At 47.7% G+C, this 72,089-nt stretch overlaps 2 long non-coding RNA genes and 1 pseudogene across 2 annotated transcripts; 2 read left to right on the top strand and 1 right to left on the bottom strand.

Moving 5' to 3' along the window:
• Positions 1–13,070: 13,070 nt before the first annotated feature.
• On the bottom strand, positions 13,071–23,883 carry LOC129553024 (uncharacterized). Its single transcript, XR_008685385.2, has 3 exons — positions 23,672–23,883; positions 16,127–16,260; positions 13,071–13,659 (listed from the first exon to the last, which is right to left on the bottom strand). It is a non-coding gene; the product is annotated as an uncharacterized LOC129553024 (long non-coding RNA).
• A 13,522-nt stretch (positions 23,884–37,405) lies between these two features.
• LOC129553011 (CD151 antigen pseudogene) lies at positions 37,406–38,229 on the top strand (annotated as a pseudogene).
• A 14,033-nt stretch (positions 38,230–52,262) lies between these two features.
• Positions 52,263–52,999, top strand: LOC129553025 (uncharacterized). The gene is made up of 2 exons (XR_008685386.2): positions 52,263–52,445; positions 52,804–52,999. It is a non-coding gene; the product is annotated as an uncharacterized LOC129553025 (long non-coding RNA).
• The last annotated feature ends 19,090 nt before the right edge of the window (positions 53,000–72,089 follow it).

The raw sequence follows: 72,089 nt of genomic DNA, 5'->3' as shown, positions 1-72,089 counted from the left end.
AAAAAGGAACAACGGCAAACAATGGAGCAAATATAGTGTTCTTAACAAATGGTGCTGGAAGCTGGACATCCACACATCAAAAAAATGAATCTAGACAGAGACCTTACACCCTTCACAAAAATTAACTCAAAATGGGACATAGATCTAAATGTAAGACATAAAGCTATAAAACTCCTAAAGGACTTCCCCGTGGTTAAGAATCTGCCTGCTAATGCAGGGAACACAGGTTTGGTCTTTGGTCTAGGAAGATCCCACATGCCATGCAGCAACTAAGGTTATGTGCCACAACTTCTGAGCCCATGAGCCACAACTCTGAGGCTGTGCTCTAAAAAGGAGAATCTTCCACAATAAGAAGCCCACTCACCACAATGAAGAGTAGCCCTGGCTTGCTACAACTAGAGAAAGCCCGTGTGTATTAGTGAAGACCCAGCTCAACCAAAAATAAATAAATGAAAATTAATAAACAAAATGCCTGGAAGATACTAGAGGTCGACGACCTTTCATATAGTGATGCCTCTTTCCATACAACACCAAAGACGTGACCATCAAAGACAGAACTGATAACCGGGACCTCACTAAAGAGAGAAACTTTGCAAAAGACAGGGTCAGGGCAGGACAAGCCATGGACTGGGAGGAAATACTTGCAAAACGCACGTGTGATAAAGGACTGGTGTCTCGAGTATACAAAGAACTCTTAAAAGTCAATGGTAAGAACACACATAACCCATTTAAAAATGGGCCAAAGACCTTAACAGATACCTCAGCAAAGAAGATATCCAGAAGACAGATAAGCATACGGAACGACGCTCTGCATCCCAAGTCATCAGGAAGGTGCAAATGAAAACAATAGTGAGATGCCACTACAGACCAATGAGAATGGCCAAAATTCATGCACAGACACCAAAAGCTGGAGAGGATGTGGAGCAACAGGCGTGCTCAGGCAATGCTGGCGGGGATCAAGTCAGTGTGGTTATCTCCTACAACACTAAACACACTCTCACCATAAAATCCAGCAGTTCTACTCCTTAGTATTTCTCCACAAGAGTTAAAAATGTTTGTCCACAAAACATCTGCATACAGATGTTTATAGCAGACTTATTTATAATTGCCAAAACTTGAGAGCAACCAAGGTGTCCTTCAGTAAGTGAATGGATTAATAAACTTGTGTAACATGCAGACAATGGAATATTGTTCATACCTTAAAAAGAAAGAGCTATCAAGCACTGAAAAGACACAGAGGAGACTTAAATGTATATTAGTGAGTAAAAGAAGTCAATCCAAAAAAAGCTACATGCTGTATGATTCCAAGTATATGACAATTGGAAAAGACAAATCTATAAAGACAGTAAAAAGTTGTTACCAGGAGTTCGGGGAAGGGAGTAATGAATAAGTAGAGCACAGAGAATTTTCAGGGCAGTGAATAGTGTGTAGGATATTATAATGACAGATACACGTTGTTATGCATCTGTCCAGACCCATACAATGTACAAAAGCAAGAGTGTACCGTAATGTAAGCTATGGACTTTGGGGGGATTATGATGTGTCCGTGTAGGTTTATCCTCGACAACAGATGTGCCACCCATGTGAGTGAGGTTGATAAAGGTGGAGACTGCTTATGTGTGCAGTGGGTATGTGGTAAATCTCTACACCTCTTTCTCAGTGTTATTGTAGACCTAAAACTGCTCTAGAAAGAAAAAATATCTTTTAAGAAGAGAAACGGAGAGCAGACTTTACAAATATAAAATAAGGCCTCAGATAGGACCTGTGCCAGAGGAGGCCTCTGAAGCTTAAAGTCCATTAGTTTCTTTTTCTGCTCTAAATCCCTTCTCCTCCTGTGCCAAACAGCCTCCAGAAAAGTCCCTTCAAACAGCTCAAGTAACTGGCGCAGGCAGTGACCACTTGGCCTCCCAGCAGTCTCTAAGCTCCCTTGGTAAGTGAGCAAGGCCTCTGATGAAACAGATGCAAACTCTCCAGGATGCGACCAGCTTCTTGGGACCGAGGAAGAGCTAATCTCCTCCTTGCTCTGACAGGTAGTCGAATTTGGCAAATCAAAAGATTGGACACCCAATTCCATCTGAGTTTCAGATACCAAGTAATTTTTTTTTAGCATAATATAGGACAGTTTGGGCTTCCCTAGTGGCTCAGTGGTAAAGAATCTGCCTGCCAGTGCAGGAGACGTGGGTTCAACCCCTGGGCTGGGAAGATGCCCTGGAGAAGGGAATGGCTACCCACGCCAGTATTCTTGTCTGGGAAATTCCATGGGGAGCCTGGTGGGATGTAGCCCATGGGGTTGCAAAAGAGTCAGAAATGACTTAGCAACTAGACAACTTCAACAACAGGACAGTTTGCTGGAGACATTTAGCAGGGTGTCCTGTATGTTACCTGGCAGCCCTATCTCCCAGGGATCCAGCAGAGTGAGGTTAGTGCCTTGGGAAACGAAATTGATTTTAGCAGTGGGGCTCCTGGCAGTTCTTTGCCAGAAAAAGATGTGGGTAGTCAGACAAAGGGTGTGTCTCTCAGAAGCGCCCCTGGTCTGGAAAGTGGGTGGAGACACTCGATTGAAGAAACCAGCAGCAGAAAGGATGTGGGACGGCCGCACCCCCGCCAGTAGGTGACTCAGAGCCAGACCACCTGGGCTTGAGTGATTGCCCTGAAATTGTGAAGATCTAACTTCCCTCTGCACCTCTTTCTCCACCTGTAAAATGGCTCCTTGGCTTTTGGGTGGTGTGAGCATAAAGCAGGAAAACATATGTAAAATGTAATATGTAGGAGTCAATGGGAAGTACCCCTCTGTTAGATTTTCTTATAGTCAGGTATTCAGGAAAGATAAAAACATTTTCCCAAACTATTGGGCCTGCTTTGCTGAAGCTGACTCTTGCAGGTGGGGGCTCCGAGGCTCATGTGATCACCCCTCCCTGGGCGGGACTCTGTTTTTCTTGAATGAGCCGGTGTCCTTGGTTCCTACAGTGGGTTCTGACAGACTGCACACTGGACTGTTTTTCCAGGGATCCGCCCCGGAGCCCCTGCTTGCTTTGCCTCTGACAGCTGCAGGCTCCGTGGCCCCCAGCACAGGCTGCCGACAGCCATCTTCCGATTCTGCCGGCCCCCTGCTCAGGCCGAGGCTGTCGGCCCTGCCCTGAAACACTCCAGGAGCATCTCTGGGGCGGCCTCCGCCTATCCCTGAAGCATGACCGCGGAGCCCTGAGATGTGGGCTGCACTCAACCTGGTACATTTTGTCTTCTGGGAGTCTTGAGAGCAGGCTTCAGCACACCCACTCTGCAGATGTGGAAACTGACTCATGGGAGGAACACCATGTGAGCAAGCACCTGTGCTGGCCTTTTACATGCCTGATCTCACAGTTAGAGCGGGCAGATTCTGGTGGTGTTCCCTTGAATTCAGACATTTCAAAAGCATTGTACTAAAAATAAGTCTTCATCCCCAAATTCAATAGCCTTCTTCTCTCTCTCAAGTGGATCTTCTCATTTAGGGCCAGACAACTCATTGTGGGGGCTGTTCTGTGCCTGTTCATGCAAGATGTTGAGCAGCATCTTTGGCTTCTACCATCAGTGGCACACTCCCCCTGCCCCCCCACCCCCGCCACCGTGTGACAACCAAAAATGTCTCCAGACTTTGTCAGATGTCCCTTGGAGGCTAAATTAGCCCTGCTGAGGACTGTTACTCTAAAAGAATCACCGTTAATAGCTTCCTGAAAATCTTTGTAGAATATTTCTAAGCACATGTGTGTGCCTTTATTTTTTAACAAAGATGAATTAGTATGTACGACTCTTCCACTGCTTGCTTTTTTACTGAACAGTATGTCATGGACCTCTTTCTGTATATGCACACATCTGCATTTTGCCTTGGAACCACTGCATGCTAGTTCTTTGTGGGTCTAGCTGCGACTGGTGTAACTGGAGTGATAACTCCCCTAACAGTGAGCATTTGAGTTGCTTCCAGCATTTTGCTGCCACAAACAATGCTCCAGTCAGTATCCTCACATGTATATCTTGACACATCCATGGCATAAACCCCTGACAGCAGAATTGCTGGATCAGAGGTGGGGGCGTTTTACATTTGATCTGCCACATGTTATCCAAAACTGTTTGGACCAATTCACTCCTCTGCCATGAATATCTTGATTAAAGGCACCACAGTATTTAATGAGCATTCACTGTATTTCAGGAGCCATGCAAAATAATTCACATATGCTACCTTATTTACTTCTCACGACAATTCTTTTTGGTAAGTACTGTTATTATTTCTACTTTACAAATGAAAAAACTGTGGCTTGGAGAGATTAAAAATCTTTTCTAAGCTTGCACATGACAGTACTGGGACCCCTCTTAAATTTCATAACCATCTTGGGAGGCAGGCCCCGTATTCCCATTTTCTAGTGAGACCACTGAGACCCAGAGTCAAACGACTTGCCCAGGGCCACAGAATCCAACCACAGATGCAAGCTTGACTCCAGAGTCTGTGCTTTCCTGTGAAGGCTCTAGTGGCACCTCCTCCAGGAGACTCTCAGGGATTACTTCAGTGGCCTTCTCACCTGACGTCTAGTATCAACTCCCTGGGAGCCCTGGAACCTGCAGCAGAGTGCAGATTCCACACTCACTGGACAGTGAGTGGGTTTGTGGGTGCATGGGACCTTACAGGCATTGGTGTTACACATGCCTAGGTCAGGATCCCCTCGGCCCTCTGCCCACTGCAAGGAAACTTGGGCAAGAGACCTTCCCTCTGGGGTCTTAGTGACTCCTCATCGTGATTCTTGTTTGACTGCTGTTCCTTGTTCCCCTGACACATTATTACTGGTAATTGATCCATTATGATAATTGATACAGTGGGCTTCCCAGGTGGTGCTGGTGGTAAAGAACCTGCCTCCCAATGTGGGAGGCATAAGATGTGTGTGTGTGTGTGTGTGTCTGTGTGTTAGCTGCTTAGTCGTGTCCGACTCTTTGCAACTCCATGGACTGTAGCCCACCAGGCCCCTCTGACCATGGGATTCTCCAGGCAAGAACACTGGAGTGGGTTGCCATTTCCTTCTCCAAGGCATAAGATATGCGGGTTCCATCCCAGCGTTGGGAAGATCCCCTGCAGGAGGACATGGCAACCCACTCCAGCATTCTTGCCTGGAGAATTCCATGAACAGAGGAGCCTGGTGGGCTGCCGTCCATGGGGTCACACAGAGTCAGACACGACTGATGCAACTTAGCACACACGCACATTATTGCTTATACAGTGTTATTAACTGAAGTCCACAGTTTGTATTAGGATTCTCTTTTTGTGTTGTGTGTTCTCTGGCTTTGAACAAATGCATCGCGACGTGAATAATCCACTGTACAGTCTCACACAGAGTAGCTTCACTGCTTTCAGAATCCCCTGTGCTCCACCTACTCACCCCGCCTGCCCTGTCCTGTCACCTGGCCCAGGTGACATTTTTAGTGCTGGGGATACTGCTGGGACAAATTAAAATTTCTGTCTTCATGAATCTGACATTTTAGTGGAGGACTGAAACAAGAAACCAACAAATGAATAACTCATAGCAAGCTCTGGTAATGATAACCTCTGAAGAGAGTGTGTGGCAGTGGAGAAGGGGTTCCTTTTTAGACAGAATGGGTAAGAGACCTCTGTGGAAATGTCGCTGGAGTAGGCCCTGCCCATGTGTGATGGCCATGGATCCCACTGGGAGCTGAGAGGCTAGCTGGGCACCCTGACCGCTCACAACCAGGAGAAGGGTCAGGGCTGAAATTCGTTTATTGAAGTCCTAACCCCTAGTACCACACTGTGACTGTATTTGGAGAGAAGGTCTTTACAGAGGTAACTTGGTAAAAATGAAGTCTGATATGACCGATGTCCTTATAAAGAGAAGAAATCAGGATGGAAACATGGAGGGAAGGCCATTCGAAGGCACATGGAGACACTGGGCATCCACAAGAAGAAACAACGCTGCTGACACCTTGATCTTGGACTTTTAGTCTCTAGAATTGTAATGAGATAAGTGTCTGTTGTTTAAGCTCCCTATTAGTGCTTTGTGTAGCAGCCCTAGCTGACTAAGACGGGAGGCGAGAAGACTGTCCTTCTATTGTCCCACCTGCCCACCCACTCTGGTGTTAGGGAGGATGGTCTAGGGAAGAACAGTTCTGACTCCATATTGAGTCTGTTTCTTTTCCTTTAACCTTGTGTTCTATTGCTTTAGCTACCAGTTAAGAATGTTGCCTATAACCTGAAAAATATAGGATAGCCCATTCTCAAGGGTTTGAGCCTTAAAAGTATAACACTTTTCCATTCACGCTGCAGTCCATGGGGTCACTAAGAGTCGGACACAACTGAGCGACTTCCCTTTCACTTTTCACTAGGAAATGGCAACCCACTCCAGTGTTCTTGCCTGGAGAATCCCTGGGATGGGGGAGCCTGGTGGGCTTCCGTCTATGGGGTTGCACAGAGTTGGACTCGACTGAAGGGACTTAGCAGCAGCAGTGATAAAATTTGCAGAACAGAGAATAACATTTGCCATGTTGGAGGCTTAGTAACATTGTGGCCAGACCTAGGCAGACAGTTGTAAGAACAAAGGATTCTGTCACCAAGAAGTTTGCAACAACCAAACTTGCCATGGCGAATAGATGGGGAAAAAGTGGAAACACTGGCGGACTTTATTTTATTCATTGGAAAGACTGATGCTGAAGCTGAAGCTCCAATACTTTGGCCACCTGATGTGAAGAACTGACTCATTAGAAAAGACTATGATGCTGGGAAAGATTGAAGGTAGGAGGAGAAGGGGACAACAGAGGATGAGATGGTTGGATGGCATCACCAACTCAATGAACATGAGTTTGAGCAAGCTCTGGGAGTTGGTGATGGACAGGGGAGCCTGGCGTGCTGCAGTCCATGGGGTAGCGAAGAATCAGACACAGCTGAGCGACAATAACAACAAAATTTTTATGATGATCATCTATAGCAAGTGAAACCTATTTTCCAATTGCTACTCTGAGAGAAAGATTCCTTTTAACATAAATTTTATTGGTTCAAAGGACCAAATGTTTGGGGTGCGCCCAGCACAATGCCTGTCAACCCCCACTCGGATGAGTCAGCAGCACTTTTATTCCATTTGTCTTTACAATGAGCCTGGGATGGAGGTATTATTCTCACTTCATGGCAACGGAACTGACCTAAGGACACATTCTGCTGACCACTCAGCCTGCCCACAGCCTTGAACCCTCTGCAAATCCTCTGGTGGGCTCAGTGGGGTGCTGGGCTGTGACCACTAAGGTCACTGGGGTTGAGGTTGTGGGTGTGACTTTGTAAATAAGTCTCAAAATTCCTGGTCATCTTGTCTGTCTCTCTGCAGCCCCTTGGCCCTGAAAGAGGTTTTCTGTGTTATCTCCAGCTTTTTTTTCCCTACTTCCCTTCTAATTTAACTCTCTGGAGTGCAGACGCATCTGGAAAATGAGGTCTAGAGGTTCAGTGATTTTTCAAGCAAGCAAGCTTCCTTCTAGCAGCAGAACCATCCTGAAACTGCTTCATATGCTGCTGAAGGATTGAGAACCCCGTGGTGACAGTCACTTGATGAAAGCTCTCATTGATTGTGTGTCTCCTCTGTCTGGGACTTTTCATGTATCATCTCATTTTGCTCAAAGGCTCTGACAAAGAGCCGTGCAGGTGGACAGTGTTGTCACTGTTTTTCAGATGAGAAGACTAAGAGGTCTGGAGGTGGGCAATGAAGTGGTGAAGGTCCCGGGGTCAGTGCATGGCAGAGCTGGGAGTCAGACTCACGTCTGTCTAGGTTCAAAGCCTGTGTTGTTTTGTTTTGAGGCAAACATTGTTTTGTCTGGACTACAATTCAGTTCAGGTTTATGGTAAAAGTAACATTTATAATAACATAGGTGACCTTCATGTTTTAGCAGCAGGCTCAGTGCCTGGGGCGTGATTTTTACAAACCCTGCTCTTCCTTTCCTCTTCCTTGTGAGGAGAAAAGCCCCTGTGCCCTGAACATTTACTTTAGCTTTCACAAAAAGAAGCCGGAGGCAGGTGTGTTTCTGTAGCTCTCCTTTGAAATGGAGGGAGTGAGGAACAGAGATATTACTGAGGCTTAAGGCTGAAATTTGAAGGCAAATAGAAATCTTAGAGAGGTGTTGCTTTCCTTTGGACCTGAAGAAGTCTGTCAGAAGGATGCTAATTCCCAGAGCTCAGAGGAGCTTCCCAGAATGCATTGCAGGAGAGAAGGACAGATGCAAATGAGACGAGGCTGCATGGCCCTGATTCCGCGGGAACCTGACGCGATGGGGACAGACACGCGTACACTTTGTCTGCTGGATAGTGCAATGCAGAGGGGGATGGGGAGAGGACGAGAAGGAGGAGGAGGAGGAGCCTCAGAAGGCCTGGGTTCAGGCTCAGTTCTGCCACCAGCTACCTGCGTGACCTGGAGGATGTTGCCTATCAGGTAGGCCCCAAGGTCTCAATCTCTAAAAAATGGTTGGGCACTAGACTATCTCATTGTTCCACTTAGGTCTAACAGAGATGAATTTGGCCAATACAGTGTGGAACTCTGTTTCCTAGGAACATGCCCTGAGCAGTAACAATGGGAAGACATGATAAAAGTAGCTCAGACTTATTAAGCTCTAGTGTGGGCTAAGCACTGTGAGAAGCACTTTGTGTGGCTCGTATCACTTGTGTCCCCTAATAAATGTGAGAGCTGGATACTTTTATATCTTCACACTCAGAGATGAGAAAACTGAGCTCAGAAGCTAAGGGATTTGCTCAAGCCCCAGACCTAGAAAATGCAGATCTAGGATTCAAACCTGGCATGCCCTCTTATGTACAGCTTCAAGTAGCGGCCATAGGCCTGGATGAAGGGGTGGACACTGCCAGCCCCCATCAACATGCTCTCATCCCAAGGTCCAGAAAACCAAAAGCTAAAAAAAAAAAAAAGGAAAACCAAAATCTGACCTCCCCCAGTTGAGTGTCCCTGGCTCAGGGAGGCATTGCTGGGGTGTAACAGGATCTGTTTAGACAGGCCCCGGCAGTGGGAAACCTGAGCTGCTCCCAGACCTGTCCCTGAAAGGGGCTGGAGGACAGCTTGGGACTTGGAGATTGGTTCACACGAACCCAGATCTTCCCTAGCAGGCTGAGTGGCTCTCAGCCTTTGTTAATAGTGTCAGATGAGTGCCAGGGGAACCACTGGCCATGTGGGTCACTCTGGGGTGGGGAGGGGTGGCCCTTGGTCCCTTCGGTTGACACACTACCTGCTTCAAGTTGGCAAGGCAGAAATTTCAGGTGGAAGGGCTGCCCAGGTGCAGGAATTAGTTTCATACCTGCATGTATATCACTTGCAAGCTTGAACCACAGCCTGCCTGCAAATTCCAGACCACACTCCAAAAAGCCAACCTGATCAAATATTCACAGACACTGGTGGGCTGCCATCCTCGTGAACCCCATGATGTGCATTTATTGCTTTAGTACTATCTTATGAGAGTGACTTTCCCTCCTTTTCTCTGTGCTGCATCTTCACTTCACTGCCCTCCAAAAAAAAGGTCCAGCTTAGAGACATGTGGACAGCTGTGGCTTATCAAAATTGTGCTCAGGCTTCAACCTTGGAAAGAAAATTAATGTATGTGTGTGGCATTGATTACAGTGATGGAACCACTTAAATATTTGTTTGTAGAGATGCATGGCATGGAAGGAAAAGTCTTCCAATCAAACACTTGATTTAGTAAAGATTTATCATGTGATACATATATGATACAATACTCGTATAACAAATCCATGAACCAGATGATACTATCACCACCTCCATTTTTCAAATGAGGAAACTGAGGCACAGGGAAGTCACTTGCCCAGGTCTCATACATTACAACAGGCAACTTGCTGAGCCTAATTTACACTGATTCAGAAAGTGAGGGATGATAATTCCTAGTTTGTCAGGCTCTTGGGAAGAACCTGTAAGGGAGGAGCTAAGCTATAGAATGTTCTTCATCCTTCTCTCGCTCCCTTCCTCATTCTTTCTTTTCAGTGTTAACCAGAGCCTCCATGATGTCAGGTCTAGCGCCAGATCCCAGAAGGACAGCCCAAAATGTCAACAGTGCCTTCAGTCGAAGTCACTCTCTTCAGCTTCACTCTGGCAAATGTTTGGCATCATGGCTCTGACCTCACTCAAGGTGCCTGACTCCTTAAAATCTTCTGGTTGGAAAAGATGCTGAGTTCCCCTCCCTTCCCCAGCACTCTTCTTGATCCTTTTTATCAAGGTCCCACTTTTAAGCAAGATACCTGAGGTTGAATGGGTCGCTGCAGATGAGGGCTAAGATGCAATGGGACCTGCTTCTCCCCTGTAGTGGGCTCCTGCTCAGCCTCTCTGCTGGGCACACCCCCCACAGCATCATCTTTTCAGTCAGCTGGAGTCCCTCGGTGACAGGCAGACCTGCTGCTACTCAGGCAAAAGTGTGCAGGCACCCACAGGCATGGAGCACCTCCTAGACTCCAGGCTCAGTTCACGCACAGTGCTGCTCAGAATCCTCCCCTGTGTGTCCGAGGCAGGTCTTATCAGCCCCAGAGGAGACGCTGAGGCGCAGAGAGGGACTGTACTTAGAAACCCAGAACTAAGTGAAAGCCCCTAATCTGGTGTCTCTGTGGTCAAGTTCTGAGTCCCAGTGAGGGAGAGACGCCCGGCTCCCGGCGGCGCAGACGCGAGAGACGCCCGGCTCCCGGCGGCGCAGACGCGAGAGACGCCCGGCTCCCGGCGGCGCAGACGACGCCCGGCTCCCGGCGGCGCAGACGCGAGAGACGCCCGGCTCCCGGCGCAACCGACCACGTGCAGAATCGTGCCTGAGAGGAGCTGCCCCGCGCCCAGGGTTGGGGCGGTGGCCGAGAGGAGCTGTACCACGTCCAGGAGGCGGTGGCTGCTTGGGCACCGGAGGGCCGAGAGGAGCTGATCCACATTCAAAGCAGGAGGGGCGGCCTTGAGGAGATACCCCTCGTCCAAGGTAGGGTACAGCGGCTGCGCCTTGCTGGAGCGGCTGGGAAGGGATACTCCACGACCAGGTGGAATATAGGAATCCAGTGTTCTGGGGAGGAAGGAACAAGACGGCGAGACCACTTTCTTCCCCACAAATTCATCAAAAGAACATTTGAACGTGGAGTAAAGTCCACAAAACCACTTCTGAATACTGGCAGAGGACATCAGGCTCCCAGAAAAGCAGCCCATTGTCTTCTAAAGGAAAGAGAAGAAATCCAGCTCCACCCACCAGAACACTGACACATGCTTCCCTAACCAGGGAACCCGGACAAGTCACCTGTCCAACCCCACACACAGCGAAGAAACTACATAATAAAGAGAACTCCACAAACTGCAAGAAGAGGGAAAGGACACCCCAAGCAAAGCAATATAAGCAAGATGAAGAGGCAGAGAAATACCCAGCAAGTAAAGGAACAAGATAATTGCCCACCAACACAAACAAAAGAAGAAGATATAGGGAATCTACCTGATAAAGAATTTCGAATTTTGATGGTGAAAATGATTCAAAATCTTGAAAGTAAAATGGAGTTACAGATAAATAACCTGGAGAAAAGGATTGAGAAGATGGAAGAAAGATTTAATAAGGACTTAGAAGAAATAAAAAAGAGTCAATATACAATGAATAATGCAATAGATGAGATCAGAAACACTCTGGAGGGAACAAACAGTAGAATAACAGAGGCAGAAGACAGGATAAGCGAACTAGAAGATAGAATTGTAGAAATAAATGAAACAGAGAGGAAAAAAGAAAAACGAATTAAAAGAAATGAGGACAATATTAGAGACCTCTGGGACAATGTTAAACGCTCCAACATTCGAATCATAGGAGTCCCAGAAGAAGAAGACAAAAAGAAAGACCATGAGAGAATACTTGAGGAGATAATAGTTGAAAACTTCCCTAAAATAGGGAAAGAAATAATCACCCAAGTCCAAGAAATCCAGAGAGTCCCCAACAGGATAAACCCAAGGCGAAATACTCCAAGACACATATTAATCAAATTAACAAAGATCAAACACAAAGAACAAATATTAAAAGCAGCAAGGGAAAAGCAGCAAATAACACTCAAGGGGATTCCCATAAGGATAACAGCTGATCTTTCAACAGAAACTCTTCAGGCCAGAAGGGAGTGGCAAGATATACTTAAAGTGATGAAAGAAAATACCCTACAGCCCAGATTACTATACCCAGCAAGGATCTCATTCCAATATGAAGGAGAAATCAAAAGCTTTACAGACAAGCAAAAGCTGAGGGAATTCAGCATCACCAAACCAGCTCTCCAACAAATGCTAAAGGATCTTCTATAGACAGGAATCACAGAGTGTATAAACTTGAACCCAAAGCAATAAAGAAAATGGCTACGGGATCGTACTTTTCAATAATTACCTTAAACGTAAATGGGTTGAATGCCCCAACCAAAAGACAAAGGCTGGCTGAATGGATACTAAAACAAAACCCCCATATATGTTGTCTACAAGAGACCCACCTCAAAACAAGGGATGCATACAGACTGAAAGTGAAGGGCTGGAAAAAGATAGTCCATGCAAATAGAGACCAAAAGAAAGCAGGAGTAGCAATACTCATATCAGATAAAATAGACTTTAAAACAAAGGCTGTGAAACGAGACAAAGAAGGAAACTACATAATGATCAAAGGATCAATCCAAGAAGAAGATATAACAATTATAAATATTTATGCACCTAACATAGGAGCGCCGCAATATGTAAGACAATTACTAACAAGTATGAAAGGGGAAATTAACAATAACACAATAATAGTGGGAGATTTTAACACCCCACTTACATCTATGGATAGATCAACTAAACAGAAAATTAACAAGGAAACACAATCTTTAAATGATATAATAGAACAGTTAGACCTAATAGATATCTATAGGACATTTCACCCCAAAACAATGAATTTCACCTTTTTCTCAAGCGTACATGGAACCTTTTCCAGGATAGATCACATCCTGGGACATAAATCTAGCCTAGGTAAATTCAAAACTGAGTCCCAATGGGAATGACTTACCCTTTGAACATCTTGTGATTGGATTCTGTCTCTTATACATGCCGCTGACAATATTTTAGGCTCCAAGTATTTCAGTTGGGTTGTAACCCCTAACTTCATAATTTCTGGAATGTAATCATCATGTCATTTGTAAGTGTCACAAATAGGATGCCATTGAGTTCAGAGTCCCGAAATCTCCACTAGAGACCTTCCCTGCTCCAACCTCTACAACCTCTTACTAATTTTTGAGACTTGACCCCAAGAATCCAGCAAATATACACTCATCCCCCCAAACTTCTCCGGCTTGTCCAAATGAACATTTCATGAGACCACTGCGGTTGACGTGGGTAGTTTTGAATTTATTTCTATTCTTCTTTTGGTATTAACATTTTTATTTTCCTCTGGGGAAGATGGTAGATTAAAATGTTGCTTCTGATTCTTCATTCCTATAGAGCAGGGTTGTACATCATGTTATTCGGCTCATGGGTTTTCAGTGCTTCTCAGTCAAGTAGCTGGAGTTTTATCCGCTCGTGGCACTGTTATTGGGCTTGGTTGAGAGGCTTGTACTGGCCAGTGGGATATGGAGGACACGACGTGAGCAGAGGGTCTCAGCGTGCTTGTGCGGTTGGTCTGTGTACCTGTCATCTGAGATGAGAAAATCCACGTCAGATGAGGAGCAAGTGGCGCAGACCCAACTCAACCTGGAGCCTGGAGCCTAGCCCAGGCGACCCCAGCAGGGGCACAATTTGTCCTCAGATGCACGAGCAAGAAAAAAAATGCCTGTTCATGTAAGCCACTGGCTTTGGCGGCTGTTAACCAGAATTAGCATAGTGATTGCCAGTTCCTACTGGGAAGCATTCCCCTTCCATCCTCGGTTGTTTGGATGGGGCTTGGCACCACCCAGCAGGGCCAGCATGGCCCCAGTGTGGTCAGTAGATGTCCCTGTGCTGGAGATGCTCCATTTGCCACCCCTCCCATTCACTCTCCACCCAGCTCCTGCTGCTCCAAGTCCAGGGGGGCTTTCTCCCCTGCAGTCCCCACTAGCTGACAATGATGTTTTCTTTCCTTGCCCCTCAGGCCAACAGACAGTGTGAGATTTTCTCTGTGCTCCTCCCAGCCGCCTCAGCACCCCTATCAGCTCCCTCTCTCTCCCCCCTCTCTCTTTTTTTATCCTACCCAGTTTTTGTTCAGTCACTCAGTCATGTCTGACTCTTTGCGACCGCATGGACTGCAGCACGCCAGGCTTCCCTGTCCTTCACCATCTCTGGGAGCTTGCTCAAACTCATGTCCATTGAGTCGGTGGTGCCATCCAACCATCTTGTCCTCTGCCTCCCCCTTCTCCTTTTGCCTATAATCTTTCCCAGAATCAGGGGCTTTTCCAATGAGTTGGCTCTTTGCATCAAGTGGCCAAAGTACTGGAGCTTCAGCATCAGTCTTTCCAATGAATATTCAGGGTTGATTTCCTTTAAGATTGACTGGTTTGATCTTGCAGTCAAAGGGACTCTCAAGAGTCTTCTCCCACACCACAGTTCGAAAGCTCCAATTCTTCAGCACTTAGCCTTCTTTATGGTCCAACTTTCACATCCATACATGACTACTGGAAAAGCCATAGATTTGATCATACAGATCTTTGTTGGCAAAGTAATGTCTCTGCTTTTTAATACACATTCTAGGTTTGTCATAACTTTTCTTCCAAGAAACAAGCGTCCTTTTAAATTTCATGGCTGCAGCCACCATCCATAGTGATTTTGGAGCCTAAGAAAATAAAGTCAATCACTGTTTCCAATTTTCCCCCATCTATTTGACATGAGGTGATGGGACCAGATGCCATGATCTTAGCCTACCCAGTTATGGGGAGGTTTCCTTGCCTTTTCAGAAGTCTGAGGTCTTCTGCAGTGTTAAGTAGATGTTCTGTGTAAATGGCTCCACTTGCAGGTATATTTATTGATTTATTTGTAGGGGGAGGTGAGCTCCATGTCCTACTCCTCTGCCATCTTGATTCCTCCCTCTCCCTCCCCTGCCTGTCAGCTCCCTAATTCACCCCGTGTCTCCTTAAACAGATCAAACTGTACTTTACACTCAGCATCTCCCCCACCCCCTAAATGGACCCTCTATTGGGATTTGGTCTTATCCAGTATGACACTTCTGATGCCCATAGGCAAGTTCCTTAAATTCATTTTTCCCCCACTTGACAAATTGAGGATTGTACTGTTTTGCCTTTTCGAGGTTGTTGTGAGAAAGAAATTGGATCACAGATGGAGTGCCCAATCCTGTGCTTGAGTCCTGGGGGTTGCAAGACAGGTCATCTCTCCCAGCCCGTCTTGCTATGGCTGGCACTCGCTAAAGCATTAACAAATATTTGTAGTTTGAAAAGCTCTATGGTAGATTTTCTTCCTTTGACCTTTTGATTATTTTTCCTCTTGAAATAGCAGCATAAGGCCCTTAGTACTGTGGCGACAGTCTCTATAGAAATGCATAGCTTGTTCTCACACACCCACGGATGCCAGTGGGAGGCTGGCATAGATTTGGACCAATGGAGAGAAGGGAAGTTTAGCCTTGTCCTGGTTACAAAGAACTTTTTTTTTTTTTCCTCTCTCAAATGGACCTTTCTGTCCCCAATTCAGCATCATCTAGGCTTCTCCCAATGTGGGCTAATTTTCCAGCGGCTCCTAGAAAGAGTGTATTTCCAATCTTTCCTGGGACAGGCAGAGGAGTTTTGAACAGGATAAAGCAGGTTTCGCTGGGGAATATTTGAAGCCTGCTGAGGAGTCAGGTGGCTCTGATTGCAATCCTGTCACGGGTTGTGAGTGTGTTTGCTTAGAACAGGTAATCCTTTTGGATGCTGTAATCTGAGGTTAGAAATAGACTTGTGTTGCTCCCAGAAAACCCTGTGGTTTTGGCCTTTTCTTTGGTAGGCTTGCTCTGGTCAAGGTTGGAAATATATTCACTTAGGAATGGAGGTTCTTTATGAAACCAAGGAGAGCTTCTGTCCCTTTAAGAGGGTCCTTGAGGAGGGACAGTCAGAGAATCACAGGGATGAAGGCCAGATGGCCAGTAAACAGGATGGCAGTGAGCTACAGAGAGGACCAGCTGGGCCGTCTGCTTTACTCACCTTGCAGTAGAGAAGCCTTCATTTCGTGGCTGCAGTCAGAAGATTTGAGTGAGAGCCGGGCAGCCTGGTCCAGGGATCTCAGGATGATCTGACTTGTCCCATCTTCTGCCTGAACTGGGACTCAGAGCTCTAGACTGGGAGACAGTGGGAAAACAACAGAGAAAGTACAGGCTATGGAGTCAGATAGGTCGGGGTTCAGATCCTAGCTGTGTTTCCTGGAGGGTGATGCAATTTGTCTGAGCCTCCATTTCCTCATCTGTGAAACGGGATGATAGCTCCAGCTCACAAATATGTTGTGAGATAAGTACTAATAATGGGTCGAGTATGCTGTATGGGGTAAAGTTCGGGAAATTTTAGGCCCCCTCCCCTCTCCTCTCCTCTGGAGAGCGTTGTTGTTGTTGCTGTTCAGTCCCCAAGTCACGTCTGACTCTTTGGGACCCCATGGACTGCAAGCACGCCAGGCTCCTCTGTCCTCTACTATCTCCCAGTGTTTGCTCAAAATCATGTGCACTGAGTTGGTGATGCCATCCAACCATCTCATCCTCTACCACCCCCTTCTCCTTTTGCCCTCAGTCTTTCCCAGCATCAGGATCTTTTCCAATGAGTCAGCTCTTCGTATCAGGTGGCCAAAGTATTGGAGATTCAGCTTCAGCATTAGTCTTTCCAGTGAGTATTCAGGGTTGATTTCCTTTAGGACTAATTAGTTAGATCTCCATTCAGTCCGAGGGACTCTCAAGAGTCGTCTCCAACACCACAATTCAAAAGCATACTAATAACTGTTAACCAAGAGGGGCAAAAGGGAAAATCTTTCTCTGAGAGCCTGGAGTCTTGGCAATTTAAAGGTGAAATTCCAAAATGTAGCTAAATACCTTACTCAGAATGCAAGTATTACTTAGGACTGACTAGTTTATCAGCTCCCTGTAAGAGAAAACATAGATAATCATGACTTAAACAAGATAAAGAATTATTTTTTCTCTCATGTGACACTGCAGAGTCCAGGCTTGGAATGGTGGCTCCCATGTCATCCCTTCCAGGGAACCAAGGCTCTTTCCATCTTTTTGTTCTGTTATCCTTAAAGTGTGGCTTCCCTCATCAAGATCATGACATGGTCATAAATGTTGCCACAGCTCCAGTCATCGTGCCCACATTTCCAGGCACCAGCAAGGGGAAAGAGAAATACAAGAGGGTGTACTTCTCCGATGTGTCAACATTTAAGAACAAAACAAAACAAAAAACCTACCAGAACCTCCATCCAGTGATTTCCGCTTCTATCTTATCGCCTACCTCCCCACACATGCACACAGCAAGGGAGGCTGGGAAAGTGTACTGGGTAAGTAGATCACCCCAATAATATAGGGGTTCTTTTTAGTAAAGAGAAAGGGTAGAATGTTGTCCCTGCCATAACCAAAGCTTCTTCAGTTTCATTGGAAAGGTCTGCCTGGGCCAACACTGGAAGCAAAAGCATTTTACAAGAACCTGGTCCTCCATAGATTGTCAGCAAAGGTTAGTTCCTGTCCCTTCCAACTTCCCATTGCTCCAGACCATTTCCATGTTAGAGAATCTGATGCTAGCTTACAGACAACTCCTAATGCTACATAGATTTTTTTTTATGAAACAGAAACATTCAGAGTCAGAAGCTCAGGTGAATTACACACAGGTTCCATGTGGAGAATTTACTAAAACCCTAAGACTAACCACCGAAATAGAAAATATTTTGCTTTATCCTGCTTACCCTATCAGCTGCATTAGTTATCTATCACTGTGTAACAGTGGCCCCCAAGCAGCGACTTAGAAAACAGCACATGTTTGTGATGTCACTAGTTATGTGAGTCAGAAATCTGTACATATGCTAAGTTGGGTCCTCTGGCTCAGGGCTTCACACAAGGCTGCAACCAAGTTATACAGGAGGCTGCGGTCATCTCAAGCCTCAACTCAGAGCTGATCTTCCAAGTTCACTCATACAGTTATTGGCAGGATTTAGCTCCTCGCTGGCTGTTGGTCAGAGCCTCTCTCAGTTTCTTGCCATGAGGGCTTCTCCGTAGGGTAACTTACAATATGGCAGCTTGCTTCAGCAGAACAAGCAAGTGATAAAGCCAGAGACAGAGTGGGTGCAAGAGGGAAGTCTTTTTTAACCTAATCTGAGAGGCGGCATCCCATGGCTATCTTATCCTGTTTGTTAGAAATAAGTCACTAGGTCCAGCCCAAACTAAGGGGGTTGAGGAGGGAGAGTTTCAGAAGCACCAGTCGGGGTTCTATTTCATCACTCACCTTCACTCTCAGGGTTTCTGACACAAGAGTCTATTTCCCCCCATGAATGAGCCCAGCTCCTTCCTACCACAGGGCCTTTGCATGTGCAGTTCTGTCTGCTTGGCAGCTCTTGTCTTCCTCCCTGCCTATTTCTACTCATTTTTCAGAATTCCTCTCCAGCCTCATTCTTGCAGAGAAGCCATCCTGGATCTGCCTTCTCCTGTCACAGGAAGGAAGGGTGCTTGAAATATTACTCAACCCAGCTCTGAATATGTGTGCCTTACTGGCCAAGCTACTTTTATCAACTGTGTTATTTCCTTCATTCACTTGTAATGGGTAGGATTTTCAGTCTACAAACTCAGGTGTGGGATACATATAAAATCTGTATTTCTTTATTATGCCTAGGTTCAATTTCTATTTTGAGTCTCTGTTTAGCTGGGGTAGGTCTCAGCTCAATCACAGTCAACGCAGTCCCTCCGCTCCCCAGCAATCACATCTATGCCTGGTGTGCGCAGGTGATGGGTGGAAGGCCACTGGTCACTGGTGTCACCTTCAGTGGCATTTATCGTTCAGTCACTGGTCAATGCGGGTCACCATGGAGTGGTCCCTTTTCTTGTTTGTGAGTTAACTCAGATCAGGTGACTGTGTGACCTCTGTGACATTCTAGGGCTCCCAAGAGTCATTCTATTACTTCTTATGTCTCACAGGACTGTGGTAAACTCTGAGATGTCTACGTTCCCGATCACCTACGTGCCATGTGGATTCTGCTGCCCTTTGGGGCTTCTCTTCCTCCCCGGGAGTCCTCCTTCCCTTCTGCTCAGAGAGCCCGCAGGTCCTTCCTCTGGGGACTTTGTCCCCACACAGGCCCCTTTGGTCAGGGCAGCGGCTTTCTCACTCTTCCCTCCCAGTCCTTTCCAGCACAGCCCAGGGGACGTTTTTCTGGCCAGCAGGGAGGAGTGGAGCACCTTGCTCTGCACGTATCTTCCTCCAAATGTTTTTAACTAAGCCACGAGTTCTGTCCAACCTCCTGAGAATCTCCTCTTAAAAACCCAAAAGCAGACTCCTGACACCAGGTGATAAGTGACTCTGGAGGGCATGGAGGCCCAGAGGAGGCGTCCCATCTGGGCCATCCAGACGGGAGGGGTGGGCCTTCGAGGCCAGAGTTGAGCTGAAGAATGAGAGGAGTCGGATAAGCCCGAAGGGGCCGTTCAGCAGGGAAGAGCCTGGTTAAAGGCGGGGCATGGAGATGGGCCTCTGAGTGGCTGCCGCCTGTTTGGACGGAGGAGAGTGCAGGCCGTGCCTTGGGGAGCAGCTATAGATAAGGCTGGAGAAGCGAGCAGGGATCTGGTAACAAAAGGTCTTGGATGTCAGGTCTAGACATTTGGATTTTTTCTTCAGAAAATGGAGATCCATGGGAGGACATTTACGCATGTTGTGAGGAGTCTGGCTTTGTGATTTAGTGTTCTCTCTGAGCCAGGGGAGGATGGGCTAGAGTCAGAGGAGCAGGGAGGGGCCTGGCCAGCCACCTTGACAAGGAAAGAGAGGGCTGCAGTGCAGAGAGACTTGGTGAGCAGGGGACCGATTCCCTGGGGCCTGGAGGGCAGGGCCACCCAGACTTGGTAACTGAGGGGAGGTGGGGACATAGGGATCCAAGAGCTCAGGATGGCTCCACACCTCCGATGGCGCCGTTTACCGAGCTGGCAAGATGGGGACCCCGAGAGAAAGAGTCTGGAGAAGGGGTGAGAGTGAGTCTGGTCTGAAGCCCAGTCTGGAGTTAGGATTCTATGAACACGGATGCTTCTCAGCAGAAGTCTCTAGCACAGAAAAGCTCGTGTCTGTCTTCACCCGTGCCTCTTCCTAGGATCACACGGAAGGTGTCTTGTTTTAGTTAGTTAAAGCCCTTCCCTTATAAAATGACTACATTAACTCACTATTTATTTATTCCAGCTGTTAGAGCTCTTACTCTATTAAGGTACCATCATAGAAAAGAGAACCAAAGATAAAAATGATAGAGTTTATAATCTAACATGGAGAACAGATCATTTTTAATATGACAGTACCAAATAAGTGCTACAGGGAACTGTATTCAATATACTGTGATAAACCATCATAGAAAAGCATATGAAAAGGAACGTGTACATATATATATATGTATGTATAAGTGAATCACTTTGCCGTACAGTAGAAATGCAACACTGAAAATCAACTGTACTTCAATAAAATAAAATGCAAAAACAGTATATCAGAGAGGCAGCCTTAGAACTCCAATAGTTTCTTATAGTTAGGCTAGGGACCATGGTCAACTAAGATGTTTCAGCAGCAGCTGACTGTAAAATGCACTGTGGCCCAAATAAATACAAAAACTAGGATTCACCAAAGAAGAGCACTCCAGGGCTGCTTTCTGGGGCTCAGGCATCCCAGCAGGGACCCCGGGGCCTGCCTGCTTGCTTCTCCACCATCCTCTGCACTTCAGGTCTTTGTACCGATCTCTCCTGGTCACACATGCGTGCTGCATTCTCAGCTCCACCGTTTCAGTGAAATAGACCAATTTTCCCAGGAAATATGACATTTTCCTGGTTCCGCCAGTGTATTGACATTGGCGCTTGAAAGGACATTTGTCATCCCCGGGTGGACAAAGTGTGGTGTGTTCAGCAGCATTTTAGTAGGACTGTAAAACATTTGGGAGGTGATGGGGATATGAGGAGAGAGTTTAGTCTTTGAAGTCAAACAAACCTGCATCCTGGTCTTTCCGCAAAAGACCAGGTAGGTCACTTCCTCTCTCTGAATGTCTCTTTTAGCATCTCTAAAAGGAGGAGAGTTGGGACTGGAGACTGTGGGTGTTTGAGGAGATGACTTGTGAAGGGCCTGGTGCTCTTCCTGGCTCACAGGGCTCTCTTCTTTGCTACATCAGCGTGCCTTCCCTCCCACCCACTGGATCTGTACACTGAGAAGTTGCTGTTCTATCAAACAGTCCATCCCCTGACACCCACACCAGGACCAACTTCAATCCCGTGAAATGAACTGATCGTGGTAGAATTTCATGCCGATGCTGAGGGAGAGAGTTGGGGGAGGGATTTGAGGTGGCAAGGTAGGGAAACTACAGGTTGCTTGGCTAATATATGTACCATATGTGTGTATATATTATTTTTTAAAAAATCTGTTCACAGAGACTATTCCAATGAATAGAGCCATAATTGGGAAGCAAGAGAATGACTTTGGTCTTCCCTGGTGCCTCAGATGGCAAAGAATATGAAAAGAATCTGAAATATACCCCAGCAGCTGTGTGCAGTTGAGAAAGATCCCTGCAGTGCAGGAGACCCGAGTTTGATCCCTGGGTTGGGAAGATCCCCTTGAGAAGGGAATGACAACACACTCCAATATTCTTGCCTGGAGAATTTCATGGACAGAGAAGCTTGGAAGGCTACCGTCCATGGAGTTGCAAAGACTCAGACATGACTGAGCGACTAATACTTTCACTTTTTTTTTTTTTCCCAGGATGATTTCACTAGAAAAAGTCTTAAAAACTACCTGTGTCATGTTAGGGTTCAAGCTATCAGAAATAGAACCTCCCCTGCTGTCAGATACCTCTGTTCTGCTCATTCACCTGGCAAAGCTGTGAGTGAGTATGGAGCCTGCTTGCAGGGGGAGAGGGGCCACCTGGCATGCCTGATGGGTCACTGCAGCCTGCCCTGGCCCCCTGCATGCAAGGTGGCCACTGTCTTTAGACATTTGTATTTTCTTTTGTGTGGCCTCCCTTGTAGCTCAATCGGTAAAGAATTTGCCTGTAGTGCAGAAGACCTGGGTTTGATCCCTGGGTTGGGAAGATCCCCTGGAGAAGGAAATGGCAACCCACTGCAGTATCTTTGCCTGGAAAATCTCATGGACAGAGAAGCCTGGTGGGCTGCAGCCCATGGGGCCACAAAGAATCGGGCATGACTGAACGACTAACACTTTTGTGTGGAAAGGTAATTATGGCCTCATATCCTGTGGCTATTACCATTTTGCATGCTCCTGAATAAAGGCAGAAATCTTTCATAAAATTCCTTTTTTTTTTTTTCAGGGAAATTGTTGGTGTGGTGGGGATTTGAATCTGTTTTCTAAGGTATGCAGAAACAAGGCTGGTACAAGTGTAGCAACCTTTCAGGATTTGCAAAATGCTTAACTGTGCTCCATCAATTACTGCCAAATGCGGTTGTCATGCAAAGTAGCTTAATTGGCCCACAGGTGGGTTGAGTTTGAAACCCTTGGATTGTACCAATGCAAGAGAGAGGAAAACAGATTTGACAGATTCAGGCTGGGGTTGTGTAGGTTACAGGAACACAGAGGAAAAACATCTGAGGACAGGATGGGCCTTACCGGTCAGGTCATAGATAGAAAGATAGATCAATGGATGGATGTTAGCTGAGAGGGACCAAGGAAAAATGCAGACATCAGGAGTTTGGGATTGCAGTATTTTAAAAATGTAACCATGGCCATATGGAAGATATTCCAGACAGATGCTATATACTGAGACGTCCAGGGACTGAAGATGACAATTCACTCTAAAGAGTTGGTCCACATTGTTACTAAGGCAGAGCTGGCTGTGGATATCATCAGCTGAGTTGTGTCACCAAGGGAAAATATTTACTCATGGAGTCTAGAGTTAGGTTCAGTAATCAGATTCCCAAATTTGAGCTGCCACCCTCAGGAAATCAGGTAACCTTGGTAAACTACTTCTCTGAATTCAGTTTCCTCATCTACAAAATGGATGCCTGTCATGGAGAGCATGGAATGCTGTAAAAGACATGCCTGATGCACAATTAGAGCTTGGTCCATGGTTGCAATTATATTTTCATGTATCACTTTTTCCAGCACTCTGTAACTGCAATTGATCATATCCTCTGTGCCCGGTCTGTACTAGGAGCTAAGGATACAGACTTGCTTATTTCATAAATATTTGCTGAACACCTACCATGTGCCAGGGCTTCACTGGTGGCTCAGGCGTAAAGAAGCTGCCTGAAGTGCAGGAGACCTGGGTTCGATCCCTGGGTTGGGAAGATCCTCTGGAGAAGGGAATGGCTACCCACTCCAGTATCTTGCCTGGAGAATCCCATGGACAGGGGAGCCTGGCAGGCTACAGTCCATGGGGTCACAGAGTCGAACATGACTGAGCAACTAACACTTTGGCTTTCACTTACCATGTGCCTGGCAGACACTGTTGAACCCTGGAAACGGACTTGGGTGGAAACAGACAAGACCCCTACCTACAAGGTGGCTCCAGGCTGGGGAGGGAGACAGACATTCAAATAACAAAAATACCTGCCATGGAGAAGTCCTTGCTGAATCCCAGAACTTCCAGGGGCTCCCGTCCAGTGGGCTCATCATGGGGATTATCAGCCCCTTTTGCAGATGAGAAAACTGAAATTCGGAAAGGTGAAGAGACTTGCCTAGGTCCCCACACCTAGTGACCGGCAGAGCCTCAACTATCATAGAACACAGGTCAGCCTGTCTCCGAAGTGTGGGATCTTTCTCAACCGCACACAGCCTGGGGTATGTTTCAAGTTTCCGGGTGAAGACAGCCGGTTAAGGCAGAGTCAAGGACACGCATGGACACCAGAGGCATCAGCTTTCAGAGGTTCCGGTTTGGGAAGGATGTAACTTGCAGGCTACGGAAGAGGGCTTTGAGAATGGGCTCCTCCCGGCTGCGAGGGGTACTGGATGTGTCTTGGTGTGTGCATGTGTGTCTGTGACTGTGCACGTGTGCCTCTGTTTCTGTGTGTGTGTGAATGTGTGCATGTACCTCTTGTGTTTGCGTGAGAAGGGGAGGCAGACATGATTGTGTGTAGGTGTGTGCATCTGCATATGTCTCTGTGTGACTGTGTGTCTCTGACTGTGTCTGTGTTTAAGCGTGTGTGTGTGTGAGTGACAGTGTGTGTCTGAGTTGGGGGTGTGTGGGTAGACGTGTGTCTGTGCATATGCACTTGTGTGCATCTCTCGGTCGGCATGCGTGTCTTTGGAGCCATGTCTGTCAGTGTGTGTGTGTGCGCGTGCCTCTGTGGGTGTGTGTGTGGTGACCTGCCGCCCACCCCACGCAGGAGTTTCTGTGCAGCTAATCGAACTTGTCCTTCAGAACCAGGGAAACGACAGCGTTGGTGCCTTTAGCCTTATCTCCCAGCCTGCCGTTCTGTCAGAGGAAATTAGATTTGCTTGGCACAACCTGCTCCTTGTGAGGTCGTTTTGGCTGCGGTCTGCACGTTCTGCTCTCCTAGGCATTTGTCTTTTGATTGCTTGATGAATACGTCCCAGCCAATGTCGAGATTAAGAGAACATGAGTTTCGGGGGGGAGGGGGTTTTAAAATAAGACTCATCTGAGGGTGTAACGTTAGCTGTCCGTCTTCTTTGCGGTGGACTCGGAAGCCATGATAAAGAAGATAGAGCTTTGGCTTTGGAGTGGTAATGTTAAAGTCTCCTGTTGGCCCCTTATTTAAAAGCTGTGTGACCTTGGGGAGGACACTGTACCTCGCTGAGCCTGGGGTTTTTTACATGCTAAGTTCAGAAGTTCTTTGGAGGAGCCAATATAATAAAAGATGAGAATGTGCTCAGAAATCCACAAAGTCCTTACATTCTCTGATATCAAGCCTAAGAGGCTGAGCGGGACGTCTCCAGGCTCAGAGGTCGGGAAGGTGTAGGTTTGGATCCTGGCTTTATTCTTTTCCGAACACATGAACTTCAGCAAGTTGTGATGCCTCTCTGAGCTTCAGATTGCTTCTCCGTTAAACAGGGTATTATTTATAAGGCACTTAGCTCACTGCTAGCCACTGTGAGGGGCTCCCAAATGAGAGCTGTTACTATTTTGACTGATACAACAAGGGTGATGGGAATATGAGTATCTGCCCACTTTCAAACTGTCCATGAATGTAAGCAAGACACAGCCTCTGGGAGTGAGGGGGAAACCAACGATGTGATAGAGGTGATTTACTATTATTTGTTTTTACAACTTCAAGATGCAGCATCAGCAGAGTGTTCTTGGCATTGCCATATTTCTGACCAGCAATATGTGTTTCCTCTAGAATTCAGAGGCTGTTCTAATTGCAGAAAGGAGCTGAGAACGAGGTGGCCTCCATCCCAGAGTGGTCCAGACCAACTGTGGGGGGCCAACTTCCCCACATCTCCAGCCGCATCCCTTCTGCAGGATTCCCCCACTCCAGCAAGACTTCACCTCCCGCCCGTTGCCTTGGAACACGCTGTTCCCTCCCTGGGAATAGCCCTCACCACCACCCTACCCCCAGACTGTCTGGGCTGGGCTCCAGGTGCCTCTGCACAGCTAAGACAGATGTCCCTGCCCCATGTCCCTAGCCTACCCTGGATTCACCCACCACGTGTGATGCCCAGGGCACTTCAATGGTCTGCTCTGGGTCTGGCTTTCTCCCAGCCAGTGCCCTCAAGAAGGGCAGGGACAGGGGACGACAAGGCCCTCGGTGGATGTTTGCAGAGTGAACCCATGGAGATCAGCTGTTTTCTCTGATTTTCTGTCTCTGCCCCCTTAGATGCAATGCCTTCAGGTATCAATCTATTCATCCAGACTCGCTTCTGACAACCATTTTGCTTAAAAACAGAGATCTTGGAGAGACTTACCTTGTCGATTTGGTTTGGTTTAGAAGCAGGTTTATGTCTGCTGGGATGCTGGTTTTTAATAAAGAGTACCACATAAGCCAGAGGACAAAAGTTTCCCAAGCGCTTGGCCAGCTTTCTCCAGTGTATTAGGGCTAGCGTGGGGGTTTGTCATAAGGACCGTGGTCATCCACGTCGGCCTGTGGCATCAGCTTTGGAGAGTGGTTGAGGACCTAGGTTCTGGAATTAGGCTACTTGGTTTCCAGCCTCAGAGATACTGAACCTCTTTGTACCTCAGTTTCCTCATCTGTAAAAAGGGGATACGTAATAGTGCATTATCTGCCTCACTGAGCTTTGGTCAACATTAAAGGAGCTCATCCAAGTGAAGTCCTTGACCCAGCATCTGTTGTAAAGTGAGTGTTCAGTGGAGGTGAGCTAGTGTTTCTGTTGCATTGCATCTGTCAGTGATGGAAACACAACCCAGGCCTCCACTGTGGCTGTAACAGAGACTGCATAGCTGCAGTGAGACATCAACATCCCTTCTGCCAGAGCTGAGCTCCGGGAATTAGACGTTGGAGTTACTCCTTAATTCAGATGAGTTTTTGTGAACAGGAAGACATCATTCAAGGAGAGATATGAGATCTGTCTGTACCTAATGAGGTGTGAGCTTTCTCTTCCTCAGTGGGTACCTGGTATGTGAGTTGGTCGCCTTGGTGGTTGGGCCACCTGATGGCATAAAGCAGCGGTCAGCAAACAGCAGTTCTCAGGCCAAATCCGTCCCACAGTCTGTTTCTATAAATAAAGCTTTACTGAAACACAGTCACGACCATTCCCTTGCACAATGTCCATGAGTGTTTTGCACCATAATGGTAGAGTTCAGTGGCTGTAACGGAGACCAAGGGCTTGTACAGTCTACAGTAGTTTCTGTCTGGTTCTTTACAGAAATGTTTGCCGAACCCCTGGTGTTAGATTGAAGTAGGATTAAAGCTGATTGAGCTCAACCAGAACACTGGGCACCATCCCATCTCTCGCTCTCCCTCAACCCTGGCATCAGGCAGATCTCCAAGACCAGATTATTTTGCCCCACACTGTCTCATACATTTGGTTCCCCATCTCTTCCTCAAATGCCACAGCCTTCGTTCAGCCCTTTCCCCGCCCCTCTTGACTATCACACACAAGGGCCACCAGCAGCCCACAAGGTGTCTGGGTGAATTAGATAAGGATATCTTCTGTGGGTAGGCTCAGCTCCACCACTCGTCACTGGGCAGCAGGAGTGCCTCTTGGCTGGAAAACCCCCACCTGACACTACGGATGGTACGGGATCAACTGAAGCTCTGACACCTCTTGGTTCTGTCTGTTGATTATAGTGTCTCCTGGTGTCCCTGTCCAGGCACTCCTCCACACCAGAGCTAGAGTGATCCTTGTAACCAATCTGACCACTTCATGGCTTCCCCTGGCCACCAGGACAGAGCCTATGAACATGACATTCAAGGCCCACTGTGGTTTGGTCTTGGCTAGTCTCCCAGTCCCATGGCTCAAAACCTGCTCAGTCCACATTACATCTGAGCCCTGTCATGCAGTTTGAGTCCCCTACCCCGCCCCCCACCACAAGACCTACACTTCCACACTTGCTAATATTTTGGGGATCAGCACAGTCTTGTCCTCGGTGAAATACTCTGCTCTTCCTCTTACCCATCCAGAAAATTCCTAGTAACCCTTCAAATCCACTGCAAGCATCTTCTCCCTGTTTCGCCCTCCCCGATTCCCCCAAGTAGACTTGGACCCTCCTTCTGCAGTTTGATTCACAAACCATGGTCCATAGCCCATCAGTGGGTCAGGTTAACAGTGTAGTGGATCTTGATGAATACTTCTTGAAAGATGAACTATGGTGGAAAACACATAAGTGCATCACTCTTTGTCAGGTGTGGATACAACATAGCTCAGGCTATGGAGCTGAACTGCCTACGTTCAAATTTAGCTCTACAGCTGATTAGCAATGACCTTGGGCAAGTGACTTCATCTTTCTGTGTCTCAAATTCCCTCATTTGGAAAACAATGATAATGATAGCACTTCCTTTATGGCCTACCATGAAGACTAAATCAATATATTACTTAATATATATTTATATATTATGTATAAATATATTTGTATGTTTGCACAACCATACCTTGGAGTTATAGCACATTTGGTTCCAGATCAATGCAATAAGGCAAACATTGTAACGAATCAAATCACACAACTTTTTTGGTGTCCTGGTGCATATAAATTAGTCTATTAAGTATGCAATAGCATTAGTTCTAAGAAAACAATATACATATCTTAATTAAAAAACAGTACTATTGGAAAAACGGCACCCATAGACTTGCTCGACACAGAGTTGCCACAAACTTTCAATTTGTGAAAAACATAATATCTGTGAAGCACAATAAAGCAAAGGAAAGGCCTTATGGGCTTCCTTGGTGTCTCAATAGTAAAGAATCTACCTGCAATGCAGGAGACGTGGATTCAATCCCTGGGTTGGGAGGATCCCCTGAAGGAGAAAATGGCAACCCACTCCGGTATTCTTGGCTGGAAAGTCCCATGGACAGGGGAGCCTGGCGGGCTACATTCCATGTGGTGTCAGAGTTGGACATGACTTAGCAACTGAACATGTACACACACACACATGCATATTATATGTACACATATATGTATACATGTATAGATATCTGGTGCTAAGTCACTTCAGTTTGTCTGACTCTTTTCGATCTTAGGGACTATAGCCCACCAGGCTCCTCTGTCCATGGGACTTTCCAGCCAAGAGTACTAGAGTGAGTTGCCATGCCCTTCTCCAGGGGATCTTCCTGACCCAGAGATCAAATCCGCGTCTCTTATGTCTCCTATGTCATCAGGCAGCTTCTTTACCACTAGTGCCACCTCGGAAGCTCAATATAGAAATAATACAGATATAGATGTAATATAGATCTAATATATTATCTGCTTAGAAAGATCCCCGGCCACACATGGAATGCTATAAACATGTTAGCTAGTGTGTCTGTGCATGTGTGTGACCGTGCTTTATGTTGAGCCTTATCTGAAAGCCTATGCTCTGGCTGAATCTATTTTGATCCTTATTAAAGCAATTGTTTGACTATAGTAAATTTTTTTGTATTCTTTTCTCTCTCCTTTACTAGACAGGCAGCTCCTGGGAGGTGGTAGATGTGTCTTATTTGTCTCTGCATTCCAAGCACCTAGCATCACACTTGATCAATTTTTTTTTTTTTTTTTTAGCAAATGAGAAAATGAAGCCTAGGTGCAGAATATGAAACTCCCAGGGTCTCCTTACTGCAATAGCAGGGGCTAGAATCCTCCAGCCCCTCCCCAGCCTCCACCTTCTCCTGGGGGAAACAGCCTGCCTGGGATTCAGGCAACTTTCTCAGGCTATCTGGTGTCCACAATGAGAATAGGTGAGCACATCTCACTGTCGCCGAGAAGGAGGAAGGCATGAGGGACCCTCGAGCAAGAAATGGAGCTTCCAGACTGATGTCGGGGAAAATGGAAACTGCAGCTGACCTAAGAGATTTCTATAATGAGAGAAAACCAATTTAAATGCAAATATCCCACAGCTAGTTGGGGAAAGATTCCACGCTGCCTGCCGAGGAAGGATGGTAAACAAACACGGTCCTCATCACGAGGCTGTTTCACCACTGGACAGGAAGGGTGCTTTATCTGTTTAGGATTAAAGTCTAAACTAGTGACCAAAGTCACATGCATTGCTGGCAGCATTTTCTGGTGCTCTGTTGTTCCCACTGAGAAATGGGGCTCTCTAAGGAGGCCAGCTGTCAGCCACTACCATTTACTGAGGTCCTGGCAGGTGATAATTGCCTGGCACGGCATAGAGGACAAAAGATATCCTGTAGATGGGCACTGCCTCTGAGGGGCCTGCAGCCTAGGGACCTTCAGACCCTAGTCAATTCTGGAGCCATAATAACAACCAACATTTTACAGAGCATTTTATGTGCCAAGCCCATGGCTATATGCTTGATATGAGAGTAACTCACCAAATTCTCACAGTGACGCTGTGAGATATAGCCTATTATTATTCCCATTTTACAGATACGCAAACTGAGGTTATAAGACCCAGACAGGGTTCCAGAGCTCTGGCTCATGCTCCCCTGATGAGCTGGGGAGAGACATGGAGTACATGTATGCAGAGCAGAGACGCTCAAAGCCTGGACACCCTGGGACAGAGGCTGCCCCTGGTCTTGGCCTGGGACAGAAAACAACCCTGATCAGCAAAACAAGAGGTGTGGGTTGCTCTGTCACTAACTGGCTAGGTGACCTCGAGGGTCACTTTCCCTCTCTGGGCCTCATTTGCTTATATAAAATGAAGAAAGTAGTCTCAAATGATTTTAGGCTATAAAATTCTATTATTCGAGGACCCTAGCTACTCTCAGGAATAGCCATTGTCCAGCTGATAAAACACCTCCTTCACTCTCCTTTGTGGCCCGGGCCCTGCCCTCAACCCCTTCTGGCCCATATCTTTTGCAATGGTGCACTTTAATTTCCTCCTTTGGTTTCATAATTCAAGGACAGCACCATCTGCCACATTAAATCCACAGTTCCTGATAGCCTCCTTCTCAAAACAAGAGATGGATAAGGGCTTCATCTGGTTTATTTCATGGACAGAGAAGGAGCTGGCAAAACCAAGTGGGGACAGCTTTGGCTTTGCAAGCTGCATTAATCCCCTAATCTTCTGGGAGGGCCCCAGAGCCCATTCTGTCATCTTCACCGCCTACTCTGGCCAAGTCATTGTGATGATGATGATGAGAGATGGCATTTACTAAGGCGCTTCTGAGTCAGGCATGTTCTTAAGTGTTTTGTGGGTTAACTTATTTCATCTCCACTATGTCTCTGCAAGGAAGGAGCTAATAAACATAGCCCCACTTGACAGATGCAGAAACTGAGTCGCAAGAGGCTTCAGAAACTTGCCAAAGGCTAAATGTGAACTGGCTGGGGAAATAAACAAATGCAAATGCATCCCAAGATGGCCAGTCTGAGAAGGGCTGGGCTTCACAGCCCAGTGTTCTGACCTCTGCTCTTTGAGGAGGTGGAGCCACTCTCCTCTATGAAACAAAATTCACTCATCACATTTTTGTGGAGCAGCCCACAGGGTTCCGGATGCTGCTTTCCAGGCTGGGTCCCAGCTGGGAACAAGGCCCACTGGGGCCCACTCTCCTAGGGCTGACCCTTTTGTACAGGAGACAGGCCCCAAATAAGCAGCTGAATACACAGACACAGTCATTTTAGGAAAATACGAAAGGTGGGGAGAGAGAGACGGGTAGACGGTGGGAGAAGGCCTCTTGGTGTTGAGAACTGAGCAGAGACGTGGGCGTTCGGCCTCACCCTTGGACTCCTCCACCTCAGCCCAAGGGGCGTGGGGGGCCTGATAGCCCTCTGTCAGGGGATCTGTCAGGGCTCTGTCCTGTGCTTTATGAGTCATTTAGTAGCATCACTGGCCTCGACCTGTAAGATGCTGGTGGCAGCCTTCTCTCCAGTGTGACAGCTGACACTGTCCCAAGATGTCACCAGATGTTCCTGGAGGACAAAATCTCCCTGATGCAGAACTGCTGAGCTATGAGGTCAGCAAAGCAGGCAAATGGGCAGAAGGGAGAGCAAAGCAGGCCGAATGCGTGAGAAGCAGAAAGAAGACTGGTTTGGCTCGAGGGCAGTGGCCCGGCTGGGGGGAAGGTGGGTGGGATCATCAGGGCAATGGGCTCTTTTAGAACTCTCTCGAAAGTCCTCAGTAGCATGCCTCTGTGCCAGGAAATGTGCAGGCCGTGCCCAAGGACCCAGTGCATACTCGAAGGTGGGCATGGCCAAGGTGCCATCAGCTGAAGGTAGACGTCAGCATGGGGCTGTCCATGGTCACAGAATAGAACAGGATATTCTGGACATAAGGCCAGCAGAGCTCCTTGGAAGGCAGTAAGCACAATACAGGAAGGCCTCGGGCAGGCAGTGTCTGGACTGCCTCATGAAGAGGGATACAGGTGACTGAGGTCCTCACCTTTCCAGCATCCTGGCTTTTCCATTGCCATTAGCAACCACCCTGCTCCCCAGGGCCCCATCACAAACTATTTTGGTGGATTTCTAATCATGGTAGCCGCCCTAGCCTAGCCAAGGGGTTGGCATGAGACCCAGGCTTGGCTATCAAGTTCTTTCTTACTGGAGTTAGAATATTGGGCAGAGAAACCCACGGGCAGAGGATGGCTTGAGTCAGTTTTTCTAATGGAGATGGAACAAGGCATGTTCTCTTGTTCTGGCATATTTTTTTGCTCTCTCAGCTCCCTAAGAAACCATCATTTCTCTCTCTTCCAAGGCCCCCTAGTTTTTCAGCCTTTTCGATTGATGTGTATCTATTTAATTTACCAGTGAGTTTCTGATGCTTGAAACCGCAATTAAAATAGAAGTGGTGCATTGTGAACAGGGAAAAGGGAGTGTGTATTTCTGATCCATTACACTCGGTACTTGACATTAAACAAGCTGTGTATCCTTCTCTCTCCTAGCTACAACCAGGAGCTTCTCCAGGGCTGGGACTCTGTGTTTTCCTTCTCGAACCCACATCACTCAGCTCACAGCTGCCTTCTTATTAATTTAGTTCTGCTGTGCTGGGTCTTCGTTGCTGCGCGTGGGTTTTCTCTAGTTGCAGTAAGTGGGGAGCCCCTCTGCATTGCTGTGTGCGGGCTTCTCACTGCAGGGACTTCTCTAGGGCTCCCAGGCTCAGTAGTTGTGATCGTGGGCTAGGTTGCCCTGCAGCATGTGGGGTCTTCCTGGTCCAGGTATCGAACCCATGTCCACTGCACTGGCAGGTGGGTTCTTTACCACTGAGCCACCAGGGAAGTCCTGGGGCTGCCTTCTTTTTGCACTCACCACGGCTTGTAATGACTTATTTCTTTGTGGGATAATTTGTTTACCGTCTCCTCCCCCACTGTGCTGGAGGTCTCACGGAGAGAGAGCATGTGCAGTCTTAACACACAGGGTGACCGACCATCCTGATGTGCCTTTGTCACATGGGAATCCTGGTTCTTGGTCTGCCAGTGCCAGAATCAGGAAAATCCTCAGCAAATTGAGACAGTGGTCACCCTACCACGGCAGGCATATAGGAAGTTTTCAATCACCATTCATCCCTGACACTCAAGAACTAACTACATGTTGAAAGGGACTGTAGAGGCATCCCAGCATGAGACAGATTCTTTTCTTCAATTACATTTTTTCACACCTACTCTGTGCCAGGGAACCAGGTTGCCCAAAGTAGGAGATTCAAGGAACAGGCATTCCAGCAGCCAGAACTGCAAGTGCAGATTAGAACCAGACTGAGGAGGGGCTCACATGTCAGGCTAAAGAATCTGAATACACACAGGTGCGGCAGATTCCAACCAATTTAGAAGCAGGGTGGAGACCTGGAAAGAGGAATCATTTAGGAGCAATGCCTCAGCAGCATCTACCAGGATCTCTAATGAAGGACGGAGAAGGCAGTGGCACCCCACTCCAGTACTCTTGCCTGGAAAATCCCATGGACGGAGGAGCTGCAGTAGGCTGCAGTCCATGGGGTCGCAAAGAGTTGGACACGACTGAGCGACTTCACTTTGCCTTTTCACTTTCATGATTTGGAGAAGGAAATGGCAACCCACTCCAGTGTTCTTGCCTGGAGAATCCCAGGGATGGGGGAGCCTGGTGGGCTGCTGTCTATGGGGTCGCACAGAGTCGGACACAACTGAAGTGACTTAGCAGCAGCAGCAGCTAATGAAGGAAACTTTTGCAGGAGCTGCTGAATGAGGGGATGAAACCTGAAGTCGCTTTGTCACTTCTTCCTAGGGTGTATTTCCTTTTTCATTCAAACGCAGCCATCTGCTCAGTTCAACACACAGAAAATGCACCCCTCTGGAAACACACATTCATTCGTGGTGAATCCCACTTCTTTGCTTCTCATGGAGATCCAGGGACCTGAACTATTCCACGAGACCACATCCTTGCGGTGGGTTTCACTTCTGCTCTGTCCGCAGGTGAAAAACATGGATGGGCAGCCAAGCACACTTTGGGGGCCTGAAAATCATCAGAGAAGAATATGTTTCTAATCCAGCTCCCTCATTTCAGAGAGGGGCTTTCCAGGTGGTGCAATGGTAAATAATCTGCCTGCTAATACAGGAGACTCAGGAGATGCGGGTTTGATCCCTGGGTCAAAAACATCCCCTGGAGTAGAAAATGGCAACCCACTCCAGTATTCTTGCCTAAAAAATTCCATGAACAGAGGAGCCTGGCAGGCTCCAGTCCATGGAATCACAAAGAATCAGATACAACTAAGCAAGAACATGGCAGTGGCATTTCAGAGAGGGCTAAGAATCTTCCTAAGAAGACCTAACAAGTGAGAAGAAGTGGGCTGTTCACTCCTTACCTTTCTGAATATAGAACTGAACAGCATAGAAGGGGGCCCCTAGCAGACAGGAGAAAGTTCTAGGAGGTGAACAGACACAGAAATAAAAAGATAAGAGTCAGGTGGTTAGAGACTGTTTTCCTCTTTAAAGTCTTTCTCAATCCTTATTACACCAAGAAAGCACTCACTGGGTACTAACGTCTGTCACACCTCTCCAGATCTCCTATTTAAATGAACATCTAAAAGGCTTCACGAGCCTAGAGTCTTCAATGGGCGACCCTATTCCTCTAGAATTCAGCAATACTGCTTCATTTGCATAATATTTCTTTTTATGAGTAGCTTCTATTTGTGGCTTTCCATTTATAGTAATGAGTATACTTCCCTTTAGAATCAACATATTTTGAGCTTTAAATGTGAGACAAATTCAAGAAAAATGATGAGGGAAGAGGAGACCCAGTAGACCAGGGGTATACAGCTGTTGCACAATTATTGGTGGTCCTCAAACAATTGAAGCTTGAAAACAGGGGCGGAGGTCAGAGGTCCTGTGATCCCAGGCTGCTCACCTGAGCAGGCTCCATTCATGTCATTCAGCAAATGTCAAGCCTGAAATGTAAAAAGTGGCTCCTTAAATGAATTAGAGACAGAGACCCTGGCAAATGTCAGAGGATTCTTCCCATGACCTTGAACAGATAAACCTCCTGAGATGAGAGGGAGTAGATCTATTGTTTAACTTGGCAAAGGACATCCTGGTGGGTAAGGGGTCTCCTTTCTAAACAAAATCACTGAGACAGCGATCATGGCAGGCACGGTGGTAGAAGGGCGGTAGCAGCCTTATTGGCACCCTGTGTTAAGTTCTGTGCTTCTGAAAGCCTCTCTCTTGATGCAAACTCCCTATAATGCTGATGCTAATAGTACCTGGCGTTTAAGGAGCACACACTCTGTGCTATGACCTCTTCAAAGTTCTCCATCCGCTCATTTAATCCTAACATCAGTGCTGCTGCTGCTGAGTCACTTCAGTCGCGTCCGACTCTGTGTGACCCCATAGACGGAAGCCCACCAGGCTCCCCCGTCCCTGGGATTCTCCAGGCAAGAACACTGGAGTGGGTTGCCGTTTCCTTCTCCAGTGTGTGACAGTGAAAAGTGAAAGTGAAGTCGCTCAGTTGTGTCCGACCCTTAGCGACCGCACGGACTGCAGCCCACCAGGCTGCTCCATCCATGGGATTTTCCAGGCAAGAGCACTGGAGTGGCTTGCCATTGCCTTCTCCGAACATCGGTGCTAGGAGACCCGTATTATTACTCACATTTTACAGATGAGAAAACGGAGGTCTTGAGAGGCTCAGCATCTGCACAAGGATGTAACCAGAAGAGGGTGGAGGCAGATTCAAGCCCAGACAGTCCGGCTCTAGAGGCTGCCCCCAACTATCACACTGCACAAAGGTGAATGAGCACAGGCTTTATCTTCATCTTACAGAAGATGACTCTGGGCTTGGAGGGTAGAATAATTCACCTGAGATCACACAGCTAATGAATTGTGGAGTCAGCTAAACCACCTCCCAAGAGTAAGCAGCATTTTCCTGAAAGCAAGTCATTTCACTAATTAGCAAATGTTTACGGAGCATCTACCCTGTGGGCAAGACCTCTCTTCTTGCACACCCGTGCTGTTGCACTAGCCATGTACAACTGGGGGCATTGTTGCCTCCCTACTCTCCCTCAGACAGGGGCAGGGGGCAGTAATGGCATGACTAATTCCTGGGGCCTCTGGGTATCTGGATGCATCTAAGGCAGACCTAAGGGCCCCAGACACCTCACTGTGTGACAGAATCAGCCAACCTGGGCAAACGCTGTAGAAACTTTATTCTGGTCCCAGTTCTAACTGACTTAACTCATGGGGTTATTACAAAAATGCAATGGGATGACATGGGCAAAAGACTTTTCTTCCTGTAAATGGCTCCACGTAAATGGTGGTCATTAGCTTGCATTGCTCTCTGGTGCATGATTTTTAAAAGAGAAATTATTGTTTGTTTCTAGTTGTCAAAGTTTGGGCGTTACAAAAAAAAAACTCACAGAAACAAAGAAAAAATTGTTCATTACCCCTCTACCCCTTGATGAACTCTATTAACCCATTGATGTATTTCCTTCTGGCTACAAAAATGTAAATGTGAATATAATCATTGCCTGACAAAATCCAGCAGTGTCCCATTGCACTTAGAATAAAATCCAAACTCCCTGTAAACACCTCACCTTGGCTTTCAGACTAGTTATCCTCCCTGTGCCCGACTCTCCCCTACCTCTCTTCTCCCTGCCCACACACTATTCTCTTCCTTTATTTTCTTTTCTAATACTCCAGCTGTGGTGTCCTTAAAGCCTTCCGCACTCTGCTCCTCTCCAGATCCTCATGACCAGATGTTCTTCAATATGCAGGAGGCAATCAAACTGTCAGCTCCTCAGATCATCCCTACCTGTCCCTCATGCTAAACTAGCCCATCTTATATCTTCTTTATGGCACTGTACTACTCTCAGGAATTACCTGTTTACTCCTGAACATATTCTATATGTTTGTCATCTGACTGCCTCCCAAATAATGCACTCACCTCCTTGCCCTCCATCACCAAAGTGTTCAGAATATTGTCTGGGACACAGCATCTCAGCTACTTAAAAAGTGAATGGAGAGGGCATGGGCCGCGGTGGGGCTGTGGGCACCCCCGGGCCACAGCCCGCTGGCCTCTGCCACCTTGGGTGGACCCCGGGGGCCCGCCCGAATGTGTGTCCCGCCCTTGCGCGGAGCTCTGCTCTGACCCAAGGCGTGGAGTCCTTGGCCGCTGGCCGGGCCAGGCCGGCTGCGTTTTCTCTGCGCTCAGAGCCGCGGCCCCCGCAGCCCGCCGCTGGCCGCTGATGCGGGGCTGCTTGAGCCAGACCTGTGACCTGTCCCTGGCCTTCTAGTGGAGCCTCCTCAGGCGGGAACTTCTGTCTTCTTGCTTCACAGAGGCGCCCTCCCCACCAGCCAGCCCCTTCCCCGCCTGCTGGCCCCAGGATGGGCAAGTTCGGGGAGAAGTTGACAACTACACACGGGCACCCTCTGCCTCAAGCACCTGCTCTTCACTTGCACCTGCTGCTTCTGGCTGGCTGGTCTGGCCGTCCAGGCCATGGGCATTTGGACGCTGGCCCTCAGGCATGACTGCATCAGCTGGCTGGTCTGAGGCACCCTACTGGCATCTTGGTGGCAGGCGCTGTCGTCACGGTGACTGGGGTTCTGGGCTGCTGTGCCACCTTCAAGGAGAAGAGGATCCTGCTCTGTCTGTATTGCATCCTTCTCCTTACCATCTTTCTGCTGGAGATCATTGCGGGAGTCTATGTCTACTCTCAGCAGCTGGACGCGGAGCTCAAGGAGAACCTGAAGGACACCGTGACCAAGGGGCACCGCCAGCCGGGCCATGAGGGCGTGAGCAGCGCTGTGGACAAGTTGCAGCAGGAGTTCCGCTGTTGTGGCAGCAACAACTCGCAGGCCTGGCAGGACAGTGAGTGGGACTGGAAGGACAGTGAGTGCATCCGCTCGGGCCAGGCAGGTGGACATGTGGTCCCCGACAGCTGCTGCAAGACCATGGTTGATGGCCGTGGGCGGTGGGACCCCGCCTCCAACATCTACAAAGTGGAGGGCGGCTGCATCCCCAAGCTGGAGACCCTCATCCAGGAGCACCTGAGGATCAGCGGCGCCATGGGCCTGGGCATCGCCTGTGTGCAGGTGTTCGGCATGCTCTTCACGAGCTGCCTGTACAAGAGCCTGAAGCTGGGGCACTGTTGACCGTGTCCGTGGGCGCCAGACCTCTATGTGCCCCACAGCTTCTCACGATGCGGTAACTACTGACACTCCTGACAACCAGGCTTCTGTGGTCCAGGACGTGGCTCTGCCCCCTCCCCTGCCAGGGAGACTGTTCTCTTGTGCATGGGCCCCCCACTGTGCCATCACTGGGACCTCTGGGGACCCCCAAACCCAGAGTCAGCTTCAAATGCCTTTAGCTGCACACCAGAGTCCCAAGGCCTAAAAGGTCAGCCCCACCTATCTGCTGGGGTAGGTGGGTCAGGGCTGGGGATTAACAAGGATCCCCTCCCACTGCTGTCTTCTTTGGGCTAAAGTCATGGCCTTGGGTTGCTCCCTGAGGCCTGTGCAAGTTGGGCAGAAATGGGCTGGCTCAGGGGAACTGAGCAGCAGGTGAGGAAGCCCCAAGTGCCTCCCCCCAGACCCCTCGGGTATTGGGGCCTCCTCCTTAACTGGGGAGCAACTTTCCTGGCCAAGCCTCTGCCGCTCCCCCTGCTGTGCTCCCACTGTGCTGACCACCATCTACAGCCTTGTATTGACTGGTTCTTTGTTGTCACCCCTCTCCCAGAGGCAGGCATCCCGTGGGTTATAGTCTCTGCTGTATTCCATGCCTAGGACTGCTCCTGCTACTTGATAGGTGCTCAATAAATGTCTGTGGAATTAAAAAAAAGGGGGGAATGGATTTTATTAATGTACTTTCAAGCTGAGATCATACTGTATTAAAGGTTTGCAACTTGATGTTTTCACTTAATACGGTGTGACCACAATGACTTTTCCCAGGTGGCTAAGTGGTAAGGAATCCTCCTGCCAAGCAGAAGACCTGGGTTCAATCCCTGGGTCAGGAAGATCCCCTGGAGAAGGAAATGGAAACACACTCCAGTATTCTCACCTGGGAAATCCCATATGGACAGAGGAGCCTGGCAGGCTACAGTCCATAGGGTTTCAAGAGAGTCGGACACGACTTAGCAACTAAACAATGACTTTCAATGGTAGTGTGGTAGTCCATTGAATGAATATATCATCATTTTCAGCTAAGTCCCTGTTATTGACTAGTTGGGACATTTCTTTTTTATTTATTTTATTGAAATATAATTGATTTACAATGTTGTGTTAATTTCTGCTATACAGCAAAATGATTAAGTTATACAATGATATATATTCATTTTCATATCCTTTTCCATTATGGTTTATCACAGGATATTGAATTTAGTACCCTGTAGGACCTTACTGTTCATCCATTTTATATATAATAGTTTGCATTTCCTAATCCCAAACTCCCAATCCACCCCTCCCTCACTCCCCTTCCCCCTTTGCCAACCACAGATCTGTTCTCTTTTTTGGGGTTGGAGGGGGGACTTTTCTGATACTTGTATTTGCATGTGATAGATACTATAGCAACCATCCTTGTACACAAAGTTTTGCATCCCTCCATGACCATTTCCCTAAGATTAATTTCTAGCAGTAAAATCATGGCATCAAAGAGGGGATCGTGTTTATCCTCTTGATATATATTGCCAGACTGGCTTAAAGAACAGTTGTACCATCTCTGAGTTTGCTTTGATGACCCTTAGCATTTGGCCTTCTTAGTGGAATCCTCTGAACACAAAGGAAATGTCACTATCTCCTTACTTAAGGTTGAGGTCACTCAGCAAGACAGGTGATGTCTACTGCCTACAGGAACCTCCTTCATTTCCAGTGACAGGTACACCTTCGAGCACTGCTGACAGGGCCAGCACGTGATTTGTAGGGATCCTCCTAGCAGTGATGCTTTAAGACTAGATGCTGCTTCAGCTGGACCTGAGGAGTTTATCATTCTGGAAACTGATGACAGCCTGCCCCAGCCAGATTCTGTCCCAACTGAATATTCCTCCTTTTGGGTCTAAAACAGGCCCTGGGCTCAGCCAGCTGGCCTGTTGCTGAAGCCTGCCCACACCTGACCAAGTCTTCTGTGCCTTTGCTCACCTGCCTTTGCTGTACTGTCTCCACCTGCTTCCACCTGCTTCCCCATGGTCTAGGGCTACTCCCCACCCCCACCTTCTCGGAAGCCCCTCAGGAAGCCCCTTCCAGCCCAGAACTGTCAGTCACTCTGATGACCAACCTCACCTCTGACATTTCATCTCACTGTGCTGTGTAGACAGCTTTGTGCCTGGATAAGTTGAAATCTCCAGCTGAGTGTTTTTCTCCCTCTGGGAACTGGTCCGTAGTAGGGATAGCTAGGCCTGGGACTGAGCCTTGACTCTACTTTCTACTAGCTCTGTGCCTTTGGACAATATATTGAATCCTTCTGAGCCTCAGTTTTCCCATCTATAAAGTGGGATTGTAATAGTACCTATCTGAAAGAGTTGCTCTAAGAATCCAATCTGCATAAAGTGCTTCACAGAGTGCCTGACCACGAAACAATTGCAGAAATCAATGGACAAATAGGAGTTCATCTTCGTTTTGTCTCTACTGCCACAGAGGACAAACCAGTGACATGCACAATGTTAAAGGAAACATTTGTGGATGGAATGAACATATATAAGCCTTCACTGTGTTTGTATTAGAAAACTAAGATCATGGCATCTGGTCCCATCACTTCATGGGAAATAGATGGGGAAACAGTGGAAACAGTGTCAGACTTTATTTTGGGGGGCTCCAAAATCACTGGATGCTGATTGCAGCCATGAAATTAAAAGACGCTTACTCCTTGGAAGGAAAGTTATGACCAACCTAGATAGCATATTAAAAAGCAGAGACATTACTTTGCCAACCAAGGTCTGTCTAGTCAAGGCTATGGTTTTTCCCGTGGTCATGTATGGATGTGAGAGTTGGACTGTGAAGAAAGCTGATCGCCGAAGAATTGATGCTTTTGAACTGTGGTGCTGGAGAAGACTCTCGAGAGTCCCTTGGACTGCAAGGAGATCCAACCAGTCCATTCTAAAGGAGATCAATCCTGGGTGTTCATTGGAAGGACTGATGCTAAAGCTGAAACTCCAATACTTTGGCCACCTCATGCAACGAGTTGGCTCACTGGAAAAGACTCTGATGCTGGGAGGGGTTGAGGGCAGTAGGAGACGGGGACAACAGAGAATGAGTTGGCTGGATGGCATCACCGACTCGATGGACATGAGTTTGAGTGAACTCCGGGAGTTGGTGATGGACAGGGAGGCCCGGCATGCTGTGATTCACGGGGTTGCAAAGAGTTGGACATGACTGAGTGACTGGACTGAACTGAACTGAACTGAAACAGCATCCATGGGGACCAGAACCAGCTCTCTCAGGATCTAGGGGCAAAACAAGGAAAAAGGAATCTCGTCATTAGCTGCCTTCTCACTGAGACCTGTCTCCAGTGTTCCCCTCCCCACATTCTCTGATTTAGTCCCCACACCAGCCCCACAGGAAGGTATTTTTCTGTCTCTCTGACAACAGCTACTCTTTTGGGACCATCTACTGTGTGCTAGACTTAGGCGAGACAATTTTTAAAAATGTGATTTCATTGAAACCCTCACACTATCTTAGTGAGATGAGGATTGTTATTCCTGAAGATGAAATGGGGTCAGGAAATTTAAGTATACCACCCGAGGGCTGACAGGTAGTTAGAGAAGAGGATGAGACTGGATTTGAAAGAAAAAGAAAAGAACCAATACCCCACCCCACCCCTCAAAAAGAGCTAGAAACTTTCACTAACCACCTGACTTTTTGACATTCTCACAGAACAGAGTTCTGCATTCAGTCAGTGTTTAATAGAAAGGGGAGTCCAGTTGCGTGGTGATCTTGGCCCTTCTAACAGATGCTTCAAAGGGAGCGGTTTCTATTTCCGGTGGCCATTCGTGATCTCCAGGGACGTTGCTCCCCACCTCCCCCTCTGCCATCATGATGTTCTTGTTTTTCTCCAGGCCCTATGACTCAGCACACAGCTCCAGATGGCTTCCTGCATTTTCAGCCTTGTTGGCTGGGGTGCCCAGGTCCTGGTAGAGTAAACTAAAACCGAAAATCAGTTACAGCTAAGAACGGAAACGCACTCTTCTCTGCCCTCTAACATGAAGACTGCAGGGTCCACGATTCATGCTGGTTGGTCCCTCTATGGCCTTAGCTTACATTGTTCATCCCTTCTAGCCCCAAGACACCCCACTCCACCCCAGCGCATCCTTGATGCCTTAAAGATGACACCCAGGGGTGAACCTAGGGCCAGGTTCCGCCACCACCTTGGTTGATTGACCTTAGGCAATTTTCTCTGTGAGCTTCAGCGATCAGACAGGGACACTGATACTGCCTGCCTCTAATGATTGTGGGCCAGATAAAATACAGAGCACCCAGCGCTATAGACTAAATCCTTATATCTCACCAAAACTCATTTGCTAAAACCTGCCCTACGTGATGGTATTAGGAGGTGGGACCTCTGGGAGGTACATAGGTCACAAGATCAGAGGCTTCCTGAATGCCATGAGTCCTGGTACAAGAGACCCCAGGGAGCTCCCTCATCCTTTCTATCATACAAGGACACAGGGAGAAGACAGCCATCTGTGAGTCAGAAAAAGGGCTCTTACCAGACTCCAGATCTGCTAGTGCCTTGATCCTGGACTTCTTAGCCTCCAGAACCATGAGAAATAAATGTGTGTTTTAAGCCACCTTGTCTGTGGCATTTTGTTATAGCAGCGCTATTGCACTAAGACACTCAATTAAAATCAGGCTTCAGATAGACAGATTCCTTTAAGTATAAGTGTGTTCCAAACGTTGCATTCAGATCTAACTGGGTAATTTGCAACTTCATTTACTAAATTTAGTAAGTCTGTGTGGAGTGAGGTGACAAACGTGCAAGTTCTCTGTCGCCTAGCAAGAGCTATATACTTAAAAATGTCTTGACCATGAGATGTGTGTGTATCAACCCCTGGGCCAGCAGCTTGGTCTGGAGCGTAGAACAGGTAGTCTTACCATCAGGTGGTGGAGAATTATACCACCTCAGCCTGTGAACTGGGAAACCTGGATCTTGTTTGTCAGTTGACTGATCCTTGCACAGTTCACTCTGGGGCTTCAATGATTCCATTTTGAATTCTCCCAAATACCAGAATGAGAAACTTTGGGACAACAGCTAGCTGAACTTTTCCTATTGCTGGTTGACAGGCACACGTCTGGAGAAGGCACTGGCGACCCACTCCAGTGCTCTTGCCTGGAAAATCCCATGGATGGAGGATCCTGGTAGGCTGCAGTCCATGGGATCACTAAGAGTAGGACACGACTGAGCGACTTCACTCTCACTTTTCACTTTCCTGCATTGGAGAAGGAAATGGCAACCCACTCCAGTGCTCTTGCCTGGAGAATCCCAGGGACGGGGGATCCTGGTGGGCTGCCATCTATGGGGTCGCACAGAGTCGGACACAACTGAAGTGACTCAGCAGCAGCAGGCACACGTCTGGACCAAAATCTCCTTTTGACTATATGATTGAAGAAGAAAGAAACCCAGCATGACTTATAAGTGAATTATGCAACAAAGGATAGATTTAGCTCCAAGAACACTGCTTAACATAGGAAAACAAAAGGAAACCACTAGTATACCATATACAGACAACTTGTTTATTTAGGGCTTTGGGTGTCTCCTACTACCAGAATTCTGAGGGAAGGAATTTCTTCTGTTTTGTTCTTAGTGCCTGGCCTAGGCAGGGTAGACTGTTTGTTGACCTGAAACCAGTTTAGCTAGTTACATTAAAGAAAAATAAAGGTCTTAATCTATGAGGAAGGAAGCTTTCTCAGACCAATATCCTCCCTTCCTTCTTTAGATGATATTCATGGCCCTAAGGGTATTGTTTCTTTTGGTTTTTTGTTTCATTTTTATTTTTTTGGCTGTACCACATGACTTGTGGGATATTGGTTCCCTGATCAGGGAACGAACCCGGCCCTTGGCAGTAAGAGCGAGGAGCCCTAATCACCGGACTGCAGTGAATTCCTAGCCCCAAGTTTTTTAGAGCAATTTTTACCACCTCTCAACAAAATCTCCCCTAAACAGTAACCAACTCAAGAGTCCAGTAACTGGGGCCCAAGGGCTGGGTTCCTTGGCCTGCATTCCTCCAAGTTCCTTAAATGTCTACTACAGTGTTTTGTTTTGTTTTTTAAAACAGATTTGTCATTGGTCACCAAGACACTGATGAATGCCCAGTACCCAGTCAGTATTTGAATCTGATGACTGGCTGGCTCCACCAATCAGAGAAGGACAGGTTGGCCCCAGAAACTCCTGAGCATTCAGGAAGCCATCTTGGAATTTGCCTCTTAGAAGCAGCAATGCAAAGGGGGACCCAAGAGCGCTGGGGCTTGGGAACGGCTCTCCAGTTCCTGCAGCCGCTTTCGGGCCCCTCCTCCGTGTCCCGCTTCCTTCCTCTCTGCCTGAACGGCCACGGTGTCAGCTTTCTACCCCGCAGTTCTCAAAGCTGCCCCCGCATCTCCACTCCTGTCCCCCGCCCCGGCCAGCCTTCCCCATCTCTCCCAGGGTTATTGCTTCCAGACTTTGCTCCTCACATCCTTTGTCCCCACTGCCCCAGAGTGATCCTTTCTAAACCAAGAGTCAGCTGCGGTCAGCTTGTCCCATATCTCCCATTCTATTACATTTAGGAAGCCTGACACTCACTAAAACGTTTCTTTGTGCAAGATGTGGGGAGACAGGGCTTAAACACTCACGGCCATTTCTGGTTTTGAAGACCCGCTTCCACTGAATTTGCCCAGGATAGGAACTGAATACCTTACACACATACCAGTGCCATCCAATCATCTATACAGACGTGGCTTTGGCCCTTTTTCCAATTTCCCACTGCTCCAAACTCCTATCAGTCATTTTTGTGAGCATCAGCCTGTTCTGAATTTTTCTGGATGAATAAATTTATATGTCAGCAAAGCATTGTGTCTTTAATTATGAACTTGAAGTAAATATGTAATGCATGACTCTTCATTAAGGAAAATTAAAACATCAGAGATAAAGCTCATAGCACAGAACAAGAAGACGGAGGAACATGTTTTCTTTCTTGACATCATCACTGAGTCCCCATCCAGCCCTGGAGTGCTTACCTCTTGAACTTCCTGTTGTGAGATACAAATAAACTCCTACACACTAGGCTACTTGTGAACCAGGTCTTTTGCTCCTTGCAGTAAATATAATTGTATCTGACGTGTTCCTCATCTGGCTCTGAAACTGCCCACTCTTAATGATTTCTAGCCTCTTACCCATATTTATTTTCCTACCTAGCATTTCAACACTAGCTGAAGATATACTATTTCTTAATAGTTTACAAGTGTTCTGTTTTCCCACAAGAACGTTGGCTCCTGTGAGGAAGGAGTTTGTCTTGCTCCCATATCCCTAGGGTCAAACACAGTATTGGGCATATAGTAGGTCGTCCATACGTCCTTGTCAAATAAATAGTAGTAGTAGTGTTAGTCGCTCGGTCTTGTCTGCCTCTCTGTGACCCCATGGACTGTAGTCCGCCAGGCTCCTCTGTCAATGGAATTTTCCAGGCAAGAAATTCCGAAGTGGTAGTCATTCCCTTCTCCAGGGGAATCTTCCCAACCCAGGGATCAAACTGGAGCTTCCAAGTGGGTGAATACAAATCTGATCATGTCCCTCCCCATTTAAAGGCTAAACTCCAAACTGATCAAATAGGCAATCAAGGCCATTTCTGCCCTGCACTCTGCCTGCCCCACCTGCTTATCCCAAATCATACTTTTTGCTGCTGCCTCTGTCTGCACCCTCTGCTGAGGCTTTGCACAGGCTGCTTGCTCCTGCACACACACACATTATCGAGCCCCTGCTCTATGCCAGGCGCTCATTTAGGTCTAGGAGAGAACTCAGTGAACCAGACAAGTCAAGTCTCTGCTGAATTCATCAGGAAGGACAGATGTTGGCCAAGTAGCTACCATGTGCAGTTTTAAGAAGAGTGGGGATAAGGGAATGATAAGAGCCCCTCAGTCTCTAGGCAGCAAACTTCTATTATTCTTTAAAATCCAACTTAGAGGAAGTTCCAATGTCACTCTCTCTAAGAGGACTTTTCCTTGCCTCTGGCCTAGAGTAGGTATTTCTGGTGCCCGCATAGACACTTGCTGGACATCCCACGCCATAGAACTCAGCCTAATGTCTTTGCTGCCTCCTTGTATGTTTCTCTAGCCAGCCTATGAGCCCTGTCTTACTGACATCTGTATTTCTCAAGGTTCAGGAGAGGGCTTAGCATGGACATTTGTGTTGCGTTCAGCAACTGACCTGTCCCTTCTGTGGCCTGCCCGCTCCTCCGCAGCCCCCCTCCCCTTGTGCAGGTCTCAGGCTACCTTGGTCTCTCCCTTCCATGCTCAGCTCCCCAGGCATTTCTTCATCTTGTTTAAATTAACCCTTCCTCTCCCAAGGGAAGCTGTGGATTGGGGAAGTACCAACTTCCTTTTGGGCTAAGTGAAGCTTAGGAAAAAGGCCAAGGAAGGTCACTCTAAACTCTGTCTAACGGTGCTTGCTTTCATGCTTTCCCCTCTCTATTCCTCAGGCTAGAAATCCCCTCTTCCCCTTCCTTGTCTTGCATTGTTACCCAAGTATGCTTTTTCCAGAATATACCAGATTTCTCACGTCTCTGTACCTCCGCATATGCTGCTCCCCTCTGCCAGAATCGCTGTTCCCCACCACTCCTTCTTGATGAAAGCGTCCACGCCCTTCGAAGCCTAGCTCACATGTTACCTCCTCAGTCTGGCTTCTCCCATGCCCCCTCTCCCATCCCCAAGCAACATGGATTTCTCAGTGGTGCCCTTGCTATCACTCGTCCTGCAGCCTTTTGATGGTTCGGCCGATGCTTTTACTCTTAGACAGCGAGCTGCTCGCTGTCTGGTCAGTGGCGAGTCTGTGCGCACCGCTCTCTGTCCTTCCGGTGCTTGGCTTCGGGACGGCGAAAGCGAAGACTGATAAAGGACTGCTGTTTTGGGTGGCTGAGGCCGAGGGCAGGGCTGAGAAGGAGCAGCTCTCTCTTCTGGTAACAGCACTTTGATATGCCCTAGAATCATCACCTCACTTTCTGCCCATATGGTTTTGGTGAAACTAAGACCCAGAACAGAACATACGATCCAAGGCAACCCAGCCAGCACAACTGACCACAGTGATCGCCCAGGGCTGGTTAGGCAACCCAAGCCTGAGCAATCAGAGCATGGCAGCAAAAATGAGTATGGACCTTGGGGGAAAGAAAAATGATACCCTGAAAGTAGAGCCAGTGCCCCTAAAAAGTGTCCCTGAGGTCCAGGATAACCGACAGTCTGACTGCCCATGGTTCTGTGTTTCCAAAGGACCAAAGGGTTTCTACCCTCAAAATCTGCTACTGTTGTGGGAGAAATTAGGTCTGCCTGCTGCTGCTGCTGCTGAGTCACTTTAGTCGTGTCCGACTCTGTGTGACCCCATGGACGGAAGCCCACCAGGCTCCCCCGTCCCTGGGATTCTCCAGGCAAGAACACTGGAGTGGGTTGCCATTTCCTTCCCCAGTGTGTGAAAGTGAAAAGTGAAAGTGAAGTCGCTCAGTTGTGTCCGACTCTTAGCAATCCCACGGACTGCAGCCTACCAGTCTCCTCCATCCATGGGATTTTCTAGGCAAGAGTACTGGAGTGGCTTGCCATTGCCGTCTCCGTAGGTCTGCCTAGAGTTAAACAAAGCAGGATGAGGCTGTGGTCAAAGAGAACACACTTGGGAGTCAGATTCTGGAAGACTGAATTTTAGCCCTGCCACTTGCTAACTGTCCCTTATCTCCGTGACCCTCGGTCTCTTCAGCAGGCCAAAGAGAGTATCAATTTGCAGGGTCGCTATAACAAATAGGATGTGCCTGTAAATAGCAGTTATTTAATTACTACTATTACTGTTATAATTATTAGTAGGTGGTCTGATACAATAATCCAGGGTAGAGATGCGAAGGCCAACAAAGAGGTTTAAGCTAGAACATAGAGTGAAAACAGAAGATAGAATAAATATTATCCAGGTAGTGCTATTCGGTGTCATTTATTTGCAAATGACAAAGCCCCAACTTTAAAACATGCATAAGTGAAGAGGCAAGTATTAGTCCATGTAGCTGAAAGCGAGAGGTACGTTTTGAGTTTCACAAATGACTATGAGACTGGGTGTCCTGCCTCCACCCTCTCTCAGCCTCGCTTGCCTCTGGGGTGACCTTATTCTCAGGCAACCACCATGCATACAGTCTCTAGCTGCTCCAGAGAGCTAGCAATTCCTGTTGAAAATAAAGCATCTTTTATGCAACATGCGACTATCTTAGAACTGAGGCTCATTGGTTCTTGCATTCACCACATTCTTATCCTGGAGCCAGTCGGGGGCAAGAGAAAATGTTCTCATTGGCTAAGCCTGGGCCATGTGACCAGCCTTGGTGTTGAGGGGGGAGGAGAGAATCTGACTTCTTTCAGTTTGAGAGCGGTGGGGAAGAGGGTCTCCATGGAACACCAGGATGTTGTCACCCAAAGAGCGGGGTATGCTGGGGGAAAAAACCCCAAAACAACAGCTGTGCTCTACTAAAGGGGATTAGTTGGGCCCAAGGAAGGATTAGATGTGGAAGGCCAGGGAATCAACAGGCTCAAGGGTAACCGGACGGCTTTGAGTTTGCAGCCCCGACTTTGGTCCTTGACTGGCCTCAGGAGCATGACTCAGCAGTCAGGCTGCCACACATGGGGTTTTGCAACCGACCTTTCCTCTCTCCCCAGCCCTGCGCTGGTGTGTCCCTGGGGCTGGACCCAGCTCCCGCCTGGAAATGCCCCCTGCCTGGGCCTCTGCCAGTCCCTAGGAGAGGGAGGGTCTCTGGCCTCCCATTTCAGCCTTCCATCCTCCTTGCCCTGGGGCAAAGTCTGGCAATTGTTGAAAAAACGGTCAATGGCCACTTTGCTCTTTGGGTGGGAAGCACGTGGCCAGTGCTGTGTGGCTCCCTGCCCCCAGCCAAGCAGGGGAAAAACCAGGATTGCTTTGCAGACACCCGGGTCCCCAGACAGGAGCATGGTCCAGGGCTTCTCAGCCTCTGGAGTGATAAATGGGAATAATAATAGCTATTCTGATCAGTCCTCAGTCGGTAAATAGCAGATAAGGTCACGCTGGGAACACACCCTTGCAGAGCCGGGGCTCCCGCCCTCAGCTGACCTTTATGAGCACCTACTGCCTTCCAGACCTGAACTGTGCAGGGAGACAAACACAAGAAAGATATCTAGTCCCTACTCTGCGTTGTTCACTAGTTTCTCAGTGGGGACAGACAGGCAGCTGTCAGCCTTCAATGCAGAGTCCCTTACCAGAAGGAAGGGGGGCTTGGGGAGTACAGGGGAGGCAGAGAGGCAACTCTCTGGGGCAACTGGGAGGGGCCAGGCCAGGGGGTGGGGACTGAGCTGGCTCCCGAAGAAGAACTTTCCAGCTGGTTGGAGAAAGGAGGGAAAGGGCATCCCAGGGCAAGCAGCATGTGCAAAAGCAAAAGTTGCTTAGGAGGCCGTTAGTGGAGCCCAGGGCACCAGGAGGGGAGATGGAAAGAGAGGAAAGTGAAGCAACAGATGGGACCACTGTTCAGATGTTCTAAATAGGGGAGGGTCAGGTCTGATAGAGAGCTCTGACCACTGTTCAGATGTTCTAAATAGGGGAGGGTCAGGTCTGATAGAGAGCTCTGGTTCAGGTCATTTCATCAGAAACAATTAAACAGAAGCTTCACTTTCACTGTTCACTTTCACACATTGGAGAAGGAAATGGCAACCCACTCCAGTGTTCTTGCCTAGAGAATCCCAGGGAAGGGGGAGCCTGGTGGGCTTCCGTCTATGGGGTCACACAGAGTCGGACACGACTGAAGTGACTTAGCAGCGGCAGCTGGCAGAGTAGAAGCCTCCCTTCCATAGGAAATTAACTTAGCAAAGATTTGGGGGCTCCCAGGGAAAGATACAGGGAAGCCTAACTTCCCAAGAAACCCCTTTCCAGTGTCATATCCATTGGCACATCTGGTGCCAGCTTTTACTTCCTGCATTGTCACCCCCTTAAATCAAGCTTCTTCCTGAGAAGTCACAGCATGGTAGATGATTGGACCGTAGCAGTAGTCAGGGGGAGACGCACATAGCCCCTGCCCACCCCAGCTGGCCAGGTCAAGCAACCAGGCAGATGCCCAGCCAGCAAAACCTGCACATATTGAACGGGCCTTTCGGATGGGTGGGGTGGGGCAAATACATCTCTTTCTGTCCCCTCCTTTTGTCATTTCAAAATTAACTTGCTGTTTGTTTGGAAAGAGCGAGAGCCCCCTGGCCATCTGTTCCTGGCTGTGTGACCTTGACCAAAGCCTTGTGAACCTGAGCTTCCTCAGCTGAAAATGTGAAATGAAGGGGCCCTAGAGGCAAACTGCCTGAGTGAGGGGGGAGAGGGTGACAGGCTCACTCCCTGCTCCCTCCTCCCCGAGGCCTGAGGGTCTCCCTCCCGAGCAGGGCACTGGAGGTCCCGAGAAGCAGTGACACTCCAGACAGCAGGTTCATCCCAGATCGGGTCATAAACCACAGTCTACTTATTTCAAAAGTCATAGATCAAGTGAAGAAACTGCCAACTACAGGGTGTTTTAAGGCCTAACGAGCAGGGCTTCCTAGTGACCTGGAGTTAGGCCTAACTCTGCAGTTTTACCCCAGCGTGTGGCAGCTGCCCTCCCATCCTCCATGTTTTCTGGCTCTGTGAGTGGCTTCTGGGAAGCAGCCCACACATGCCCCTCCACCCTCACTTAGCAGGCAGCACCCACTGGCCACCCAAGGGAAGACGGAATGGGGAGATGCCTACGTAGCCCTGGGAAGTGAGTTCGGACATTTCAGTGGGAGTCCCAAGTTCCACCTGGAGGGGAGGTCTGTAGGCTCCAACTGGGCACATTCCTCTGCTCCCTGAGACTCCTCACTTGCGGGGAAGGAAGAAGGCCCAAGTGGGCACCTCTGAACTGCAGGGCCCAGGGCTAAAGTCCCTTTTGTACTAGTCAGAGGGTGCTGGACAGGGAGTCAGGAAAAAGACATCAGGTTTTTGGTTTTCTTCTTTCCAAGTGAGATGGTTCTCTTTAATTAAATTCTGGGGCACTGGGTCTTAGCTGCCCATGCTCACCCTTCCTTGTGGTGCACAGGCTTCTCTCTAGTTGCAGTGAGGGGACTCAGGAGCCCCCCTGGTGTGTGGGATCTTAGTTCCCCGACCAGGGAGCCCGCATCCCCTGTGTTGGAAGGCAGATTCTTAACCACTGGACCAGCAGGGAAGTCCCTCCAGGTGAGATCTTGAGTCGGTCCCAGACTCTCCGGACCTCAGTCTGCTCAGCGGCACGCTGACTTAGTCAATCTGTTTATTCTCCGAGCTTCCTTCTGGATCTCGTCCAAGGTCCTGAAGCCGCCCCGCCCTTTCTCAGGCCAGCGGGTGTCAGCCAGCAGCTTCCCTAGGCCTTCCTGCTGGAGGCCGGCACCTTCTCAGCACTGAGCACCTGGACTCGGGAAACAGCAGGCCCAGGGTTGAGAAGCACTTAAACTAACACCTTTCATTGATCTCATCTGTGGCCTGGGATCATAAGCGCAGTCTTGCCCACACAGGTGCCTGAGTCTCCCAGGCAGGACAGCCTTCATTACAAGCCTGTTGACAGTCTGGTTCTCCCAAGCCAGGCCTATAATCAGGGTGTTTAAAGAAACTAAATGAGTTAGGCAAATTGAGAGGCCAGGAGTTCCTGTGAGTTCTGCAGGGCTGGGGACTGTCCTGGTGAGGACAGATAAAGACTGAGGAGGAAAGCAGAGGAAAAGATGGGGGAGGGGCACAGGGGGGCAGGTGGAATCCTTACCACCAGTTAGAATTTTACCAGAACTTTCATATACGTTTGCTCAGTGATTGAACGGTTTCACAGATCTGTAAAATCCTCTCCTTTCCAACGCCTGATTTCAGGAGCTGAAAAAGAATTGAGTTGTTCATTTTAATTTTGTCAAATAAACACATTAAAAAAAACAAATATTCATTTAATTGTTTATTCATCTGACAAATATTTATTGAGGGTCGACTGTGTATTTCAGGTTCTGGGATATAGCTGTGAATGAAACGGACAAAAATCCCTGTCCTCCTGGGAACAGTCAGACAATGGACCAAACCAGGAAATAAATATTAGGTCTGATAGTGCTAAGTACCGTGGAGGAAAAGCAGGTCAGGGAAGGGGACCAGGTGTTCCACAGATGGGCTGTAGCTTTCAACAGAGGTCAGGGAAAGTTTCTTTGAGGAGGACACGCTTGAGTAAAGTTCTGAAGCTGGTGAAGGAGTGAGCCTGTGGATGGACAGGTGGGTGGATTAGGGATTCCAGGCGGAGGGAATGAAGAACAAACTCCCTTAGCCCTTTCAACTGCAAAATAAAAAATATAAAGGAGAGATATAATCAGAATAAAGGCTAAAATTCTTCTTTAAAGGAGGACTATGTCTGTATATTTGCCTACATAATATATAGAGGGATCTATAGATATGGATATACATATGTATTGTTAATATATATAATATATAGTATATGTATATTATATGTATACCATATATGATGTGAATATATAATATTCATTGTCATCCTTTTTCTCTATATCTTATATGTCCCGAGTCAGTATTTGTCTACAGACTAACATATGGCAATGTATTGTTTGTGCTTTGTAAGTGAGGAATTTGAGCCTTGGAGAGGGAAATGGCCTTGCCCAGAGTCACAGCAGCTGGTACCCGCGAAGCCAGCAATCCATCTAGACCCAGAGCCTCCACTCTTCACCATGAGCCACCCTGGCCTGCTTCGCAGCCACACCTCCTGAGCCCAGCCCCAGGACTCCACAAGTGGTGAATAAAAAAACAGCTTGACCATCTGGTTGAACCTGACTTTTGTTCATTTTTCTTCCCCAAACTGTGGGCCTAGGAAGCTGGTGCGGTGGGGACAGGAGCTGGCAGGATGAAGGGTGGCTGTGCAGGGCCAGACTTTGCTTCTTTCTGGAAATCAGTGGGCAGCTCTCTGGCACCGGGCCTGCTGGAGCCTTTGTGTTGGCATTTGTTCCGATCAGGAAGTCTAGCTATGCTGGCCGGGTGTGGCCTAGGAGACCGCATTGCTTCAAACCACTTCATGGCACTGAGCATATTATAGGCCCCTGCTCGGGGCCCCTCTCCATGCTGGAGACTTTGTAGACCATCTCACTGAAATGAATCTTCTCTACAACAGTGAAAGGGCCACCACTCATTCATACCTTCGTTCTGCCGGAATTTGTGGAACACTACTTCACTCCGAGAGTGTGGTCTGAGCCAAACATTGGGCCCTGCACTTGTGTTATCATTTAAAGAAATTTGAATGAACTTATCTAGAAAACCAGAAACAGAAGCATGGACATAGAGGACAGACTGGTGTTTGCCAAGGGGGAGGGTTGGAGAGAGGTGGAGTTGGAGGCTGGGGTCAGCAGGTGTTAAGCTTTTATGTATAGAATAGATAAATAACAAAATCCTGCAGTGTACCACAGGGAACTATATTCAATATCCTATGGAAACTATAAGGGAAAAGAATACATGTATATGCTCCATGGTAAATAATCCACTTGTCAGTGTAGGAGATGTGGGATCGGTCCCTGAGTCGGGAAGATCCCTGGAGGAGGAACTGCCAACCCACCCCAGTATTCTTGCCTGGGGAATCCCATCAACAGAGGAGACTGGCAGGATACAGTCCATGGGGTCGCAAAGGAGTAGGACACAACTTTGTGACCAAACAGCAACAAAATACATATACACACACATATGTGTGTGTGTATGTATATGTGTGTGTGTGTGTATGTATATGTGTGTGTGTGTATGTATATGTGTGTGTGCTAAGTTGCCTCAGTTGTGTCCAACTCTCTGCTGGAGAGAGTGGGACAGGGAGTCAGCCTGCCAGGCTCCTCTGTGGAATTCTCCAGGCAAGAATACTGGAGTGGGGCCCTCCTCCAGGGGATCTTTCCCACCCAGGGGTTGAACCCAAGTCTCTTATGTCTCCTGCGTTGGCAGGTGTGTTCTTTACCACTAACGCCACGTAGGAGGACTGTGTGTGTGTGTTTATCTGAATCACTTTGCTCTACAGCAGTAACTAACACAATGTTGTATATCAACTGTACTTCAATTAAAAAATAATTTTAAAAAATAATAAAGAAGTATTAAATCAGAACATGATATAGGGAGAGATTCTTTGGGGTAAGCGGAGGGGTTTATTCAGATTGGAGGAGATCTGGAGAGGTTTTGAGAGGAAGTTAAGATCAGGGCTGTGTCCCACAAAGCTGGGCCCTTGAAAAGTTTAGGTGGGAAGAGTGTCCAGGCACGGGGAATGGCCCAGGGAAAGGTTGGCCAGCCAAATAAAGAAGGGTATGTTTGAAAACCGAGAGCTGCTCCTCTGGAATGGGATTTCCCTGTGTCTGTCTGTGTGTGTGTGTTAGTCACTCAGTTTGTCTGATTTGTTTGCAACCCCATGGACTGTAGCTCACCAGGCTCCTCTGTCCATGTAATTCTCCAGTGGAGAATATGGGAGTGGGTTGCCATCTCCTTCGCTAGGGGATCTTTCCGACCCAGGGATCGAAGCCAGGTGTTCTGCATTGCAGGCAGATTCTTCACCATCTAAGCCACCAGGGAAGCCCTGGATTTACTGTAGGACAGTGGAAAGAGAAATGGTTAGTGGGAGAGAAGGCTGGGAAAGAAGATTCACACTGGTCTCCATGTTCTCCTCACTGACTCTATGTGCTGTCTTCTAAATGAGGCTTCCTTATCCTCACCCCAGCTGTCTTATAGGGAAGTCTGGAAGGTCTAGGGACCCTATAGATTTTTCTGTGCAGAGAAAAGGGTTGCTTGCTTTCTCTGGCTTCCTTGTGGCTTTCCTTTATGTTCCCACCCCCCATCCCCCATCTAGCCTCTGTTCTGTTGGGCACACTGGGCCCGGGGTTTCAATGGTGTCCTCAGGGCTGGTCTCCAGCCACAACTCACCAGGCCGCGGCAGGCTCCTGGAGGTCAGAAGTGTGTCCTGCTCATTTGCACCCCTGGGGCTCACACATGGCGTGTACATGAGATGGGTGGGCAGATCCGTGGGGTCAGCCTCACCCAAGTCTGAGTCTCCAGGCAGGTACAGATTGCATGTGACCCTCAGGGACTCACTTCCATCTCTGTCAATTTCCTCATTGGTGAAATGGGAGTGATAACAGGGTGAGACGGGATGGGCAGTGGTCAGTGAGGCCTCCAGGCTGACCCATCCCAGTGAGTCTTCCATGACGGGTTGCGGTCACTGGTCTACACCAGGGCCCTCTCCGTCTTTCCCAGGAGATCCAAGGGCCACAAAGGCTGCTGAGGGCCCGACTCTCGGGGTAGTGAGGGCGGGCAGGGCCCACTGACGGTCCCGCCATCATTCTCTGTTTAACCAGTCATCTCCTCACTCACTCACTCATCGCGCCGACAGATGTCTACTGAGCACCTTCAAAACGCCTAACCAGCACTGGGTGCTTTGCTTACGCAAAATGAGCAAGATAATTTTCTAATCTCAAGAGATAACATATAAGAGAGTTAAAACAAGCCTGTAGTATATAATTACGTATCCCCTGAATGGAGCAGGCAGTGGTCTTTTGAGTCAAGAGAGAGGAAAAGATTCAGAAACTGGAAGACCTCCCACAAGTGCTGGCCTGTGGGTCTGTGGAACCCAGATGGGTGGGGGAGAAGGGGGCATTCCAGTAAGCTGCTCAGTGAGCAAAGGTGCCGAGGAGGGAGCACCTGTGGCCATCAGACCTGCTCGGCTGGACGGAGCAGCTGGAATCTGGCTAGACAGGTGGCCAGGGTTGGGCAGCAAAAGGCTGGGAATCTGAATACTTCCTGCAGCCTGGGATTCCAGGCTGTTGACAGGTCGAGGCTGTGACACCGCTGAACTCACAGGCTCCTGGAAGGTGGTTTGGTGGGAGGGTCTGCTGTAGCTCCCCTCTGTGCCCTTTAGGGCTCTTGCCCCACTGGAGCCAGGTAGGAAGAACACTGTATTTGGAGCAGCCTCTGCCTCCAGTTCACTGTGTGACCCCCAAGTAGGTCACCATGTTTCTTAGAGCCTTGGTTTCTAAACATGTAAAATTGGATCAACTGGGCCAGATGATTTCAGTTGCCTTTCCAGCTCTGTGACTCTAAATGCTCTGACTGTTGATTCCAGACGTGTTCCTGCAGAGCTACCCATTCAGTTTCCTGGCAATCACTGTCTTCACCAGCCAGCCACATGGTTGGCCTGGGCAGCCATGTCTGTGCCACATGACCCCTCCTGCCGGTCAAGCTAATTGGACCAGATTCCAAAAGATTCTTGACCCTAAAGAAACATATTCCATAACAATTAGATTGATCCTTTGGAGAGTTTAAACCAAGATATCCAGGTCCTGGATCAATTAGATAGAGTTAGTCTCTAGCTGCTTCACTTTCACTTTTCACTTTCACACATTGGAGAAGGAAATGGCAACCCACTCCAGTGTTCTTGCCTGGAGAATCCCAGGGAAGGGGGAGCCTGGTGGGCTGCCGTCTATGGGATCACAGAGTCGGACACAACTGAAGTGACTTAGCAGCAGCAGCAGCAGTCTCTAGCTGCAATATTCTGGGAAAAAGAATAACTAATATTTGCTGCACATTTGTTCTCCTGTGTGCTTTATCTCATTCTCACGTCACCCTGTTAAGTAGAATCCCCATTTTACAGGTGGGGAAACTGAGTTCCAGTGAAACCCCATATTTGCCATGTTCTGGCATACAGCTGGTTGAGATACCTTCCAGTTTTCTAGGAAAAAAATATATTTTTCATCATACATATATTGAAAATTTAAGGGATTTGTAGAAGAAACCACTTCATTTTGTTCATGTGAATATGATACATTTTATAATTAAATTCCATAAAAAATTCCAAATAAGTTATATTTACTCCAAAATAGAACATTTCTTGGAACTGGCACAAAAGTTGAAGAATGTAGGAAATAAATCTAACACGAGCTAGATTTAAAACCCTTGGCCTTGGGATGAACTCCACACTCATCAGTGTCGCTTGCAAACTACCGTGCCGTCTGGTCTTGGCTCACCCTTCCAGTCTCAGTTTTCGTCTCTGCCCTCCCCACGTTAGCGCCGCCCTCTAGGGCCAACTGCGTGCTTTCCCTCTCTTCCCGGGTCCTCTGCCTGGAACAGTCTCTGCAGCATCAGCATCGGCATGTGAGTGCAGGCACGCATACCTGTGTATATGTGAGTGGATATGGTTACCTGCAGAATCTTTGGGCCCAAACTCAGTTCCAATTGGACCGTGCCACTTACAAGCTGGTCCTCAAGCCATGCTCTACTGTCGTGGGGAACACTGACCCTAAAGACCCTAGGCCTGGGTTCAAATGCCAGCTCCTTGCTGGCTGGATTCCTGACCTTTTATTTGCTGAGCCTCAAGTGTCTCATCTATAAATTGGGCATCATTAAGCCACTTTCATGGGGCTGAGGTGGGGATTCAGTGAAGAAATAGATATAAAGTACAAGATGGCTAGAAAACATGCCCTTCTCCCATATGCTTGGTGAATCAAGCCTTTCTCTCATTTCTTTGACTGATGTCCCTTCTTTGCACTCCACCTCCCACTGAATAGAAGCAGAATGTGGTTTACTGAGCTTATCTAGTGACTGACAACACGAATCTTGGCCGGGAATTTGAGTAATAAACTGAAAAAATGAAAGCAACAGCCATCATCTATTGGCACTTATGGTGAGCCAGGCCCCAGCCCTGTGGGCAACGCTAAAAGACATCACCTCATTTAATTCACAGATCCTGATGTGGGAGAGTTTCTGTTTAGCTGTTTTTATGGAAAACAAAACAGAAGCTCAGAGAGTCTGTGATTTATCCAATGTCCCAAGCTTGTAAGTGGCACGGTCCAATTGGAACTGAGTTTGGGCCCAAAGATTCTGCAGGTAAACATATCCACTCACATATACACATGTATGCATGCCTGCACTCACATCCAGAAACATACACACCCATGTTTACATACACAGGTTGTGTAATTCATTTCCCAACATCACCAGGCAATTAACTCAAATCTCAGTGGACACCGATTGGGCATCCTACAATTTAACTCAATTCAGACACTGTCTACTGGGTGAAAGCATCGCATCCCATAGGTTAAGGGCTCAGTCCTATAAGACTGTCCTGTCTCCCTTTCAGATGCCGATCACAAGTCCAGGTTGTCTCCTGGGCATCTGATCTGTCAACTATGAGTCAGAAGCCATCACCTTTTCCTTGAGGTTCAATTAATTTGCTAGAGCAGCTCACAGAAGTCAGAAAAACGTTGTGTTTTCTAAATCACCAGATGATCAGAAAAGGATATAACTCAGGGACACCTAGATGGAGGAGATGCATTGGGCCAGGCGCGGGAAAAGGAGCTTCTCCCACCCCGACCCCGCCTTACGCCCTGCCCCGCCACAGGAACACCCCACTCTACCTGTACCTCCCTGCTTTCACCAACCTGACGTTCTCCAAACCCCATCCTTTTCAATGCTCAATAAATAAGTCCAAAAAAAAAAAAAATAGAAAAAGAAAAGTCCAACCCTCTAATCCTGGTTGATTCCGTGGTAACCAGCCCACATCCTCAGGTGCTTTCTAAAAGTCGACTCATCAGCAAACTTAGGTGTGGTTGAAAGTGGTTTGTTACAAATATCCAGAGACACCTTTATTGTTCCTATCACTTAGGAGCTCTATGCCAGAAACTGGGATGAAGAACATATATATCTATAAAGCTCAATATTGCACACATACACACACCCATACGCACATAAGGAAGGTACGTATATACAAGGAATATATTATGGGGGATTGGACCTCCAGCTGACTTGGAAAGAGGCATATGAAACGAAGAGTGAAGGGGACAAATGACATGGCTCCAGCTTCAGACACGGAGGGGAGAGTAGGCTGAATTCAGGACCCCGGCCTGTCCCCTCACTTTCTTCACTGACACCGTGATTTCATTGGGGTTTAAGGGGCTTCTCTCTCTCCTGTCTCTTCTTGCCTGGAGAATCCCAGGGACGGGGGACCCTGGTGGGCTTCTGTCTATGGGGTCACACAGAGTCGGACACGACTGAAGTGACACAGCAGCAGCAGCGGTCTCTCCTGAAATACTCTTCCTCCTCACAGCATTGCAGATGACCAGGGCCTGCAGAGAGGGGGTGACTTGTTCACTTGGGGGAGGGGGTGACTGGGGACTGGCCCCTTGGCCCAGAGCCCCCCAAACCTTCGTCTTACCTGTCTCCAGCAACACAGACACCCTGACAGATTGGCAGAATACTCTTCTGATTTCTCCAACTTTCTGATGCTGTGTTGATTGTGCAGGCAATTTCTTATTTCCGTGGATTGTGATACATATGTCAGTTTTCTAATTTTTGATTTAAATTTGCTTTTTCAAAAGAGAAAAATGTTTAAATAATGTCTGTGAATGCCTGTCAACATTTTAGCTTTTCAGACGTGTCCTCATATTAGAAGTAACTAGTCTCATAGCCAACAGGCTGGCCCATCTGCAGTGTTACTCATCCATCCATTCATTCATTTAAAAAATGTTCATGGAGCGCTTACCATCAGCCGGTCACCGTGATAACAACCATGAACCAAAACAGACAAGGTTCTTGAATCCAAGGAGACACGGGAGGATGTGGAAATCAAGTTAGCAAACAAAGGGGTAAGCAAAATAATTTTAGGTCCTGGGGTGTTTTATAGACACGATTTCAAAGATTCTGTGATACCCAGAATAATTGAGAGCAGGGACTCAAGCAGATACTCGTAGGCCAGTGTCCATAGCAGCACCATTCACAGTCGCCAAAAGGTGGAAATAACCCATGTGTCCATCAACAGACACAAAAACAAACAAAATGTGGAATGGGAATACAATGAAATATTATTCAGCCTCAGAAAGGAAGGACATTCTGATTCATGCTACAACATGGATGAATCTTGAAAACATGACGCTGAACAAAATAAGCCAGACACAAAAGGACAAATGCCACATGGTTCCACTTATATGAGTTACTTAGAATAGGCAGATTTATAGAAAGACAAATTAGAATAGAGGTTACCAGGGACTGGGAGAAGAAGGGGGATGAAAAAGTATTGTTTAATGGGTACAGAGTTGCTTTTCAAGATGATGAAAGTTCCATCTGCAGATGGTTGGTGGTGATGGTCACACAACATTGTGAATGTAGTTAATGCTACTAAAACATACACTTAACCATGGCTGACGTGGTAAATGTTGTGGCATGCCTATTTTGTGTGCTTGTGTGCCAAGTTGCTAAGTTGTGTCCGACCCTTTGCGACCCCGTGGACTGTAGCCCTCCAGGCTCCTCTGTCCATGGGATTCTGCTGGGTTTTCATTTCCTTCTCCAGGGATCTTTCCAACCCAGGGATCGAACCCATGTCTCATAAGTCTCCTGAATCAGCAGGCAGGCGCCACCTGGGAAGTATGCATATTTTACCACAGTAAAAAAAAGATTGACCTTTTAAAAAAAATGGTTGTTTGATACAAAGGGAGGTCTAATTTACCTAAGCAGTTTGGAGAAGGCCTTTCTGGAGAAAGAACATTTGTTCAGAGTGGAGGAGAAAACAGGACACCGCCAACTTGGCCAAACCATGGTAAGCAAGTAGACCGAGATTAGGTGGAGGGGGAGGGCGGCACCACGTGGGACCTTGTAAGCTGGGGTGTGTGTGAAAGTGGCTCAGTCGTGTCCGACTCTTTGCCACCCCATGGTCTATACAGTCCATGGGATTCTCCAGGCCAGAATACTGGAGTGGGTAGCCTTTCCCTTCTCCAGGGGGTCTTCCCAACCCAGGGATCAAACCCAGGTCTCCCGCATTGCAGGCGGATTCTTTACCAGCTGAGCCATCAGGGAAGCCTGTAAGCTGGGGTAGGGGGTGTAACTTTTATTTTAAGAGCCGTGGGAAACTACAAATGCGTTGCAGTCATTTGTATAACGTGACGCCTTTTATACTTTTAAAGGACACTCAGGGTTCTGGGGGCACACCGACGGCCAGAAGATGCTGTGGGCTCAGTGGAGAGGTGACAAAGTGAAGCCTGTCTCCTGACCCTTGACCTCCTCTTCCTGACTGTTGCCATGTCATGGGGCCAGTGGGCCACATGTTGGGAAAGGAAGATGAGGAAATGCGGGTGTTGAAATCTGCTGGTGCTTCTGTCAGCGGCAAAGTCTCCTCACTCTGGGGGACTGGACTTGGCCCACGTGGGCCCTCTGTAAGCCTGATTCACCCAGCTTGCCAGAGAAGGGAAAGGTATAGTGATCAGATGGCAGAGCCAAGAACAGGCAGGCAGTGGCTTACAACAGTACGGGCCAGAGAGTCTGGCAGGGTTGGCCTGAACCTGGTTCTGACACCAGCTGCATGGCTTGGGCAGATGAGTTCAGCTCCCTCAGCCTCAGTTTCCTCATCTGTAAAAGCATGACAATAACTGTATTTATATTACAAAGTCATTGCAAAGATTCAGTTAAGATAATGTGTTAACGCTCTTCGCAATGCCTAGCACAGAGTGAACAGTCAGTAAGATTATCACCCTCCACATCATTATTCTGCTCCTGTGGCTCTAAAACATCTATTCAACCAACTCTGGACCATGAGACACTTCCCGAAAAAGATGATAAATCAAGTCCCTTTGACTAACAGAGTTGGCTACTTTTTTATACTCTGTGAGCATCTCAGGAGCAGAGTCTGAATCTTTCTGCATTATTTTTCCCCCTTTGGGTCACACAGTAGGTTGGGCATCTATGTCCCTTAACACCTGAAGCTACATGTCCAGTGCCTGTTAGGCATGCTTCATTAAGGCAAGACCACCGCTCCCCCTGGCGCCACTGTGTTGACTGGGTGCTGGTTAAGAGTCTGGACTTCATGTATATAGCCTAAATAGCTGAAAGGAAGATCTTGAAGGGACACATGCACGCTCATGTTGATAGCAGTGTTTTTCACAACAGCCAAAAGGTGTAAATAATGCAAGTGTCCACTTGTGGATGGATGGATAAACGCAATGTGGTGGACACACACAGTAGAATATTATTCAGCCATGAAAAAGAAAGATTTTGCAATCCATGTTATAACATGGGTGAACTTGAAGGCATTGTGCTAAAGTGAAATAAGCCAGTCGCAGAAAGACAAATACTATATGATTCTAATTCTGTGTAGTACTTAGACTGGATAAAATCCCAGGGAGAGAAAGTGCAGTGGTGGTTGCCAAGGTGCAAGGGGCGGAAGTGGGGAGTTGTTGTTTAATGAATACAGAGTTTCAGCTTTAAAACTGAAAAGAGGAACTTCTGCCACTACTGATTTGTTCACTCTAAAGCCCGTGTACCACAACTGAAACCTCACACTGTCAAATAAATAAATACATATTTTTAAAAATTATTAAAAAGGAAAGCATTAATAAGTTGGACTTCATAAAAATTTTAAGAAACTGAAAAGAATTATGGAGATGGATGATAGTGGTGATACAATATTATGAATATATTTAATATGACTGTATTAATTTAATAATTTAATATGACAGTGTCAGACTATTTTTTTGGGCTCCAAAATCACTGCAGATGCTGATTGCAGCCAGGAAATTAAAAGACGCTTACTCCTTGGAAGGAAAGTTATGACCAACCTAGATAGCATATTAAAAAGCAGAGACGTTACTTTGCCAACCAAGGTCCGTCTAGTCAAGGTTATGGTTTTTCCCGTGGTCATGTATGGATGTGAGAGTTGGACTGTGAAGAAAGCTGATCGCTGAAGAATTGATGTTTTTGAACTGTGGTGCTGGAGAAGACTCTTGAGAGTCCCTTGTACTGCAAGGAGATCCAACCAGTCCATTCTAGAGGAGATCGATCCTGGGTGTTCATTGGAAGGACTTATGCTAAAGCTGAAGCTCCAATACTTTGGCCACCTCATGCGAGGAGTTGACTCACTGGAAAAGAGTCTGATGCTAGGAGGGATTGGGGGTGGGAGGAGACAGGGACGACAGAGAATGAGATGGCTGGATGGCATCACCAACTCTATGGACATGAGTTTGAGTGAACTCCGGGAGTTGGTGATGGACAGGGAGGCCTGGAGTGCTGTGATTCATGGGGTCACAAAGAGTCGGACATGACTGAGCAACTGAACTGAGCTGAATATGACTGTATACTTAAAAATGGTAAGATAGTGAATTTCATGAGTCTTTCACCAAAATAAAAACATTTTTGAAAAAGAAAAGTAAGTAATATCATGTGTTTTCTGTTATCAAACCCCCAATGACCTATCTTTTTACTTAGGGCAAAAATAAAATCCTTACACATGCCTTCAGGGCCCACATAACTGGTACTGTTACCCTGTGACCTTGACTCCTACGACCTTCCTACTGGCCCTCAGCTCTAGCCTCTCTGCACTTCCTGCAGTTCTTTGAACATGCTTAGCAAGCACCTGCCCCAGGGCCTTTGCACTTGTACTCCAAGAACCCAGAACCCTCTTCCTGCTGATATCTCTATAGTGTGCGCCCTCCACTTTTTCAGATTTCAACTCATGGGTTATCTTACCAGTGAGGCCTTTTTGCCTCCCTCATGAAGAGAAATGTCCCTCCGGCAACCACCCTTCCCCCTCAATGCCCTTCACCTTGTTATATTTTTTACCATAACATCTATTACCACCTGGCATGCTATATGTCTCACTTATTAATCCTGATTATCATCAATACTCTTCCCCCCATGAACTGTCAGCTCCGTGAGAGCCAGGCTGCTTCATGACCTACTGTCCTCGCATAGCCCATCTCAAGGACATGGTGGGTCCTCAGTGCATATGTGCCCAGTGAGTGAATGAGCGAGCCCAGGATGCCCACCCTCAGAGGCGCTGGCTTGCAGGGGTTCTCAAGCCGTAAGAGTCTAAAATGGCTGAGCTTCACTGTGTTGTATCTTTCTTAGGAGAAAGAGCATCACTGTCTTAATCAAATTAAGCTAACCATTCCTTGACAGTTTACTGGATGATCCCATGGCCCAGACCAACCTGAAGAATGAGACTGACTGGGTTCCCCTCCCCCTGCCTCCGCTATTTCTGCAGTAACCTCTTCCAGACTGTGTAAATCCAGCCCCTCTAACCAGCACCTTTACTAAAAGGGATGCTGTGTGCCTATGGTACTAGGGTGGACTCCTAGGTCCTCTGGGGTGAGGATAGGAGACATGCCAATACTCCTCCCTGGGGGCCTGAGTTTGCTGGTGACATGCAGCAGAGCACAGCAAATTCTTTACAGGCAGAGCAGGGGCCTCCCTCCCAACCCTCTCCACTCAAGCTGGGACTTCTTCCTGTGCACTGTGGCAAGCCTGCCTTGGTCACGGAGTCTGGCAACTTGTCCCCGAGTCCCTGGCTTTCTCTGCGTGTTGCCATGGAAATGGGTCCCTGGCTCTCCAGAAAGACATATTCCAGGGACGTTCACTGGCACTTCCGAGGGCCCCAAAAGGGGCGCACACACAGACACGGTGACGTGGTGCATTGGCTCTAGCTGCCCAGTGACACCACCAGCATGAGAAGAGTCACACAGCAGGGACTTACGACTCACGTGGGCAGCTCCTGCGGCTCACGCCCAAAGAGGGGAGATGCGCTGGCTTCCAAACGCGATAATCTCTGCGGGAATCTCTTGCTCTCCCCCTTGCATTCCGTCTAGAGGCAAAACCAGAAGGGGAGCGTTTTGCTCTAAGGTAAGTGAAATTGTGGTTCTAGGCCTCCTCAGTGAGGCAGGCGGGAAGGCCAATGCCTCACTCTACTGGAGAGTGACTGTGACCGCTGTTCCCAGGCCGGCTGCCCGCCCGTAAGAAGGGTGAGTCCGCCTCTGAGACTGGTGAGGACCCACACGCTGGTCTCAGCCGCCTTTGGCTTAACACAGCCTAGCAGAGAGGTTGTGGAGGAAGCCTCCTGTACTGGCACACGTGGGGTCATTCATGGGGAAAACGCACAGTTTGGTGCTTACAGATGAGATCTGGATGTGCACATTCAGCTCAAGTACACACACACACACAGACACACACACACGTGCATACAATCCCTACACCTACTGCAATCATTGCATGCACCGCCCACACAATGTGTATCTCTGTACACACATCCAGCCCTGCATACTCTCCATGGTCACAAAGAGAATCCTCTGCAAGCGCCTTCTTCTGCTCTACCAAGCACACACGTGCTTATGGAACACGCTGATGGAACATCGATTTACAAGAATGGAACCCATTCTACTGCAAAATGATGAATTCCTCCACCTACATTGGACCTACAGAGGTGGGGGACACAATTTTAGCTTTGTAACCCTGAGCCCAATACCTACTTGAGGGTATAAAAGTGTTCAGACTGAATAGGTTGAGAGGAAAGACCCTTCTGGGAAAAGCTAGAATGCTCTGGTATTTTCTCTTGGCCCTGCCTCAAAGCAGGAAATGGAGGGGAGTACTTCCTTCCAATCTGACACCTTCAGAGGATTACTTTGGGAGCTTGGTCTTTGCCCCTGGAATTTGCGGGAACACACAGGGCTGGTATTTGCCCTCCATCTAAGAGGAGGCTGGGCTGAAGAAAGAAGAGCAGAGGAGTGCTGAGCTGGGAGTGACTAGCCATTTGGTGAGTCAGAGAATGCATGAGCATTTCCTCCAGATGGGGGAATCATGCAGAAGCGGCAGCTGACTGGAGTCTTTATCCAAAATGGCCACCTAGGTGCAATGACCCCAAAGGTAAATCTACAAGATGTGAATTGAGCGCCAAAGAATTGATGCTTCTGAACTGTGGTGCTAGAGAAGACTCTTGAGAGTCCCTTGGACTGCAAGGAGATACAACCAGTCCATCCTAAAGGAGATCAACTCTGAATATTCACTGGAATATTCACTGATGCTGAAGCTCCAATACTTTGGCCACCTGATGCAAAGGGCCGACTTATTGGAAAAGACCCTGATGCTGGGAAAGATTGAGGGCAGAAGAAGAAGGGGGTGACAGGGTAAGATGGTTGGATGGCATGATCGACTCAATGGGCATGAATTTGAGCAAACTCCAGATGCAGTGAAGGATATGGAGGCCTGCATGCTGCTGCAGCCTGTGGGGGCGCAGAGTCAGACACGACTGAGTGACTGGATGACAGCAACAAGAGGTGAGACTGGTGCACAGCCAGTCACCGGAGACCATCAGCGCCTGACAGGGGCTGCTGTGGGAGACACCCAGTGATGAATGTTTCCAAGGACCCACACGATCTCCGGGAGAGAAAGCGGCAGGCTTAACCCTCTGCCAAAGCCAAGAGAGGCCAAATCCAGAGACTGTGGGCACCAGGCACCATGGCGAGATGAGCACTCCCGAGCGCTGCCCCCCCACCTACCCCGAGGAACCAACGGAGACCCGGGCAAGGGCCATAAGCAGGTGGCAACTTGCTGGGAGGAAACACACCTTCACTATAAACAAAGTCTGTAGTCCCTTCAATTACCTAGACTGGAAATTTTAATTATGGAATTGAGAATATTCTTGGGAATATAAGTGTCTGGGGGAAGTTTTGTTGTTACATAAGATGAGTGACCAAAGAAGTGATGGCTAAATTTCCAGCTCTCAAAGATCTTATCCAAGGTGGCAAGGAGTCAAGCTAAGTTTACAAGTTAAGTTTACACCAGAAAAAATGAAGTTCCTGGGTTGGTGCCTGGTACCAAAAGAGCTGTGTTTTTCTACCAAGAACTGTGCCTCCATAGAGAGTCAGCAATAAGGATCCAGTGATGAGCTTTCTGTATCCAACCCACACTCCCACCAACACACACGCTGTCTCTTTGTGACTTTGGGCCATGCCATAATTTGATTTGTTCACTTAACCCCTGTCCCTCCTCCAGTGCATACACAGACTCACTCAACATTAACACTATGGTTTTGCAGCAAACCAGCCACAAATCCTCCAGCAAAGAGGATTTCAGCAACCTTTACCAAAATAAACCTTCTTCTTCCTTTTAGATTCAAAGGTGACACAGGAAAAAACAGCAAGTTGAGACCCTGGATGGTGATGTTTTCTATTTTAACATTTTACGTCTTTGACCAAAAATGTCATAGTGTGACCTTAGGCCAGATATTAGGTTGAACCATGGAAATTGCAACCATCTGCAAAACTGTTTCGTATATGTTGACCAAATACTGTATCTTTTTGATATTTGAAATTTGGAATCTCAAATTTCTTTGAGATTCTGTGTATCAAATGAGGATAATAATTCATATGTAAAGGATGGTTTGTGCAAATGTGTGATGAATACTGGGACCTAGGTTGGTGCCAGATTCACCAGTTTTCAGATGCATCTTTGACACAGATTGTTGGAAATAAGGTGCCCTGCTGCCCAAAGCTGTGGCTTGGTCTTCTGATGTGTTGCCCACCCGAGCCCCTGGGAGGGCAAAGGCCTTTAGCGTCCCTCTATTCTGCTTTCCTTTTTCAAAAGGGCTCTTTCTTATCCTCTGTCCTTTCGTTTTTACAGCCTCTTATTCTTGTCTAAGGGGTGGAGTCACCACCCCTCCCTTCTGAAGGTATTGTTGCTGCTGTTCTTCTTCTTGCTCCTTGACAATTTTCTTCTGCCCTTAGCATCATTTCTGTCACCTTTAGGTTCCCTTTTCTCTTTGATTTGCTCCAGAGGCTTTGATAGCTGTTCACCATTAAGAACTGAAAAGCTGTTTGCAAGCTCATCTGTGAGGCTTGTTGATTGGTGAGTTTCACTATGGTGCAAAAATGTGGTGAATTGATTTTGCTCTGAGGCTAGTTAGTGTCCCTATAAAGGAGTCCTTCACCCTCCTACCTGATGCCCAGGATGGATACCTGTATTCAGTGTGGAGACTTTCATTTAATACCTCTGTAAAATAGTTTTTTTGCACCTGTCCTGAGCTGCAGGAGGGTCTCTCCAATTCATCTTACCCCAAAGAAAAGCATCTAGACTTTTACTGTCTGCTTTTCCAGCTGAGGGAGGAGATGGTGTTGGTGCGGGTGGTGGTGGTGATGTTGGTGATGGCGGAGATGATGGTATTTGCTGTCTCGTACTTCCTGAACTGTTCCTATTATTTTCAGCCCTACTTACTGCGGCTTCAACCTACCTACTACCCAGTTCCTGAGATGTTCTGGGGTCCGCAGGCTTCTCTCTTGTAGGCCTAGGTTAAAGCTTTCTCTGGTTGGCAAAGAATTCACTGTATAGTTTTCCCGCTTCATAAAATTAACTGATATATCTGAGTTCTTATTTTTTCGGTAAACGTACACCTTTTATATTCTTTTGTCATTTTAGTGGTGTTTGAGGAAGAAGCGTATACAAATGAATAGATTTGATCTTCGTGTTAAGATGAAAGTCCCCCCCCCCGCTCTTTTATAAACCTAAATTTTGCTTCTTTTCATCTTATTTTCTGCTCCCCCCCCATTTATCTTATTTTATTTTCTATATGAAGAATAGGTTCCATTCAGAGGCATGTTGAATAGTCCAAAATGCACTAAGAGCTTGTCTCTATACCTTATGAACTCAGACACCAGGGGCCTGGATTTCTCAAGGAATAAAGTAGCCCTGGGCCACTTCAAATTTTTCAGTATCTCTGAGTCATTTTTTAAAAATGAAGACCTGCTGAAATGAAATTTAGGAAACTTGGGGTATACTTTAAACATTTGCATTTGTCAAACTCATGCTTTCAACACTGAAAAAAATTACACAGCAGTATCATTATGCTATTCAGAAGATAATTGCAGGATTTATTAAATATATTAACTCATGACACACAGACAGAATGCTACAGAAATCAGATGCAAACTTAAAAGTGTGCGATGAGTATCTCCTTTGAATTCTATCTCAACTCAGAGGTAACATCAGCCTTCTAGCCCTTAGGACTTCCATGAATATGGCGGCTGTGCTGTATGGTCCCATTCACCATTCGTCCCTACTTCCAGCAAGCACTCACACCCTGGTGATGAGATGCTCCGCAGAACATCTGCTGGGGAGCTCCCACCCAAGGCAGCAGAGTGGCAGGAGGGGTGAGCAAATACTTGCCCCTGAGCAACAGGCAGGCAGGCCAGGCTTATGCAGCAGCACCATGGAGCAACTGTGCTTCCTGCTCCTGGCTCTCATCACAGGCTCGGGTCTGACACACGGTGGGTGCTTTAGAGCAGGATGTTTCCTGGGCCCTGACAGCAGAAAAGGAGTTAACAGACCAACAAGGAATCTCCCTTTAAGAGTCTTAGGTTACCCAGACTCCACCCGAGAAGGGCTTGGAACTTCGGTGGATTCCTCTCTTTTCAGTCCATCCTAACATTTAAAGAAATGGTATATAGAGTAAAAAAAACCCAAAACAATCCCTCATTTCACTACTCTCCAGCCAAGAAAATCATCTAGAATCTACCCTATGTTTTCTATGGATGACATGGCTATATAGATGCACGCATGTGCGCGCACACACACACACGCACACACATCTTAGTAGAAGACTGGCTCAGAAGCCAGACAAAGCTGGATTCAAATTCTGTCTTTTTCCCTTACCAAATACATGGCTTTTACGATATGAGAACTTCTCTGAACTCCAGTTTCTCATGTGTACAAAAGAGATAATAGCATCAACTTCACAAGATCATCTCAGAATATATTAATGTGACATAATACATGGGAAATGCTGATCACTGTGACTGTCACACAATAAGTGCTCAATAAACAAGAAGTAAAGTTATTGTCATTGATTATTTAATTCAATAAGCATTTATTAAAGCCAGACAGGCTTCCCTGGTAGCTCAGACAGTAAAGAATCTGCCTGCAATGCAAGAGACCTGGGTTTGATCCCTGGGTTGTCATTCCCTTCTCCAGGCAACCCACTCCAGTATTCTTGCCTGGAGAATTCCATGGACAGAGGAGCCTGGTGGGTTATAGTCCACGGGGTGGCAGAGTCAAACATGACTGATGGACTAACCCTTGAACTTTTTTCACAAAGCCAGGCCTTTCTTCCAAAAGGGCATCCTCTAGGGCCAGAGGTGGACATGTAGACAGACAGTGAGAATTTCCATTGCATGCACGCTAGCAGTGATGAGGCCTGAACTGGGCTAGACAGGAAGATCAGGCTGGTCAGGATCCGGTTAACGCAGGCTGTGGGGGCTCTGGGAGAACTTGCAGAGAAACAGTTTGGTATTCTGCGTTTTTATGCTGAACGTTAAATTACAAGCGCTTTTGACGCTGCTCCCTAATCTTCCCGTCATTTCTAAAGACTGCATAGTATTACACTGCTTCAAAGGACTGTGTTCCCCTCACCTTCCCCTGTCATTTGGTTTTGAGGTCGCCAGTTTGGAGCTATTAGAGACATCCCCACAGCGAACATGCGTGTGACAGTTTTTCCCCTCAGGAATTATGTCTGTAGGATAAATTCTAGGTCAAAGGGGATGAACGTTGTTCAATAGCTCTGGCAACTCCCTGCCAAATTGTCAAAAGGTTTATGTACTGAGTATGATCATCATTCTATGTGTTTTGTCAGGTTAGGTAAAGTTGGTACTCCGATGTTGTTTTTGTTTCCATTTCTGTGACGAGTTGTTTGGTGGAGGAAACCGAATGAAAATGACTATCTCGGATAGATCTAAGGGAAGGAGAGTGCAGGAAATTGAGACTGCAGGGACTGGCTTTGGGAGATGGATTTCTGCCGTGCCTCAGTGAGGTGGAGGAGGAGAAGGAGGCTTAAAAGCTGACGCTGTGCTTCTTAATTGCATTGTTTGTATTTTCCATCTCTTCCATGGCGGACTAAATGAATCATTATCCTGGTAGTCATCTCTCCTGTATGCAATCATCATGGTGTATGAAAAAAAAGTGTCACTTCTGACCAAGGCTGCTTTCTCAGGAAGGTGGTGACTGTTGAGTAGGGACCCTTTGTTCTGCAGAGCACTTGGGAAGGTTTGGAAAAGCAACTGAAGCCAGAATAACATTGGCAGATGTTCCATTATTGATTGGCAACTTGTTGGAAGTGTTATTGCTATCTGCCTGCTGCCCATCCACTGTGGCCTCAGGGAAGGAGCAGGGTGGAGGTCATCTCAGGACACAGGAGAAGATTAAATGGCCATCAAGTCCTGAGCTGAAGGAGGCAAGGAAGGGGGGACCTGCTCCTTCTGTTCCTGTGTGATTGCTCCATGCAGAAGAGGCCAGAAGGATGTGTCTGGTTGTCCCAGGTCAGAGAGGAGCCCCCAAGGAGGGAGTGGTGGACTCACTCAGGTAGGAGAGGGGATGCTGAGAACAGGGCAGGGACAGACGGCTTACTTCCCCGGGTATGGTGGGCAGGCAGCACAACTGAAGGGGGACCCTGCACAGAGTCACGTCCAGCTGTGCAGGGACAGCAGCGCAGCCTGTGCAGATGTGGGAGGCTGAATAAACTAGCCCGAGCAGCGTGAGGTGTGCAAGGTTTCAGCAAGTTCCCTGGGGGCCCAGCGAGGGATGTTGAGATGCTGAAAAGGGCTGATATGAATGCGCTTAAAACCAGTGGCAAACATCTGGAACATGAACTGCAGCGACGGGAGCCACCCACTGCCCCAGTGGCCAGTTAAGATCTGCAGGCACCTATCCAGGGACCAGACTGAGGTAGGAAGTCCATAGCAGAATGGACACCAAGAAGGACACAGAAGATACACGTCTTACAAGGCCCGGTCAGCCCTGACATCCACTGCTGTTTCATCCCACCCATGTTTGGGAGAGGATGCTGAACTAGTTTGCATGATAGAGTGAAAAGAATCTATAACTTCTGAGCTTCAGGAATTCTAAGGAGGAGGGAGTAAGTAACAGAGATGAAAAGGGAGGATGTTTCAGATAGCTTGACTGTTGTGATGGGAGACCACTGGCTGGGTGGCTTAAACAGCAAACATTTATTTCTCACAGTTCTGGAGGCTGACAAGTCCAGACTGGGGGGCCAGATGCTCAGGTTCTGATGTAGATTCTCTTGCTGGGTCTGCCGTCTCCTTGCTG

This window comes from Moschus berezovskii, chromosome 18, assembly GCF_049115385.1.
Source record: "Moschus berezovskii isolate FMDL1 chromosome 18, NW_MosBer_1.0, whole genome shotgun sequence".
Taxonomy (NCBI): domain Eukaryota; kingdom Metazoa; phylum Chordata; class Mammalia; order Artiodactyla; family Moschidae; genus Moschus; species Moschus berezovskii.
This window is presented reverse-complemented; position numbering and strand designations above follow the sequence as displayed.